This window comes from Paramacrobiotus metropolitanus, unplaced genomic scaffold, assembly GCF_019649055.1.
Source record: "Paramacrobiotus metropolitanus isolate TYO unplaced genomic scaffold, Prichtersi_v1.0 Parri_scaffold0000080, whole genome shotgun sequence".
NCBI classification, from domain to species: Eukaryota; Metazoa; Tardigrada; class Eutardigrada; order Parachela; family Macrobiotidae; genus Paramacrobiotus; species Paramacrobiotus metropolitanus.
This window is the reverse complement of record NW_026570300.1, coordinates 1-69,992: the sequence shown is the minus strand read 5'-3', so window position 1 is coordinate 69,992 and position 69,992 is coordinate 1. Positions and strand designations below refer to the sequence as shown.

Sequence of the window (69,992 nt, the reverse complement as noted above, 5' to 3'; positions counted from 1 at the left end):
ATACTCTGTAGAAAATTCAAAAAGCAAATATCATATACCGTTTAGCAAAAAACGGAAACTGACGGCCGCACAACAGGGAACACTTGGTAGTTGGTACAAGTTACTCGAAGCTGATTTCGTTCCCAAGATGGATGCCACGTTTTCACGTTGAATTTGGATACCGATCCGTTGGCGGCGGTGCAGATATTTCATTGCTAATGCCCATCTGCTTGCTGGTTTATTTTCCTGCCAGTTTGCTGATCAACAGAGTCTTCCGGTCCGAAAGGCCTCAAAGTCTCAACACCCACAGGAGGAAACAGCTGTACTTGAGTGCTTTAACTGCGGTTACGCTGTCCGGGCAGTTGGATTTATAATTTACAGTAATTCCGGTGTACACGGCTTTAATCCTTAATAGCAGCAATGCCGGTAAAAAAAGGCTGACCCTTTTTGTAAATAATACCAGTTACACACAATGGTAACTTTTCACTTAACAGTAGTCTGGCTAAACGCGTATAATACCTTGCTATATTTTGGTTTTCCAGTTGTTAATACTTACTCTGCTATACTTATGCATATGGGCCATAAACGTAAGTACTCGCTCGGTTTAGAAGTTCCCAGAAATTTGTAATTTTCCATAGGTCAGCGGCATTTGGTCCCAGATTTTCGATTCTGTGAAAGATTCAACATTCGTATGTATATATATGTGATGGTAACTCCATCAGTCTCCATGTACTAATGCAGCCAGATCATTTGTTCTTTCGCCTACCGGCAACCGCATGGCGATTATGTATGCGTGCTCTACCTCTCCTTTTTATGTTCTTATGCTTGCTTTGTTTTGTCTATCATTCACACAATCTAACCTCTTTCGGCGCTTTAGTTTAGTTTATAGTTTAGTTTATTTCCGAGCAGACAAACCCTGAGGCACAGCACTCAATATATAGTCTGGTCAATGTGACTGTTTTCTCACTCGCCGGTGGATTCGGAGTCATTCGCGGACTGACTGAATTTTATAATGCACAATAATTAAAGCATTCGCTATCAGCAGTTGCCCTTGGAATTCAATTTGACATTATGCATAGAATAAAATGTATATATACATACACCTTCCCTCTACTTCTCCAGTCAGCCACTCGAGGTTTCGCCTCATGCATGACTGTACAAAGCGTTTATGCAGGTACGTATGTTGTAAAATCGTAATACTCCGGGTCACCGCAGAAATCGATGTTATTTGACTGCTATTGATATTACGTAGTTATTTACTCACTACTCTGTTTTACTCACTACTGTTTTACTCACCACTCACAGTAGTACACTCACTCTGTAGTTACTTTACGAGTGTTTTAAATCCCAGTCAAAATGAAAATAAAAATGTACTACGGTATACTGTACAAACTGTATGCGGAACGAAGGTGCGCACTGCGCCGTTAATGGCGTTACACCAAATTCACTAGCACGAGTCTTCCTTTTTCGACTCAGCTGGACAGCAGGCAGAAGAATGTGATGACCTTGTTCTGTATAGTCAACTTCAAATTGTCGTCGACGAATAGACATTGTCGTCGATCGTAGTATCCATTTCGTGATATTGAGAATATAAACCAGACATCCCAAACGAAGACTTAGATCCGATTACGATTAAGGGCATGTTTTTGTGGAACAGAGTATAGGCGAAAAGCATCTTCGTATGAAAACAGGCAGGAAAACCAGACACAAACGGAAGAGTAGCGGTCTTTGCTTTTTTCATAGAGGTTTCTATTTCTAGTTCTTTTGCCGGGTCTTCTTTCACACGGGAGTGTGAGAGAAAAATTGCGCCAATAAAACCTACAGATTACAATATGCCTCATACTGCCTGTAACCGAAAAATGGTTACCATTCATTTACTTCGAACTGTAGCAATCAATTCAAATCATTTCTAGTACATTATTGGTGTAAACTCTTTTAATCTGTGTTCGCATCGCAAGATCTGTCGTGAATCGTAATCGGTCCATTAGAACGATCGTCCTCGATCTAACAATAAGACTCGAATTGTGACGTCAGTAAAGGAAATCCATTGTGCACGAATTAATTCTCAGCAGCAGTGTATTGTTGTCGCGACTGGGCTGACCTCAGTCACGTCTTTTAATGTATTGTGTCGCAACTGGGCTAATCTCAGTGACGTCTCCAACAGTTGCCGGTTAAGCTCAGTGTCACCGGGGACCTCGCGTATATGTATCATGTATCGACGGGCCGATGGCTGTCTGGGCAGTTTGACTTACTTCCGGTGTACACGGCTTTGTAATCCGCAGATCTGATTTAAACGTTCTATGTGTTACTTGCAGTGACACCGGAAATTGTGACGGAAAAAGCGGCTCAGCCCTTCTGAAAACATTGTTGACCTTTCAGTGTATAATAGCGACAAACGTAATACATATAGTATGACCACTTTAGTGACGGTGCAAAATAATTATTATTATTTTGTACCATGGTATAACCTTGAATTTCTCGTAGTATAGAAGAAGGAAACGATTGCCCCCACGAGGATAATGCTAGGTCCATACTTCAGTTGTAATTCGGAATACAATAGAAATCTTACAACAATCGTAGAAAAAGTATGCACGAGAGTCGAGTTTGTTGTAGCATTTTTTTTTGTAATTCTCGAAAGTATGGACGCTGCGTGTTGTAAGAAAAATGTTGTACAACAAAAAATTTGTTGTAAATCGATGTTTCAGGAGGGAGGGGCTTCTCTTCCTTTCTGCAACATTGTAGAAAACTGGCCAATGGCTAATTTTCTCAGAATTACCATAATTATTATTATATGTGTTTATAACTCTACTTGCAATGATACTCTTTAAATTAATAAAACACACTCATTACATACATACTCATTACTTGATACATAATCATTACTTGATACATTACTTGATACATAATCATTACTTGAAGCATACTCATTACCTGATATCAATATGACGTAACCTATGAACTGATTGCCATATCCTGAAGGAATACATACCTAAAGAAATTTTATGCGCGACAGTACCTAGGCGAGATCGCGCCGGTATGTTGCAGCCGGGTTCGTTGATGCCGAGCAGGAAAATGGTAAAATAACTGAAGGGCGCTGGGCCGTAAAACGGCTTCCAGTTAAAAGCGGTTAATACTCTGTAGTCTGCAGGTTATGCGCCATTTTTTTACAGACCTCTGCCCTCTTTAGTAACATCAAAACTATGTTTCTCACTCTGTATTATTATAACTATGCCGATACATTTTTAGAAACTCGATTCACTGTAGTAACTACAAAAGTCTGCATTTATATTATAATGGTTTTTTTGGTATGATAGCGACCATGATTGATATATTGTATTTCTGTATATTTTCGTTTGGTCAGTGGTATTATAAACTTAATAAAAGGGTTGCTTCCGCTTGTTAATAAAAATAAGCGGGACAATCTCCCCCAATCGCGTCTGTGCTGGGTTGGCTTAAATTTTAGTTGTGGTTGAAGTATGGTCGGAAAGTGTTGCAGAAAGTAAAAATTGCACAACATTGCTACAACATCCTGGTAACTGCAACTACGAATGTTGTAATCGTAGTTCCCATTTTAAGACTACGATTTGTTGTACAACTTTTTCTTACAACTGAAGTATGGACCTAGCATAAGTTGTGCCAAGACTGTACTCTAGGTACAGTGTTGGTTAAACTGTTCACCCAGGACAATTAGATTAATTTCAGTCCGGCTTTTACTGCCATTCTGTTTATGCCTTTCTTGTTCTAGTGCCTTATCTACCTTCTATACGAACAAATTAAACTAGAGGAATTTGTCAGGCGGCCCTGGTGCCTTTGAAAATATATGACACGTACAAGCGTAGTGCATGCTGTTTATATGCATTATGGTACAAGCCACAAGGGTGTACAAGAATATAAAGCAGTTGGGAAGGCAGTTTTCGTCTATCCTGCTGCTGGGCGAAGCTAATCAAACATCAGCCCCGATGAAAACAATGCAGGGAAAAGTTTTTCCACATCACGGAACCCTGAGAGAAAGAGAATTAAACAGTGCAGACCGACTGCAAACAGTGCAAAGTTACTCGATATGTCGCAAACCTCAATCTGAAATCAGTCTAGCAAAAGATTTTTAGCTCCAGTACGTGTGCCAGTTTCATCGCCCTGACTTGATAGCAGGGAGACAATAAATTCCTTACAATTATTAATTTGTTTCTTGGAGTTCATCTGAGCGCCAGATAGCACATTAATTCTCAGATAAATGGCGTTCTTTCGGCGGAAACGCTTCCGAGATCAGATCAATATGGGAAACACCGTTCTGGTGAAACGCGATGATTATGCATGGTGTTTGGCATATATCGAAGATATCGATGGCGAAATGGTATTTCTCAATCTGGACAGCCCAAAAATTCCCCCATTCTGGATCGATTCACGCTATGTATGGCAGCATCATCGTTTTCCGATCAGGGGATCAAGCGCTCCTGCTGGACCCGATAAAATTTCTTTGTCAGTTCACGTCGCTGTGCGCGGGAATGATAATGGGCCATACATTTTTCGTCCGGGCAAACTGCTAAGTGATTGTTGCGTTGAAAGCAAAGCGTTATGCTACGTATCTCTGGATGCAACAGATGCCGACAGTATGAGTCAACAGCATGTTGTCCATCTGTGGCAAATCGTTCAAGACCTTCCTCCCGAGCAACCACCGTTGTTTCACCAGCTGACTGAACTACCTGTGATCAAATTTACCTTGGAAGCGAAGAATGCGAGCGTGCTCCAGCCACTGACTGAACACGATATCATACAGTTTACCGATTTACTATTTTTTGGAGCTGGTTACAGCATCTACAACAGACGGGATCGCTGTTTCTTGAGAATTGTGGGGAATACGATGACCTGCAGGCTGTTTCTGGGAATCAGGCGCGAGATGACGCCAGGCGACGTCCCCCGGTTTGTTCTAACAGCAGATTTCCCGGCGAAGATGTCGCGAGTTGCTGAAGAATTGCTTGAATGCTTCCGCCATTTCGGTGATGAGCGTGTGGCCCTTTTGAATGATTTTGTAATCGGTAGCAGATTCGAGTATAAATCATACTCCAATGGGGCGCACTACGATTTTCGTACATTACACCAATCGCAGCACCTGCCATGCCATTGCCGAAATATGCCGGCCAGTTGTGACAATCTCACTTGCCCGTACAAACCTGTCTGTGAACACTCTCCCAGCAATCCGGAACTGGACTGCCAAACATGTCCGAGTACGTTACAAACGCTTTTAATTACTGAGTTCGAAAAGAAGGCGTAATTGTTCAAGCAGAATGTACATACAGCACACTTAGCGACACCTATATAAACAGCATTTTTATGGCTTACGTATCTGTAGATGTACTCGAACTAATGTGATTACGTACGTGAGCAGGTCTCCATTGCCCTTATCAATGTGTATTTGGCCGAATCAATAAAATGTATTTTTGAAACTGTGAAAAAGCTTTCTTCGACACAACGATGAATCAAAATATTTGTATACATCCGTTCGACTTTTCTTAACAACGGATCGGTTTGACTGTAGAGAACTTGTACATTTTGAATGAAAGGTCACACACGTATTAAAATATCCTAACTGCACAAAAATTTCAAAATTAATTTGCGTAGTCACCAACTCACCATTATCTTTACCTGACATAACAAAAAATTTGCAAATCACAAAAACGTGAAGAGAAAACCTTCGGGTTAAAAACTGTAAGCCAGTCCACAAAGGCACGTCGTTGAAGGCTTGAAGGTGCGACCAGCACGTTATCACGAGATGGTGTGATTTGCAAATTTATGTATCGAGGTAAGACGGAAGTGGTGACTACGTAAAACAGTAAATTCCGAAATTTTATCAATATTTGAATACGTGGGTGATCCGTTATTAAAAATGTACAGTCAAGCGGATTCGAAGTTGTTGCGAAAGTCGAGGTAATCATACTGTAGAAAGACATAACACTACTTATACTCGTACACTACAAAGCGTACGGTTTGCCATGCTCCTAGTATCTTGCGAAGTCCCCGCTAAAAATCACAATCTACAGTAGGCTGTAAATTTTAATAACGGTTGGCAGCAACGGAAATTATGCTACCGTCCTGACAGAAATTTGTAATTAACACAGCTGCCACAACTATTGCGAGGTAATTTAAAGGTCAGCGAGCCGCATTTAGAAACGCATTAGTCATTTCTTAATGGAAGGGTTGCAGTGCATTAGTCATTTGTTAATACTTTTCTGTGTCGACAGCTGTAGCAGGTCACTCTTGATTGTTTAGACGTAAAGCTGATTACACAAACTACAAAATATTACGTAACTCACCATCAGATATTCGGCTAAAACAATGTATCAATAATATGAAAATCACTCGTCCAATGATGGTGCGGAGGCTGAGTTAAAAGTTGAAGGATCTGGCCCCTTTAAGTTATGCTCGATGTTAACTGCATCAGGCATTGGCTGCGTGCACGGGAATCCTTACGGGTATTGGCTGCAGCAGTATGTAGGTTTATCCCTTTAATTGATTCCCTTATACACCTTGGCTGCAGTATGCACGGGACGCTTGCACAGGTGTTGTATGCGTGTACGGCTTTCAAAATAGATTTTATTTACGTATTTATACGCTTTTCGAACTTTCATTTGTAACACCATTTTATCACTCTTTATGGTTTATTGAACAACATATCTGTACAACAGCTTTTTTACAGGTTTTTTACAAACTTTTTAGGGTGCAAAAATCTGGGAATATGTCGTTACAGATAATTTTTGCTAGTCAGTACTGTTTGACGAGGTTTCGCTTTTCCATATCGCGGATGGTACAGAACAAAATACTACAGAAATGCTTACTTCTTCGATTCCAGTGTACTTATAGTGGTTTTCAAGTATGTGCTAGTACTGTACCTCAGTACTATTACAAGCGTTATTAACTTCGCACTAGACATTGCACAAAAATTCCCAGTAACTCTGTTGCTGGTAAAAGAAGAGGCATGATTTTATAGTCGTGATTAAAGCAATTATCCAAAAAATCCTTAAAACAAACAAATTAGCCGTGCACACAGCCAACCCGTTCCCAAACTCCGTGCACGCGGCTTCTACCCGTGCTGACCCGAAAAGGTCACCCGTGCATGCAGCCGACCCCCGTTTTTACGACCAGTGCACGCATGCAGCCATAATGTTAAGTTATAGGGCCATTTGTAAAGGATATTATATGAGTAGAAGTACATTTAGTGACTACACCCACTTACTATTGAACGTTCCACTGTCAGTGTCCACTGAACTTCACCACTGTCCAATGTTCAGTGGATTGCACTGAACCGCAACCAGCTCGCACCATCCAAGCCTTTTACATAACAGGAACGGTACCATTGTCCAGGATAGTATGTCTAAAATTTGCTATATTTCAGAAAACGGACAGTTCGTCACTGGGAGCTTCCTACACGGGATTTTGGCCGAAGTCCTGTTGCAACTGGATATTCATTCTCAAGCAAAAGCAAGACGGTAAAAATAACAAAAGAGAATTAAAGCATCACAGATAAATATGCGTAAACCTAAAACCTAAAACGGTGCTCTTATATTATATCATAATCATTACCGTAAATACCGTATCATGTTTAAGAGACACATGAATGCTCACCAGCCGACCGTTACAGAGAACAGTTTTATCAATATGTTTCAGAGTATGCAGTCTATGGGATCAGATACTGAGCACCACGGGAAACTCGATACTGTCTTCAGATATCCTCGTTAACATTGATTTGCAAGCTGACCAAGAACAACCGGGACTTCGGGAGACAGAAGGGTATTATTTTGGGTGTTTACTCGACCGGAGCATCAGCCGACGCACGAAGGCCCTTGTGTTAACTGGTCTGGGTTACCGCGATCACGAATGCATCGACATGTATGCGGCTACCTCTCTCCTCATGGCGAAAAATATAAAACTATCGTACATTTTGATCAAGGACTTCACTATGCCCTTTGAACTGGCCCCCACTGCGGCCGCCATCGGCCATACTTTGCAGCATCTGCCAAGGCTGATGCCGGTTTGCCGGCATTATTAGTGGCGAACTGCGTCATCGAGAACTGCGTGTCGCATTGCTTTATCTATGTAAATGACACGATGACGATGTCTCAACGAGCCAATAAGCACATCAGTGTCACTATTCCTAAAATGTCTTTCGACTGTTCAGCCGAGAAAAATGACATTTTGCGGCGCTACATGGCGTACTTGGAAAACTGTCTACCTCCAGCCGATGACATCAAGATGCAAGTAAAGAACCAACATGAGCATATGGTGGAGACCTTGCCTTATCCTGAACATGACGGATGGCGGGCTTTTGGAAATATGCTACGAAGGTGGGAAAAATCAAAAATAAAACCATTCCGAAAGCTGTAACATTATCATCATACGGTAGTTGAAACTTTTGTTATGGTTTCCTTATCAATTATTATTATTATTATTATTACATCAGGAGCAGACAACCCGCTAAACGGGACTTCAACGTCTGGTCGGTAAAAAGCTAAACAAAAAGGCAATTGCTAAGACAGATCAACAGTTCGGAGAGCAAATTTGAAAAATCCCACACCATCAACACTGAGTATCTGCATGTTATGTTTCCGTATGCGCTCAAAAATGTTCTTTAGTCGCATAGCCAGCGTGCCTTCTCCAATTTTCTTCTTCGCACGGGCAGCAATTCTCGTCGGGTTCCGCAGGTTGTAATGCGCTCCCAAATCTGTGAAGTCGATCATTTCCACCATATACTTTGGAGGACGGTATGCTTCGTGGTTGTAGATCTTATACAACCAAACCGCTTCCGACTGCTTCCAACGGTCGTACACCGGCGGGATGCGCAGTTTCTGATACAGCTCGGGTGTAACCCGCTCCTTGTAATCAGAAATCGCCCGCAGTGCTTTCCGCTGTGCCCTGTCTAACTTGCCGCGTAAAGCCGAAGATGCCGGTGACCACGTACCTGACCCGTAGTCGAGATGTGGCTGTACACAGGCATGGTAAAGGCTCCTACGCTGAGGCAGATCCAGGCCGTCTTTCGCGCGGTTGATCATAGCGATGCCGTAGTTGACTTTCCGCAGTACGTGGTCATAATGCACTCCCCATTTCAGGTTGCGGTCAAAGTAAACTCCCAGATACTTTACCGACTGTTCTACATCCATCTGGTGACCGTTAATCATTACAGCAGGAGAGGGCTGGCTGTTCTTTGCTTCCGAGCAGATGTACATTAACTTGCACTTCTTCTCGTTCATGCACAAGGTGTTGTCTGCAAGCCACGCCGTTACGTTGTTAACCTGCACGGCCAGCTTCGCTGCTGCTTCTGTTTTGGTGGCACCGCATCCAAACAGTACGGTGTCATCCGCAAAACATTCTGCGTCGCTTCCGTTCGTCATATCGTTTGTATAAACCGTGTACAGTACCGGCGCCATCATTGTCCCCTGTGGCACCCCCGACCGCACTGGTAGCCAGTCAGAAACACGCGCGGTCATTTTCACTCTCTGCTTACGACTGGTTAAGTAACCATGGAACCACTTCAGCACGTTACCTTCAATTCCGATCATTCTTAGTTTTTCGATAAGTTTGGCATGGGAAACTGAGTCAAACGCTTTTTTCAAGTCCAAAAGACATACAGCAGTAACTTGCCCCTTATCCATCGCTTTTCGCAATCTTTCTGAAACTTTAAGTAGCAGTGTTTCGCAGGAATGGCCTTTCCTAAATCCAGACTGCTTGTCGGATAGGATGTTGTTTCTTTTCAGAACTGTCACTAGCTGGTTCTGCACTACTTTCTCAAATACTTTGGATAGGTTGCAAGCAAGGGAAATAGGGCGGTAGTCATCCGGCTGTCGGGCATTGGCTTGCTTCGGTATAGCGACAACATCTGCATTTTTGAATATGGCCGGATATACTCCGGACTTCAACGAGGCATTGATCATGCATGTCAACGGTTTCGTCAAGCACATGCTGATTCCACCGAGGATTTTTGCAGGCACGCCGCACGGTCCAGCGCTCTTTTTCCGTTTGGCCATCTTCTGCAACTGAAAGGAAACAACATCCTCGGTAATTTCTTCAAACCTGCAAAGCAAAGGGTTAATACTGTCACCGCCCGAAGGGACGGCTGGTGAAGTGTGTTCATTCCCATGCAGCCCTTGTGCTGCAAAGTGAGCGTTCAGCACATCCGGTTCCATTGTTGGCTCTTTTGTCTGCTTTCTCTTACGCAGTAATTTGCCAAGCTCGCGCCAAATCACTTCTCCTGCGTCCCGGTTGCGTTGGAAGAATTTGCGTTTCTCATCGACGATGGCGAAGCGGACTTGACTCTTCAAAGCATGAAAACGATCGTTATACTGCGCATATTCTGGTTGCCCACGGAACTGGCATCGGAGGCGGTAGGCTTGATTTTTCTCTTTTATTAAGTTTTTCAACGACATGTTCATCCAGGGTGGATCGTCCTGGCGAACCCTTCGGGATCTTAAAGGATAGCACTCATCTACAATCTGGTTCAGTTCGCTGACATAATTTGCCATGAAATCATCGATGGGAACAGACTCGTCATACACACTAAACTTCTCGGACACTGCAGCAACCCGCTGTTGAAACACTTCTTCTGGTGTATGCTTCCACAACCGGAACGTAATCGTTTTATGGATAGGGTTGACAGACTTGTAGGACGCCACTGTTCTGCATAGTCTGTGATCAGAGTAACAAACATCTTCCGCTAGCAGGGAGGAATAGCTTTCTGCTGGTGAACATAGCATAACATCAATCTTCCTAGCACTGTGCATTAATTTGCCATCTTTTTTCCGAGTTCGACAAGCTATCCTGGTAAATCCCGTTACCGTATCAACTAACGCATGATTATTCAGTAAATCGCGATAATATCGAAAATAGGGCGAAGACGGCACTGAGACATCAATGTTAATATCGCCACAAACCACATGATCAATACCAGAATACTTGAGCAACATTTCGTCCACATGATTAAAAAGAAATTCAGTATCAATGGCTGAAGCATCAGGAGCTCTGTACAAAAGTCCTACTAGTACCTTTCGCTGTCCAATCTGGAGTAGGACCCACAAGCTTTCACAACGCCCGCACGTTTCAGATCTGCGAACTTCTTGACATGGGATATGAGCAGGACAATAAAGTAATAGGCCACCTCCCCGTGTTTTACCCGATGCTTTCGTGCGGTCCTTGCGAAACAGTTGGTAGTTAGGAAGAGTGTAGAGCTGCTCAGGATCGTTATCAGACAGATGAGATTCCGAAATGCATAAAATTTTCGACTGATTATCCTGATTGAGTAACAACTGATGGAGTAGATCGAGTTTAGCATATGATAGTCCCTGGACGTTTAAGTGATGAAAAACAACGGTCGAAAGCCTACACTGTTTTTTATTCCCCATAGCGCGAAAACTTACTCGATTACAACAACCAGCCTCTCTAAAGATGCAGAAAAACTCTACCTACATTTTGGTACAAACAAACTTAAACAAAATTCCATGTTTACGAGAGTAAATCAACAGATTTATGCTGGCTCGACGGAGCTAAATTTAGCCCGCCAGCCAGCCAATGATACGACTTCTTTTATACCGTGCATCTCCCCTAATCACCGCTAAAAGTTACGAAAGATTGTTTAAAATTCCCAGATGCTGTGCGGTATGCGATGCAAACTGATCTATAAAGTATTAATCTGAAGTTCTTTTCAGGCACACATTCAACCAGTCCGTAGATAACGATGAGTTTTGGAATAATTTGGACTTGCGGCGTTTTGAAGATCTACCGCTGACCCGATTCATCCTCCATTTAATTGATGCCGAAGAAAAATGTCCTCTTGGACATTTTGAAGTGTTGTAATTATGCTAACATTCAACGCACTCGGCGCAGCAGAAGGGAGAAGGATTTCGCTTTTTTGTTCGACACTAACCCTTGGTTTCTTTATTAACTCGATATCAGATATATTAAACCCTGTCAGAGTGTTGTGCGTAGTGCACAGGATATTGGCGTGTTCGCCTCACCATCACTGGATCGGCTCACCATTCGCCATTCTGCGCACATGCTAAAGCATGTTTTGCCATTCGAGTGCCAGCTACGGAACCGTCAACATCGATTCCTAGCATTCTGATTTCATGCCCTTTTTCTTGCTAGATTTTGTGATTGCCCTTTGATTTCTATCGAAATAAAGGTTATTTCTCGAGGAGATGTTGTTTCCGTTGTCGTTTCTCTGTACAGCGTAGACGCTTCTCCGAGAACCCGAATTTCCTGACTATTGTATAGACGAAAGAGGTTTCTCGAAGTCTGAATTATAAAGTTTAACGCAGAATTAGTGCCATCGCGCCATGTTTTGGTAACTTTGGTGGATATTGTTTTACGCACTGCTATACAAGTACTCGCATAGCACATAGCAAGCGTATTTGGAAGTTTGAACGCAGCGGCAGCAGTAAATGAAATTTTGTTTTTGTAATAAACTTTTCTCATTATTAAGGAAAAAAAAGCGGGCATAATACTCGTATGTACAAGTAGTACAAAGTACTTTCGTTTTAATAAAAATCTGTACAATACATATACGCATTGCGCAGTACACAGAGGATTGGACAACGTATACAGATACATACTCGTACGTATGCCCAGCAGCAGCTGCATAGAATATGTCATATTTTACCCAATAAATATACAAAATCTCCCGCTTTGGCAGTTTCTTACGAGGGACCGTCTTCGATACTTCATTTAGTGTGCATCTGCAGATAAGCAAGTGCAATACTACCGGATATACTGTACAGCACAAATAAATGCTTCATAAACTGCATGCCTGCTTCTCAAAGACACTTAGTCCACCTGCGGAAACCATCCGCCATTCGTATACGTGGCTTGGTAAAAGGACCTTTGAAAACAGTACCCGATGAAGTAATAAGCAGTGCTACCAGGGTCGACTGCGGTTATGTTTAACTTTGTGTTTGTAAATGCAGGATTGTCTAGATTTTGTAAAGCTGCGTCGACTGAGTTCCTAGAAATATATCATAGAATAAGATCTGTTGTTCTATCGTCCCAGAGTTTCTCTGGCATGCACTCCGAAATTCGGGGATCAACACAGCATGTATGTATTCTGTAGATATGATCTGTTTACAGTAAACAACTTACATGTAAATGCGCATTGTGGCGCTGCCACAATGTATACGAAGTGACCTTGTCACAGCCGGTCGATACGTATCGACCGGCTGTGACAAAGTCCGTAGAAGCCTGCTTGTGTATAATGCAAAATGCACATTCCGACTCGATCTGAAATCAGATTGATTTCTACTGATAGCTGTACGTTGCCATTTTGTAAAGGTCAGCGCCGTAATATATAAGGTACCGGTAGGAAATGAATTTTGAGAACCGAATGAAAAAACTCTTCTGGAATAATTAAGTGACGGTTTGTACCACACTGGCTTAAACAAGACCAAAGAAAAATAAAACGGTCGGAAGAAAGGTCAGGAAGTCTTGTCTAAGGCACTTTTATTACTTTTATTTAGCACTCAAACCTGCCAAAATTATTGATAAGTACATATGTGTCGTAAGCAGCAATCAGTTCAATAATCAGGCAACAACATCATTTAAGACATCTGAACGGACCGGTTCGGCAACGAAGAGACATACCAGCAGTTTTTGTGTGGATATTGTCTACAGTACCAGTTTTTCTGATTAATACTTCCGTAAGACAAGACATGTTCCGTATAAAACTACGGAAGCATATTATACCGATAGATAGATAGTACTTACACTCTTCATATTTTTGTTCTCTCTGTGGAAATAAACATATCTTTTTTGCTCATTGCCGAAAGTTTTTAGTTTTGTCAAGTTTGTTTCGGCGAATACGATGTGGCATCGTTTAGGTTCTCATACTAGCATTTCTTATGTGATAAAAATACTACTCGTAATATCTACATATAGTTGTATGCTGAGATGAAATTACGGGTTTGACGCAAAAACGTTGCCGCTTTTGCAGGTTCGAGAATCTGGCATCGTGAAACCAGAATGCTAAGAAATGCCGGTTCACATTAGAAGCCTGTCTGGAGACGTACGTACAACGACTATGTCTCTGGACCGGAGTGGCAACACCCTTTTACCCCGGGATAAATTCGCCCACTATCCCAAAGCCAGTTTGACGAAAGCAACGTGTAGGAAGATTTATGACAGAGACATGGACTATAAAACATCACCGGAGGTGGTGCTGGCACTGGGCAACAAAAACGAAGCACCGGTGGTGCGGTTTCTCTTCGCCATTTTGGATCTCACCATCAGAGAGCAGTATACAGTTTATTATCTGTATGTATTAAAAATATTCAAAAACTTTTGCAAATTTGCTTTTGCTAAAGTAGGAGTACATTCGTCGGCGTCTGCGGAAGTCATAGCGGAGATTTTTATTTGGTAACCTAATGTGTTTTCTTAAATTTATAGGTATGCACGTTCAAAAAGTACATTTAATGGATATAATATAACTCTAATTTAATTTATTGTCTTGTGCAACGGGACACTGTCCCCTCAAGGCATTTGACATTCCAAAAACATAATAAACAACAAAGGTCACACGCAAGATGGTGTATTTGGTAAAGAAGAATCATTGGTACAGTATAATCTATCCACATTAAGTACGGCTAGACAAACAACAGAAATCGTAAAAGTAAGTACACGGCTGGGCAAGCACAGAAATCATGAAAAGAAGTACATAAAGTGAGCAGAAGATTACGGAAGATCACATCTTGTTGGTTATGTGAGGTATTAGATATTGGCTTAATGAACTGAGTAAAACGGAAGGGAAGCGAGCGCACTGGTGTCCATGCGTAAAACCAAAACCCACTTTTAACAAAACTGTGTGCGAATTTACAGTTATTATTGTTTTAACAAATTTTCGAAAACTTTAATATTCTTGTGGGAGAAATGGAAAGCATGGACACTTACGTACGTAATCGCACTATGGAATCTACAAGCCAATATCTATGTAACGGTAGCTTTTTTAAACAAAACTGTTAAACCGACTCCTAGTAGCACGCAGCCAGTGAACTTAGGGATCATCCACAAGCGTTGCTGAATTTCCGTTTACCATGATCGGTTAGGAATGGTTCAGAAAGAACTAGTATCCTGAAAAAATGCCAAATTATTTAACTATATCAGGTTTTGCAAAAACGTTTAACAAAGTCCAGTTTGCTCCAACAAACTGTATCCAGCGCATTCTTAAACACGTTCAGTGAGGCGTAGTCTTTCCTATCCAGAGTAATTTCGTTCCATAACTGAACCAGTCGATCTATTAGGGAGTCAGAGGAAGGAAACAACGTGATCCCGCATAATGTTGTAGGTGCCACTGTTATAGGGAACGGATGCGTCGACAGCCGCTTCACTGATATGTAATAAATATGTAATAAAGGTTTAACATGCTGCGTTGTGATGACTGTATATTTGTGAATTTGTGTTTTTTTACCTCCTCCAGTTGTAAAAACGTCGTGCTTGTAATCTTAAGTAGGATATACAGCTGGGAAAAGATACGATAAGGAAAGCAGTCCTTACTGTTAGTTGTGCTTACTATCTGTACTAACGCAAACGCTGATTAATTGTAGTGCTGAATGCTGATTTATGTACTACATCACGTGTTTAATAAAACAGTTTTTTTAATTGTCATGTGTCTAATTGAAAGATGTAAGTTCGTTATTTCTGATGAACAAGGATGTCCGTATTTAGCTGATTTTGACAAATAAATAGCGCAATATATTAGTGTAGTTAGTGTTAGTGTACCCAATTTTCTGCGGTGAGAAAATTTGCTATGGCTGAAATGCTGATGTTACAAATGATTTACTTTGGCATATAAATAGGTAGATCCATTTCCCAAGCGTTTATTTTGGCCAAAAATGTTTACACTCTTCTGTTGCCAGTTATATGTGTACAGTATTTTGTTAATACAGCTTTTATCTGTATGATATAATCTAGCAAATAAATTAATTCCAAAAAGCTAAATTTCTTTTCGACAAAGTAAGTTCATGCATTCTCCATTAAATAAATACACTTCATTACTATACACTGTAGAATTCCAATCAAACACGTTTGTAAACTCTTCTAGTCTGAGTTTGTGTTACGAAGACGTGTCCGCATTTTTTATTACAGTCGTCTCGATCGTCCCCGCTTTATGCGTGTTCGGATTGAAATTGAGATCCGTTGTGCACGAATTAAATCCCAGCCGCAGTGTCTTGTGTCGAAGCTGTGGCCTGGCCGCTTTGACGTCACGTAGCCGCCTCGATCGGTTGCCGGTTAAGCTCAATGTCACCGAGGCCCTGCGTTTACAATCGCGTATCGACGGGCCGATGACTGTCCGGGCAGTTGGATTTACTTCCGGTGTACACGGCTTGAATCCGTAGCATCTGAATTAAGCGTTCCATACGCTTACTGCAACGATGCCGGCAAGTATGACGGATCTTGTTCAGACGCCGGAAAAAGCGGTTGGCCCTCTCTGTAAATAATGCACGATATGACTTTCACGTATAATAACCACATACGTATAACAATACTTCTTGTTTCCGGTATTCAGTTCTGACTTTGCTTTTTATGTGCCATATGTACGAGTACGTACAATATGTACGAGTACGTACACATTTTATGTACCGTATGTACGTACTGGATTTGGCAATTCCCAAAAATTTGTAGTTTTCCAAAGGTTTGCTGCGTCTGAACTCCCAGATCTTCAATTCAATAGAGGAAACGTTCGTATCCTGATAGGCGTTGACGTTCCATGTGCTGATCCACATCATTTCTTCTTCCGGTAACCGCATGGCGATCTCCATGGTGGTACCGTGCAGATACTCGTAAACTAAGTAGTCGCGATGTTTCAAACACACATACGGACCACTGGCGCTCACGTTGGCGATTTCATTCGTTTCCGCTGAAATTAAATTATTGAATATTTGTATCAGAGAATTGTGAAAACAACGACCTACTGGGACAAATAGGGCAGCAGAATCCCGGCTTGGTTATCGGATTGGCACAGGTGGGCTTGTCCGGGCATGTGACCTTTTTGCATTTGATCTGCCCATTATCACATTCACACAGTACGCACTTCATGCGGCCAAACGGTGGAATAACGGGATGCCACTGACTGCCATCTTCATACCGTTCGCTGCCGGAAACGCATTCTGAATAAAAGCATAAAGAACAGGGTATATTTTCCACGCCTAATATTTCTTTCGTGGTCTCCACCTACGGTATCGATCTGTATAAAGTATTCGATGAGATACTGTAGAAGTGCTATTTTTACCTATATTTCCATCGTCCGGAACTTCGGCATATCTTTCATAATCGTTTCCTGGTTCTGCGGTAGATTCGGCGTCTTCCGTGGACTGGTTGGATTCTAAAATGTAGCACATTTGATATGACGGTCCATGTATATGGGGGCATCCCGTACATTTACAATAAATACATTGTACGTACTGTACATACATCTATGATCCACATATTTTTTATTGCAAAATTGCATAATATATAATATTTCTGCATCGTCAGTTCATTATACGTATGAGTATAGCTACCTATAAACCGACTGTCATTTTTTGCTGCGTACTGCGTAGTATAACTGTAACTACAATTTTTTCGATGTCTTTTATGAAACTACGACGTGTAGATATGACGAATTTCAAAAACCGAAAGCAAAAAACTAAGCTTTCGCTTGCCGTAGAATACGTACGGTGACACCACGGTATAAAAGAGATAAATCCCGTTTACCGTGGTGACAGTTTCTGATCCGTATCATTCGGCGATTAATTATGTTCCTTTACCTGCACAAACGGGACAGCAGTTATCGGCTGCGAAAACAGTATCACAGGAAAGTACTGGGCACGTCTTCAGGTAGCACATCGTTTGACCATCCTATAAGAACGTAAAACAACGGCTGCATAATATAAACTGGCAAGTAATAATTCCCGAAGTGCATATATGGGTTGCAAATAGAATTCTGTCTCTGCGCAAGCGTAGCACAGATATGTATACACGACATAATCTTTTCTAAAAATATAATTAAATTCGTAATAAACTGTACGGGTAGGTAGAAAAGCTTATTGATTGATATTTTCCGGCCTACCTGACAGTAGCACTGAATGCATTGATTATCGGCATCCATGGGGCGGATAGCGGTGGTGTTCGAGTGTGGTGACCAGCGTTGACCGTTGTCGTAGACGGCACCGGCATGATAGCATTCATCCACACTGCGCCTTTCCGTGATGCTCGACTGCCGATTTACGTCTGCCGCCGGCTCCGGCTCGGGCTCGTTGCTCACTTCTAAAAAAACAAAAGCCCATAGAGTCAGGAACCGATATGGATTCTAACAATTCGGCAATGGTGTATGATTTCCTTGGCCAAGCCGGCATCTAGAATACTTCGGAAGTATTGAAAACAGTAGTCAGTTATTGCCTAATATAAAAACTGTAGCTACAACTGCCTTAAAGGGCAAAATTTCGAAATTGACTTTTATCCGGTCCTAAATGCAAAATGCACCATCACACTTAATTAGATAGTTTAATGGCTTTGTGATGTATCATGTATGTACCTATCAGTTTGACTTTAAAAATTAAACATTGTATCATACGTGAAAAACATTTATTTCAGTTCGAATATTATGCTACGCATTTCGGCGGCAATTTTTTGTTAGCCTTTCGGTCGGCAGATGCTGCGCTTTCTTAATCAACTGCAGCGTTTTCCCCTTGCCCACGAAAGAGCAAAGGAAAACGGGTTGTCATCGGAGCCGCAAAAACAGTTTTCTCGACGCAGGTAATCCAATTTGGCTGCTCGGGGTCTGCGTGTGTCGATTGTTTGCTTAATTGGCGTGTATCTTATCGGCAATAGACGGGGCGGAGAGACGGACGTCAAGTGGCCCGGCACTCGCTGCCACGGTCTGCTCTCCGTCGGTCTGCCGACTCGCCGCATCGTAAACGCTACCTGTCGCGCGACTCTCATCATTATTATGCCCTTTACGCCGTCCCCACCGACCGTTGCCGTAATTATCCTCAATCCTGTTTTTATATTCCTCATTTGCAATTCTTACACTGCTGTTTCTGCACGATATCGGTTTCACAGCTTAGCACAGTCAAATCATATAAATCCATGATACAGCCACTCCAATTTAGGTCTGGTAATTTAACTACAAAAATATACCAAAACTTTCCATTTCAGGAAAAAATTAATTTTATAAAAAAAGCCTAGGTGAAATAAAAACTGGATATGAGACTGTCAGCAATAAATCGGAACAACTGCCTGCATGAACCCGACTGTAGTCACATTTTAAAAAAATTAAACTTATCGAACCAATTTTCCGTACTTTATGTTTTATGTTCGACATATCGCGTATACATATATTTTAGTAATCAGTTAAATATTTGCTTTATACATATACATGTTTTCGTAATCAGTTAACTATTTGCTTTACCTGTACACTTGGGGCAGCACGAATCCGGCACTTGCTCGATTTTCAAGCAGTTGTCCAGTGTCGGGCATGTTTTTCGTGATGGTACGCATCGGACAGTTGAATGCTACAGTAATGCGCTTTTTTAAGAAAACAACAATAATATTTTGACTGGATATGATCCGACTTACCGGTAAGCACGAGCAGTCCAAACACTGAAAATCCTTATAGCTGCCTACGCGTATTTCCCATGTGGCTCCAACCGGATAAATAAGCTTCTTGCCGCTATGGAATTCACATGAATCGTTCAAGGGTAACGCCCCCACTAAAATTAAGAGCAAAACTTAGATACAAGCACACTGAATAACTCAAATTTCGTATTTATAAATGATGACTTAAATATAATTTTAGTAGCCATGCTAAAGTGTTAAAATAAAAGCACAATTCAATATTTATTTAGGATTTATTTGTGCCGGGAATTACTAAATACGGTCAAGTCCATGGCAGTGATAAATCAACGGCCGGACATGTCATCAAATCGGCGCTGACAGTTCCGTCAAAAAACGTGTTAGGCTCCTGTCATCTGATGCAATCGCTAGTCAGGAGCCGGCGAGATGTTGCAATATAAATCAAAACCCGGCTGCACTCTAGCGTGGCCGTGCATACACGTACATCTATATGCACACTCATAATAGTAATGCGCAAAATATTTAAGCAATTTGTCTAATCGCTGGCGCCGTTTACGGGGGCGTGCGTGAAATCAGATCAGTCCCCGTCGCCGGCCTCGACAAGACAAAAATAATCGTCAGTAGCGCTCTTAACAATTTTCCCTTATTATGAACGCTCGGCTGGTGCTTAATAATTTTACACAGCAGTGTATAACAAATGAAGGAAAATGTACTGTAAGTATCTGCATATGAAGCGTTGCTGGACATTTTAATTATATATTATGTTAAACTTTAATATTTTAAATATATATATTTTTATACATGTGGGTTTCGGTCTAAATAATTTTATTTGGAAACGAATGGATTTATTGGATAAAATATTAAAAAAATTATGTATGAGGCCCCTAACAAATTTTAAAAAAAACATCGTAATTGCGTTAAGTCTTGTTGTTTATTTTTCATCCTTTAGCCAAGGCACTGATTTATGTTATTGAAAAATAAGAGCAACTACTTAAATATTCTGTCGACGCTGCCGCCCAAGCCAGTGAAGCCACCACGTAGGCGGCTCGACACCGCACGCCACCCGGGGGAAAGCTGTCAAAAATTGGCGCCAACTTGTTTTGTGTGAGTATTCACGGCCTACACCGGACACTACGGTGACGAATCCGCGTTAAATAGACGGAATGTGATTGCGTGGGCCGCGGTAAGGATGAAACTGTTGGGATTGGGTTGCATCTTTGTTTAATTTTAGCATATAACGGCACATATTTTTAGGCGCCGGCATGGTTTGCTTGTGTATTTTTATACAAATTCACAAGACCGTAAATCACTTAATACGGAAGTGGTTAATTTGTCGTGGCCTTAAACAGATGCATTGAGCCCACAACACGCAACCGTCCAAACATGCCAACACCGGACACGTCACGCGCTCATCGATAAGAAAAACCCAAAGTGCCTGGGGTATGTGTCATTTATGCGGTTTGCATCCAGGGATGTGTGCGTGGACTGTGGATAGATTACTCATAAGCATTCCAGGATATAATTTGTTTTTCTAACGGTAATTAAGGAAACCGCAAGCTCGCTTCGCTCGCCTGCTTAGTCATGTGGCATTATCATAAATAGCAATATTTTAATTTTTTTCTGTGAATTAGTTACATCAGCTAATAATTAGTGTGCACTGTGCACCGTTCCAGTAAGACCGAAATATCAGAAAGGTCACCCAATGTTATTTTCGATAATATACCAAAAAGGTAAAAACAGGCGTAAAACACAGTGTCATCAAGTGTTTGCAAGGTATCAAGCTGGTCACTTGTAATCCACCAACATGCAATTTTGACGAAAGGGTGCACATTGTTACGCTAATTTAGATAAATAGATAATGATAGATGCGCGAACCGTGCATACTTGTCTCATACCGAAATCATACCGAAAACATTTTTTAGCTATGGCTTAGCATTGCGTTTTTCTTTTTGCTGTTCCCAAAATGAATTCCTATAGCTGCATTTTTGCACTTTTTTTCTTGTTGGTTTGGTAGCGTGGTGCAAAATGGAGAATGTTATCACGCTTTCGGCTGCGCGACGCTACACGTGTCCGGTGGTATTATTTGCCTACTAGGAACTTTTATCGGCCTAGATTTAAATAACACTACAAAATTCCGTCGAAAGAAAGCAGTCAACTGTTTGAGTATAAAGCAATTATGCAAATACGGAGCAACTATTATAAATATATGTAATTACCAAACACTATAGAAGAAATTCGCTCGTAAATAACAAACCGGACCGAAGCTTTACGAGCAACCTCATGGTGGTTTTAAACTCTAACTATGTTAGTATATACTATAAATAACGAAAAGGGAACTTTTTGCTTACCGAAACTCCCAAGGATCACAAACAGAATGGCACCGGACCAAAGAGTAAGCATTTTCCAAAGGTCACTGGTTCGCTCTTCTTCGGCAACGCCGTCAAAAGAAACCCGCGTCTTTCTTATATATCCGGCAAAGTCACTCACTGCTAAAGCTGCCGGAATCTGGATGCCAACGAAACCAAAGCGTGCAAACGGCAGATGTCCCAAAATTCAGGAGATAACTTGCAAAAGGAAAAACTAACGATAAGGTCAGTTAAGGTATATACTGGGTTCAAACTGTTAATCAGGCGGACTGTACTCGATGGAAAGTGGTTTGGAAGATGCCGTTTTGAAATGTCGGGGCTGGCGCGTGTGCTCTTATAGGGACGGCGTCTCATCGACTCCATCGGTCGCGTGGCGTCGCTTATGCCTTTTCGGCTGTGAGTGCATCTCCGCAGCGTGTAATAAGCTGCACACACGTACTAACGCCGGCCACACCGCCGTGTACAAACCGGGACGATACAGCAAGCCGACTCGTCGCCGGCCAGTCGACGCTGTGTGCGTGTCAAAAGCCTTCTTCATTAAACAATACAAAGCGTCGCTTGGTGTCATAACGTAACGCCTATCGTTTACTCTATATTTCCCAAAAAACAACAATATGAAAATCGCTATAAAATTATAAAATTAATGATCATATTGTCCATGAAGTTATGGCTTAATATAATTCATTTTGTAGATATGCAAATGTTTTATACAGTACTTAATTTTCATCGAAGATATTTTATTGTTATTTCAGAACAGGTCTGCTTTGTAAATACGAATAAGAACAATTATGCGGGAATAATGGTATTGTGGAATTAATTTTTATATACTCCTGTCAATCAACTGTCGATCAAATTTGTCGCGACAGCCGGCATCGGTAGTTTAGTCATTGCAGCATGACAAATTGCCAAATTTGCGGTTACACATGCGCTCTATGAAACGGACAGATGAATCCGCCGTATAATTTTCCAATTCTGACGGAAATGTTTATAATCCATTGTATGCATGAAATACACTGATCCGTATGTACCGGCAGCGATAGCGCAGTGAGACGCTGCAGTCGCAAGTGGGCGGTGGCTCCTGTGGGCTGTAGCGGCATATCATCTCATTATCGGCGACATGGACTCATCGAAAATCAAAACACACCACGGATGCAGGCGCCGTCTCACCCGCGCCGCGTACGGAGTACAAAAAGCGTACAAGCTACGTTTACGCACTCCGCAGTATCACGTATGTTTAGGCAATGCATTGGTGATCTTTCAGCGCTCGGTTTTCTCGCAAATCTGTACAACGGCGACGTTAATTTCTCAAGATTCTTTTGCGTGGGAAAATGCTGGCGCGAACGGTTTCCTGCCCCTTTTCCTAAGTGTTACAGTTGGCGCCAAAACAAGAACGGATTGCATAACGTAAATATTCTATTCCTTGAATTCCTACAATTACTAGGCGGCACCAGTTAACGAGCACGTCATCAATTATTATTATTAATTACTATATGGTTGTGTTATGTGTTATTTCTGTTTGCTTTTGCAGTTTGCTTTTGCTTTTTCTTTTGGTTTATTCCCCGCAACTTTATCTCCTATTAATGCGAAACGATGGACCGTACGATTCTGCACACGCAGATACATTCGTATGTTAATGTCGTTTTCGTGGTGCAGTTAACTCATTTCACACTTGTATGATCTAGAGTAGTGTCCAGTCGATTTGTTTTGCGGCGTCCCGGATTTGGGAGCGCAGTGCAGTCACTGCTTTCAGTTTGCTCTAATCAATTAGCCTGCTCCTGCACGTAATTCAAAAACGCCTGGTATATCTTCCGGCAAGGATCGTTAGGCGCCGAATAATACGTCAGCTGCAGTTTTGTCGACAATACGGGATTAGCCTCGGAAAGAACGATTCGGCCTCGTTGGCAAACAGCAACAATCGCCTCTTCAGATGCACTGTAATCCGCGTCGTAAGCAACCGAAGATCCCTCTGCACTGATCAGGTACCGGTGCAGTTTAATTACGATCTCTCTGCAGCGGAACGTCGTGTCCCCGCGAACACTAACCACCATCGACGTGGTGGCGTTCAAACGATCGTTTGGGAGAAATAATTGTCCGGCTGTGCAGTTGACGCTCACCACATTGTCCACCGGGCACGTCAAATACTCACTCATCCACGTTTTAACAGGAACACCAGCCGGCAGCGACGGGGTGACCGTTATTGACCTTTCGTCACCGGCGAAATTTGTTTCAATATATTCTAACAGCCTGGTGCGAAGATCGTAGCAGTATGGACTTAAATCGATATCTAGCGTCAGCCGCAGCCAGCTGGTGTGTTCACTCAAGTCAGGATCCGGTCCCAGCACGACCGGCTGGTCATCGCGACAATATAACATAGCCGCTCGGGATAGTTTGTACTGTGGCTGAGAACCCGGTCCGTTCACTGTTTCCAGGACGTGCTCGTACAGCTCATGAAGGGTTGTCGGACAGTGAACGTGGGTGCCGCTTGTGAAGCGGATGACCAATGCGTCCGTGCTGCGCAAACGGACATCCCACAAAACAGCACGCGTGCAACGAATTTCCAGCGTCTCGGGTCCCTTACATTTCGTACCTGCATATCCAAAACCATAAATCTGTGTGTGCTGTTTTAAAATCTCATTAGCTTACAAGTGGACTGCAGTTTTAAAATGGCGCTGTTGATGGTAGGTTGCAGATTGCGTACCGGAAAGGCTGCATCGTTGGTGTAATTCGTTGCACCGCATCGAAAGTGAAAGGTCGTGGCGTTGCCGGTTACAGGCGTACTCGATGCACTTGCCACCCATTTTAAGAACGATTGTATGCCACAGCAAGTACATTCATCAACGGCGCACAGTGTGTTGCTGCGAAGATCCACGAACTCCAGGTGTGGAAAACACTGGGTGACCTCTGCAGGTATTGCGGTGATACGATTTTCATCCAAATTTATTCGCCGTAGAGATAGAAGCTGATACGGTGAACCACTCACAAATATTTTGCGCAATGGTGGATTCTGTTTACTCAGCGTCAACCATTGCTAAAAGACAAGAAATTGTTAACGCCTGCGTAATGTTTACAGGAAGCCGTGAATGATGACCGTACCACCCACAGCCGCAACGGTTTGAAGACGTCCAAATCAGTCTCCTGTAAAGCATTGCCGGCCAGGTTTATTTCACGGTAGTGACGGAGAGATCAGTACGATAGGAATAATTACCGTAATAATCTATCCTACCGACCTACTCAACGACAGAGTATGAGCTGATAATCTCAATGTGGCATAGCTAAGTCTACGAATCTATGCGAAGCGAGAACTGCATCTCCGACGATAATTTAATTAGAAACTCCGAAACTGCCAAAACTCGTCCTGAGAGAACTGATGATGTAAAATACTGCCACTCACGAACTTATATAGACACGGCGCATCCGTGTAGAAACCAAACCAAAAGTATATCCGAGCACAAAAGGAAAGATCGAGAATGTACAGCGAATAATAGAAAGTACGAGTCAAGCCGTCACTTTACGTACTGTACTGCTATATTCCGTCACCCCGCAAACGGCTTTTGGGAACCCAACACAAAAGAAAGAACTGGAAAAACAGGAATAAAAAACTAAATAAAATGAGTTCTCATGCTCACGACTGGGCAAAGGCGGGCAAATCCATTCACCGTCCAAGAACGAATGACTGATCCTCCTCCACGGGTGACTGAGTGAGATGGAAGGTGAGGAGAGGATTCTTGACGGGATGGAGAACTGAGCGTAGGCCAGAAGACTGAGTAGGATGGCAGAACGGCAGTCGGAGATCGGAGTACAAACAGGAAAACGTCGGAACGCAATAAATGAAGATTTTTAGTGGCAAAGTTAAATTTAATGTAAATCGCCGATGAAAAATTCAACGCAAAAAACATCCGCGATGAAAAATGAAAATAAAAGAAAACACCACTTTGAATTTGCGAAACGCAAGTAAACGCAAATAGTCAGTCAGCGTAACACCGGAGGCGGTTACCAATGCGACTCTCGTAGCACACACAATCAGCGTTTGGCGGCATTCAGAAAGGATATCTTCGGGAATAAAATCCCAAGAAATTCACAGGCGAATTGTCTACATCACTGGACTTCTCTTCATACACCATTTTGACTTCTTGACCATCAACTTCAGTTACAGCATTTTTTAAATCCGCTAAAGTCTGATTCACAAATTCAGATTTTTCATAATCATCTGCGTCAATGCGTCGACCAGCCCAATTATACTCGTATTGCACCGAGTTCGTAGTGCACGGGCTTTTTCCCTGCGACTGCGTAAGACACATTTCAACTTTTTCGATCTGCAAATTACTGCACAGTTTAGCTACGCACTCAATATCACGCATTTTAGCACAATCTGACACATTTTCAACATTTCCAGTTACTTCAGCGTTATCACATTTCTTCAAAACATTTTCAATAGTTTTCTCCATATTATGCCAATAATACCGAGTGGTCAGATACTGTTGAACTGACACTCCACGCGGTATTAATTCGTTTTTCGCACATCTTTTTCGCACTGAATCAATCAGTTCTTCTTGCCATTGTTTAGGCACAACAATTCTGTCAATTCCAGTTCCTGTGCGCTTACGACACAACAATCCATTTCTCACAATCATGTGATAAATTTCTTCGTTTTGAAATTTATTTTTCGCTTTTATGGGATTTCTGAACAAGTAATACCAGTGTTTGGTATCCTTGTACTTCCGCTGCTCAACTTTCCAAAACTTTTCATTTACAAAATTTTTGGCCATAGAGGCTACTTCAGTATTATCCGGCTTACCCCCGCAAACTTGACTGGCCACAGTCGTTTGCAACGCATCGGGCGGTAGCTTATTGGGCACTGATCGCCCCCGCAAACTTGAGTGCTGCCGCATTTCAGTTTCCACATTTTCATTCACTTTTGCTTCACATTGTACAGTACGTATTTCCAGTGAATGTGCTTCCAGTCGTTTCATATTGTAACGCTTAAGCACTTCAATCGGCGGTTCCTTTGAAACGTCTTTCCATTTACCGTTAAATGTACAGTACTTAGCCGGATGCAACTCGTGACATTTAAAACAGATCGGCTGACCGCTATCGGTTCGCCATTTGTTAACGTCGATTTCGACATTTCCGATCATGTACGGCTTATTACCGTTATTATTGTAGATTTCATAATTTTTATCATATTCACAGTCGTCATCATTCAAATTACCATTTTCACACTCACTGTACATATTCACAGTCATCTTCATACTCACAACAGTCATCATTTTCGTACATTTCGTTGCACTTTCAGTGCGTACAGCGTTTTCAGCTGTGCCATAACGTCTTCAACAGTCTTAGGTTTTGATATGACCAGCTTGCCATACCACTCCATTCGGGTTTTCTTCAGTCCCTGAACGAGTACTGAAACTCGTTCTTCTTCTTTCGTATTTAAAGTATTGAACCAATTCAGAAAGCCATCAACGTACGAGTTGACTGTGTCTTCCTCTGTGAAGGCACGTGCGTACATCGCTTGCCGTACTTCGGCCGGGTCACTCTCCGATGAGAAGTGATTAACTAACAATGTCTTCCAGTAAATCCAGTCTTTATCTGGATTTAATTTTCTGTTTTCGACATACCACAAATACGCGTCACCTTTCAGTGCGTACGACAGTCCTTTTTCAATCAATTGTTTCTCAGTCCAGCCATTCAAATCTTTGCATCGTTCACAGTCCATTATGAAACGTTCTACTTTACCGCTTTCTTGTATACCTTCGTACACTTGCGGGTACTGCAGTTTTTCACGGATAGCAGGTTTTTGTTGCATTTCCTCCATTTTTGTCAACAGAGCTAGCTGACGTTTCATCAGTTCATCTGCTCGTGTTTTTTCAATGCGACATTTATTTTCTACACTCCCAGTTTTATTGCGCAGTTTAACCAGTTCAGCTGTTAGAGCACTGTTGCTTATTTCCATGTCTGTATTGCGGCCGTTCAGTGCATGACAGATACGATTTGCGTTACTGTACTTCCTTTGCAAGGCTAGTGCAGTATATAGAGATGCCCAAGCAATCTCTTTTAATTCATTAACATTCATTTCATCATCAATTTTGACATCCCAATACTCAACTGCTGCTTCAAACCTATTCTGGTCAAGCGACAGTTCAATCAATTCCCCTGCAACGGGTGCATATCACTCCAGAATTCTTCATTTTCTGCGATTCCACCAAACTGTACGGCATTTCCATTTTGAAATAAACCAGTACGTTCAGTTTCGTTTCGATCTGCTGCATTATCGTATGCAGTCGACGCATCACTTTCCATTCTATTCAATTTAGCCGTGTCCATTGCACTGGCTTCAGGTTTTATCCGGTAAGCTTTTGTCCCTACGCGGAAACTTCAGCTACGCTTTTGTTTTCAGTGTTCGTTACGCTGACTACCGGGTTGACTCTTTGTTCTAACCCGGATACTTCAGAAGAGATTTTGATCGTCGGTGTTCTCTCACCGCTCACAGCACTCGCAACTGCTCTGGCTGTATGGCTACGCTACGATAGGTGCACCTGTATGCTCTCGCTTTTCGCTCTCGCATACAAAACTATAGCTCAAGATTGTGTACACTGTATATGCGCAGGCACTGCTCTGGCATATAAAAACTTTAGCTCAAGGAAACTGCTTTCGAACTCTTGTCTACTCACAGTCGGTTACGTAACCGCTACGCTTCAGATTTCTAGGTAACTCTTGCCCTGGCCAGTGGCTACGAGAACCTGCTTCACTATCAGTTCATCAATTCACTTTCGTCATTTCATCAGTTCAATATTCATTTCATTTTCATTTCATTCACTTCAGTGCTCATGGGTCGATCTACAGGTTATCCCTGCATCGCCCTGCTGGCAGGACAAACTGCTCAGCGTCCAGACGGGGCAAAGCCCCGGACATTTACAGGTTTTCGCCGTGGGTCGCAGGCACGAATCAGCAGGGTTTCCTTACCAAAGCGTCGCCAGTACCCGGACTACTAACGTTTAGGCGTCCAGACGGCAGACCAGCTGCCCGGACATCCGTCCAGTCAGTACAGTTGTACCCGGACTGAGCACTTTCTAGAAGCCAACATTCACAATCACAATTTCAATCACAGTTTACTTAGCTAAGCCATCGGAAAGGTTCGAACATCGGTGGGCGCCATGACGGAGAGATCAGTACGATAGGAATAATTACCGTAATAATCTATCCTACCGACCTACTCAACGACAGAGTATGAGCTGATAATCTCAATGTGGCATAGCTAAGTCTACGAATCTATGCGAAGCGAGAACTGCATCTCCGACGATAATTTAATTAGAAACTCCGAAACTGCCAAAACTCGTCCTGAGAGAACTGATGATGTAAAATACTGCCACTCACGAACTTATATAGACACGGCGCATCCGTGTAGAAACCAAACCAAAAGTATATCCGAGCACAAAAGGAAAGATCGAGAATGTACAGCGAATAATAGAAAGTACGAGTCAAGCCGTCACTTTACGTACTGTACTGCTATATTCCGTCAGTAGGAGAACGGTGAATCGCCATTGGCGAATTCCACGGACAGAAAGGTGTCAGGCGCGATGTCGTAAATGTCGTTATCCGAAAGGTCAAGGTACGCTAACTTCTTATAGGCGTTAAAGAAATCGGCATCCACGTAGCCGATTCTCGAAAACCGAATGGAGAGTACCTGGATGGTACTGTGTACATGTTGTAGAAACTGCCGGATCGGCGGTCGTTGTTCGCCCTCTCCGGTGAATCCGGTCAAGCTAACCCAAGCCAGTTGGTTGCGAAAAGGCAGACTGGCGTGGTCGGTGCGCAAGCGATTACAATACACCCGTTCGGTGCGATTGGCCCACTTTTCAACGAATGGCGGTCCGGGACACTTAATGATTATTCGTATAACGTTGTCCGGGATTGCATTAGGATTTGATGAGTAATCGGCCAGAAACTGTGTGATGGGAGTGTACCTGCATATAACGCCGTAGTCCCACTGTCCTTTGACGGACCACGACCAATCAGAGAGGCACGTTCGCTGCGGTAGCTGGGCGATAACAGTGCAGCAAAATAGCGTTATGCCGATAAGGGCACATACGAAAATTTGGATCATGGTTAAAGAATCGGCAGTATTATGAAATTACAAACTCCTACTACGAAGCGACAAGCTGTGTCAGTAGTAAAACGATAATTGTTACTACAAAGGATTCTAGGTGCCAGTAAAAATTCCAAAGTTTTATACTAGTTTTCATGTGCAGGAAAGTAAGTTTCGTAATTCTGAATTAGTGTACATGTAGTTAACGCACAGCGATAAGACGAGACCGATAGATTCACAACTACGATAGGACTAGCAACAAGAAAACCACGTGGAACTTATCGCAAAATCCAAATTCCCTGATACAAATCTGATTTCTCTTATTACTTCATACTAAGTTAACAATACAATAAGCAGAACTTGTGTTATTGAGAGATTGCTACTCGTAAAATACGATAAGTGTTATGCATTATCATGGCTATTGGTGAATAAAAATCATGTAGGTATTTTTATTTGAGCCTAGTCCTTCTAAGAATATTAATTATTGCCCCACGTTCATTCACGGAAGCTATTTACTGTACTAGTCTTTTCATCGAAAAAACATCAAGAATAGCGACTCACCTAAAAAAACCAAACCAATCGGTACTAAAGCTTTCTCGAATTGAAGTAACCACAAAATCCGCATAAAACTTGAAATTCATAGTCCTATCATACCGGGAAAGATCGTGAACCGGCACCATATTAAATCAGTCCGGTTTCAGGTGTTATATTTATACAATAATTTTTGTAGTTTAATGCAGTCTGTACTCGCAGTGCGCAAACCAGTGACTTCAAACGAGTCGCATATATACTCTCCATGATCTTTCTGCGAGAGCTCGAAATATGCAAACACTTTGTTAAGTACACAAGTAAACCGGAAGTGCCAGGAAACAGGGATCATAGCGTGTTTACCGACAATACATATAAAATATGAAATTAATGTTTCGCGATTTTCAGACCCGAATAGTTTGCCGTAAATGGGGTGCCAAATTAAATGTTTCCACTTTAAGATGTATCAGATTTTGTACTTAACAGAACACTTGTGCTATCACTTGTATTAATTTTTTGGTTTTATCGTTTGGTTTTAATTTCTAACGCGAACCATGAAGAACAACGAAAGGCTAAAATGCCGATCATCGCGCCAGTTGCCGGGACAACAGCACCTGCTCACTTTTGAGTTGCCGAATTACAGTTAAGTGTTTATAATTACTTTATAGATGCCTACTGCATGGTGCACATTGATGCCCACAATGTGAAACTGTTATCCACAATGAAGTATTATTACGATCTGAATTAGGTCTGAATCACATTAGTCATTATTCAACATTAATTGTAATCAACAACATTTTTGTTGTCAACATTACAGTTTCTTATCAACGCTACAGTTTCTTAGTTCTTTCTTTGTCAATTTGCTTATCCCCATTACAGTTTAACAACATTATAATTATCAACTTTATAATTTAAAAACCGTCTAATAAACAATATTACAGTTATTAACATTTTACTAACTGTAACAACAACTCAACCAACAACAACATATAGCGGCTCGAACGGTTTACGCAAAAGGCTTTTCAGCCCAGTAGCCAGCTCCAGCAATGTGGCGGCGGTCAGCGTGATCCATGGAAAATTGCCGTCAATATGGTCGAGCAGTGTCGAAGGAATGTCCGTATTCCTACTGTAATAAGAAATCCTTATCACCACATCTTAAGCGCTTTTACACTGCAGTGAATACGGCAGGAATCGTATCGAACGCTTTCGTGTGAATATAAAACATTACCATTACCTAAGGATGACCTTTTGGACAAACAAATCCACGGGGGCCCTCCGATCTTCATCAGCTTCCTGCAAGTTTTCCATTATGCAGTCATGTATCAGCTGCAAATAAGTGGTTTTTTCCGTCATCTGCCCGGCCACTAATCGCTCAATCAGTTTCCAAATGCTCTCCATAAAACCATCCCCGGGAAGTACCGCCCGCTGCACAACTAGCCGGTAGCTGAAATCCCGATACACCCCTGACTGCTCGATATCCGGCCAGCGCAACTCATACCGCCCACCCCACATCAGTCTTTCCTCCATGGACGTAATACCGGCGACTTCCACGTTGGCCAGGACGATCTCCCGACAGGTGCGTGCCAGCTGGACGAGACTGGCCAAGCGGACGTGGATGGACGACATGGTGACCTTGGTGAGGGTGTGAGGCAGCCAGTCCCAAAGGTCACAGGGCATTCGGCAGTAAAGTGGCGCTGGTGGACGGCCAGCGGCGTCCCGGGGGTAGGCCCGAAAGGTCAAGCTGCTGGGTTTAGTGAGGGCGCAACGGCGCCGAATGGTGCGGCGCTCGATCGTGCAGTGCCCTCTCCAGCAGGTGTCCCACATGTCGACGCGATGTTGGCAGCGACGGATGTCCGGGAGAGCATACAGTGTGACGTTGGTGGCGAATGGAGGAGTGGAAAGAATGGCGTACCAGCGTGCGCATACCCTGAAAATACAGTTACCAGTTACTATAAGTAAACACAGAAATTAAATACTGCTGTACAAATAACACAGTGTAACAGAGTATCTGCAGTTCATATGTTTAATTTTTTAAATTTCACACCATTACTGTTTCAGTTAAGATTAACCACTGAATAACAAATACTAACATACATATTGTTACCGGTGTGTGATATCCTATATACATCTGCATGTGATAGGGTTTTGCACCATTGTTTCACCAACCGTTTGAAGTCGTCATGGGTGGAACTGTTAACGCAGTGGAACACCTCCGCCAGTATCTCGTTCGGCATTTGCTGGAAGGCATTGGGTGTGGTTTGGGCTGTCAAATCGCTGTTGGCCAATGTCGCGAAAGTGGAAGATTGTCGATTATTGCAGTTCAAGCTGGACCAATCATTTACCCAAACAGTGCCGGTCGGAAGCGGACGTATCTGTCGTTTCTTATGCTTTCGTAGTTTCTTTTTTCCCATTCTAGCGTTCCTGCAAACAACAAGATTTGCGTCGACAGGTATATTGTCTGGCATCTGTAATTTCGCAAGACTTGCTTAGAACTTTTTGGTACGTATACGTGCGCACTTGTTTTTATGCGAAAATTTGAAACTAAATAATTAACGTTCCTTACAACTTTACAAGTAATTATATGGTGCAGTTGGTACTTTAATGATCCACCACTCACTGAAAAACATGAACTAGAGCAAAAGTACAAGCAAATTCAAACCAATTCTTAGAACATGAAAAGCACGATATAGAACTTCGGTATATCTTCGGTATTAGGTATGGTATATCTTACCAGTTTGCGAATAGGAATAACAGTACGGTTATTACACTTCTGTAAATAATGGTAAATTTCAGAAGTTTGATGGTGTGCACAAGCCCTTTGCTGTTATGAAGTTTCGCTTGCTTAATCACCGGTGCATTTCATTGATTACGACTTACGAGCACTTAAAAATTCATCTACTAAGTACAGTCTATAGATATTTAAAGCATACAAGTTACACGCCTAGAAACAAAGTCATATACGCCTAGAAACAACACATATAAATAAATAACTATTTTTATTAATAATTATGTTCGTATGTCACAGCACAGTATGCACATTGCTGTTTTTATTACGATGCAGGTCTACTTACACTCGTATTCATACAGATGCAACTTACGGGTTACACTGTAGTATACTTACAAAATATACAAATAGATACATGCCATGCAAAGTTACTAAGCATCGGGAGACCAAAACTTTTATCGGTAAATATGACAATGTTATGCGTATCATACAAGACTAGGGAAGTATACTGCGCAAGAGGACTAAGCACAAAGCGCAGTAAAGTCATAAGTACACTAAATTAGGATGTCCTCCATGTAGTGATAAAGGTCATACTCCCTGCACGACATGATCCCCGTATAAAAATCCGCACATCAGTCTCTACCCGTCCGAATGACGTCATGAAACTCGATTTCTCTCCGGCCGTGCGCGTCGGTATCGTGTCCGTCTTCATATTCGGCTTATGCCGGCGCTTCCCTGTTAGTGACGCCCAGTTTGTCTATGATCCCGGCACGGCGTACGCGGCCCTATTGGCTCGCCAATACGGACAGTTATCCCAGGGATATCTCCCCGCATATTATCTCCATCCCGCCCTGCAGATGGCTCGCCAGGAGGCGGAGCAATCCGCCGCCCATGAAATGCAGAAGCAGTCGGCGGGATTCGGACAGACAGCGCGCCTGGTGCTGCTGGGGGAGAATGAGTTTGTGTTCGGGCTGAAACCCTATATACGCACCGACGGACCGGAGCTGACCACGAGGAGCCCGACACAGCCGACAACCGCTGTACGGATATAGATACATTCTGGGATAATTGTAAAGCATTTTTAATTTGTTATGGATTTCTTCTCCCTTGGGCTGCATCTTAATTTGTAAGTACTTAAGACATTATCTACGATACATATGCTAATCGAAAACTGCTTCTTGGCATCGTGATGATTCTGTGTTTATGAAATGACGCATATAAAGTTTGTCCGCTATCTTATCTTATCTGCTGACCTTTAATTTCTGGCACAAGTACAATATCGGGCAGAATGTGTAAGTACATCTAAGCATATAAAAATAACTGTTAATACAAAGCAGCGAATTTTAATGGTTTTCATTACGTTAGAAAGTGTTGCTAATTCTCTGTTAGCCGAACTTTTCAAGATTTTTTTCGCCGACTGTTACGCTAATTTCGTGCGTTTTCCAGCATCCGAAGAGATTCGCTAAACTATGTTGACAAAAAACAAAACTGAGGAAAAAAGATGTTCTTCTTAAAAAATGCAGTATCATAGAAAATATAACACGATAATGACTAAGTTCTTTCTCCTGGTCTTAGAGAAAATACAACACGCGATAACCATTTTTACGTACCTCAGATTTACACTGTAAGCCTTATTAATGTGAAGTCCAACGCTGGAGCCGTAAATAAAATTCAAACCTATATTGATAACGCTCTGTCATCGGTTTAAACTCAATAATTATGAACATCAAATTCTGTCCAAGCGATTGATGTACTGGGGTCGATAAGTAACTGCTGACTGAGCATGGAGCAGTGAAAGTTTTGTTACGCTTCCGAAATATTCCGAATACTTCGATCGCCAATATAGGCACACTATATAATATTCTCGGGCATATAGTGTGCCTGACCTTATCCTGGTTGTGCCGGCTGCCGTCTCCAGCGTCCCTTTTCGAAAATGAACAGACAGCATACTGTACAAGCTGGTGTTAAAACAGGATATACAACTGACCAGACCAGATGGACTGTAGGTCAGCAAAAATTTGCAAAGTAGTGCTACAATGTAGATTCAACCGCCATCCTTATGATGATATCCTTCAATATACAGACACAGTCAACTGCTACATTTTAATTTCTTTCATTTTAAAAAATCTTAAGGGTGGAAACAACTATTGCCATTTCGCAGAGGTTAGTGTCATCACAATATTTATTAGAAATTCTTTCATACAGTGCATCATATGGAACAGAAGTAAAATTAATACGTTCAATAATTATAACAGCGCGTACTGTCATAACTGCATTTGAAATAAAAACAGAGCTTTTTTGAATATGTTTTATGCTCTTTTTGTACTCGTACATGCATCAATCTCTAATTAGCACGTCGGGTCCGTCTTTCTATCAAATTTATTTCCATTATGCCAGCATAAAACAACTGCTCAAATTATCGCCGCGAAAAAGCATTCATCCTTAAATAATCCACTGCCGCGGTCAGATACGGTCATACAGATAAGACGATAAAACCCAATCCCAATAAAAAACAACCTCCACCGCCTGCCAAATATCACCGGACACCCCGTTCCCAGAAAAATAAATAAATCCATTTCCCCCGGATTTTCCTACATGGTTTTCACATTGGCATCCACTTCGAATTCACAGCCCGTCGTGCCGATCACATCGGCGACCGCCACTCCTTCCGCCAATTCCGTCAGGCGCAGTGTTCCATTGGCCTTGTCCACGACAAAGACGCACTTCTCCGTGATGATCATATCCACGACACCTTTACCGGTCAGCGGCAGTGTGCACTCGTTGAGGATCTTGGGATCGTTCTTCTTCGTTGTGTGCTCCATCACGACCACCACCTATACGGAAACCACGAATAAATAATGAAAAAATGTAATTTCTTTCTCTTGGGAAAATTCGAGCAGTAAAATGCAATCGACAGCCTCGACACGAAAATACGTCATACGCCATTAATAGCCATCATACTACGATAGCACACAATTTATGTACGCAGCCACCATTTTGCATTACTTCACAAGTTCAGCTTTCAAACAAATATACAAAAAACAATTTTATTGCTCACACGAATATTTCCATAGAAGTATTAAACGAACATTTCGATTTTATTATTAAACTATCAAGCTTATTACTTCATTATTATTAAACGTATATTTCGATGTTATCTCGGATATTCGCTGTTACGATTATAAATCGGTCCACACATATTTTCGAACGCCTGCACCAACCAACATACGGACAAGCACCGTTAACATTATCCAAAATTAAACCAATCTACGGTGAACCACATCACCTTTGTTCCGGCTGCACTGGCCGACACGAGATCCATAGCGCCGCCCATCCCCTTGACCATCTTCCCGGGGATCATCCAGTTGGCCAGATCGCCGCGCTTCGACACCTGCAGGGCGCCCAGCATCGTCAAGTGAATGTGCCCACCGCGGATCATCGCGAAGGATTCATCGCTGCTAAAATAACTGGCGCCGGGCAGCACCGTCACCGTCTGCTTGCCGGCGTTGATCAGATCGGCGTCCACTTGCTCCTTGGTGGGATATTCACCCAGACCCAGAATTCCGTTTTCACTAAAAATTAAGAAGGGGTTCTGGTAAAAAAAAACAGTTCACATACTATTGTCATGAATTCATCGTTAAAACCATGCCATCATCTAAACCAATATAAATGAGTATTTCAACTACGCCATTACGTGTACGGCCAACAGTCCCTGCACTACGATACAACTCATAAGCATTCGTCAGTTTATAGCTTGCAAGTGTTCAGTCACCAGTGGCTACCAAAACATTCTACTAAGGATAAGAAACTCCATTAAGTCCATTGCAACTTCAAAACAAAGTTCCTTTAAAGTTCAAACTATCAAAATTATTTTAAAAGCAAAATACTCAAAGATTCAACTAACTTGCAGTTATTTATTTGTTAATATAATAATAAGTAATATTAATTTTATAATAATAATTTTAATATTATTTGTTACATATACATACTGTACTTACTTTTTCCTACAGCCAAGTTTGTGATTAAATACTCCAGTGAGGTACAAGTACTGTACCTCCATAGTGAGAGACTTGTACTTCAATAAAATAAATAAAATAAGAACTTTCCTAGAAACACAGAAAGGTGCTTAAATAAAAAACCAATACTCATTTCAAATAAGCAAAAAATGGAAAAATAAACCGTCGCGATCGCAGTGCAATTTTCCAGTCACTTTCTCTACGGTTTACATCCCACAGAAAGCCCAATTCATATCGGAAAACAGAACCCAATGCGTTTGGCAATAAAAAAAACAGAAACTATTGAAAAAAGCGAAACAAATACAGCCTCAACCGTTTCTGAAAGCGTCCTTTACATACCTCTGCAGATGGACTTTCATCCCTTGGGGAATATGGTTGCTAGCCAACATGGGGATCCCGATGCCCAGATTGGCATACATCCCGTCCTTGAACTCCTTGGCCGCGCGGCGGATAATCCTCTCCCTCATAATGGCATCCAAATCATCTCCTCCCTTCCCTTCGTCCGCCTTCTTCAGCGTCATACGCTCAATCCGCTTCTCATACTTTTCGCCCTGCACCAGCCGGTGCACGTGGATGCCCGGCACATGGATCTGCTCCGGATCCAGCTCGCCCACCTCCACAATCTCCTCCACCTCGGCGATGGTGATGCGGCTGGCTTTGCAGATGGGCGGATTGAAGTTGCGGGCCGTCTTGCGGAAGACCAGATTGCCTAGTTTGTCGGCCTTGTACGCCTTGACCAGGGAGAAGTCGCCGGTGATGGCCTCCTCCAGGATGTACTCGCGGTTATTGAACATTTTGGATTCGCGGGTCCGGCTGGCGATGTCGATCTTGTTGTTGGGCCCGTACTTGATGGGGGCGCCGCCCTCGTGCACCAGGGTGCCCACGGCGGTGGGCGTGTAGAAGGCCGGGATGCCGGCACCGCCCGCGCGGATGCGCTCAGCCAGTGTGCCCTGAAAAAATTCACATGATTTTCCTTTGCCTACTCTGAGATGCGCAGATTGCCAAATTAAAAAAAATGATATTAATATTTTACAGTAGAACTTATAGCGTGACCGTCGGTAAAAATCTAATTAAACAGCAACTGATAATAAACAATCGCAAACCAAGGCCAAGCAGAACGAAAACTTGATAAAAATGAATTAAATATCTAAATTAATTTAGTCGATATGCCTGTCTATATGCCTGTTAGTGTTATGCACAATTGCACACTTCGGAGTCACTTCCATATCATGATCATGTGTTGCTAATTTGCCACTCGTCTACACCGTTGTCGACTTGTCGTTATCTAGCAGTATTGCAAAAAAAGCAGGGCATTGCAGTTATTTTTCAGTGATACCAAAACCTTTACATATTATAACATATTAACAATAAATTTACAGAATATCAAATATCGTCTATAAGTTACATCGGTATACGTAAGATTCAGTAAGATGTTACGAACCCAACCTGAGGAGTTAACTCCACTTCCAGTTCCCCACTGAGATACTGCCGCTCGAACTCCTTATTCTCCCCGACATATGACGAAATCATCCGCTTGATCTGCTTAGTCTGCAGCAGCAGTCCCAGCCAGAAATCATCCACACCGCAGTTGTTGCTCACCACCGTCAGATCCTTCACCCCCTGCTTAACCAGCGCCGCGATGAGGTTTTCGGGGATCCCGCACAACCCGAAGCCGCCCACCAGCAGTTTCGCTCCGTTGGGAATGTCCTGCACCGCGGCGGCCGCGCTGGGATAGATGCGGGTGTCCCCGATGGGATGCGCGGGTTTCGTGCTGAAGAACACGCTAGGCAAGGCGAAGTATCCATTGGATGAGGTTGGAACGCCAAAACAGTGTTTGAGCAGGGGACGAGCGGAGGGACTGAGCAAGACACGCATCCTGATCATGGTCTGCACGATTTGGGAGGGAAACTGGGGAAATTAAAATTAGCTGCCAAAGGTTGCTGCAATAAGTACACACAAGCGATGTAGTCGAAGCACGCAAATGCAATAGTCAGATTATTTTCGTAAGTTTTTCAGGTACGATTCACATGCTTCAGCTGGTACTGCCAGCGATAATCATACAGATGGAAATAAACAGGAGTAAAATTCACAGTCAGGATAGCTTTGTGCAGGATGATTTAGGAGCAATCAATCAAAATCGTTGCCAGATTTTCACATTTTTACCGACGAAAAAAATGTTTTCCTGCAGGTGATCTGCGCAGTGCGCAATCGTAAAAAGCGTGTTCTGACGAGAGCAGATATACTAACAGTGCAGAAGTATCGTTTGTGGCAATTTTATCTTAGAATTTGTCTGAGCCGCAGCACCGGGATATACCGAGGCGGTGAGCAGGCGACGGCAGTACTGACAATGCTTTACTCAATGTGACTGCCAAATTACGTGCAAATTTTAAATGATTCAAAATGTTTAACTTGTTGTTCTAGCAAAATTGTACATAGGCAGAAAATACATAATAATATATACTTTTAAACGGTATGCATGGAGTTATTTATTTTGATTGCAGAGTAATGATATGACTCTCCGAGTTAACATAGTCTTCTACGAGAAAATAGAGAAAAGCCAGCACCAGGTCTGCCATAGACGGGTATGCTAATTTCTATCATATAACACTTTCTTTGGCTGAAAACAAAAAACCTGCATTCATACTGCCTAAAGTAAATATTATTATAAATTTTTCAACATGGATACACTGCTTAAGAACAAAGTTAAACATTTTGAATATTTAAATTTGCGTATTTGGCAGCAGTCACATTGATAAAGCATTGTCAATACTTGTCGCCTGCTCACCGCCTCGGTATGTTATCCCGGTGCTGCAGCTCAGACAAATGTAAGTAAAAGCCGCGTTCTTCTGACTTCATTTCCATTTCAACTGTCTTTTGCATTAATGGATGCATAGCAAAATTCCACTGTAAATTCACTAGATTGATTTACCGAATTGCTCGGTGTGCTCTCCGTCCACCGCTGATGGCCTGGGCCGGCTGGCAGCCGGGGGCGGTTGGATTGAGCGTCACTGCGGGCCTGGAGGTGTGGTGGGCGTGACTCTTTCGTATGACTCGTTGTTCGGGCTTCGGTTCAGTGATTCGAGCTGCACAAGGGCGCGTGCTGTGTGCTCGAAGTCGTCTTTGACGTCTGCTGACATGTGAGAGGACTCATTCGGATGAAACTTTCAAGTCAGCGGACTCGAACCCAGTCTTGTCTATTTTGCCAGCTAATCATCAGCCGTTATTAGTGGTTTTATCCGAGTCAAAGTGACTTGAAGGACTCTCTCATCTTTCCATTTGGATTCTGATTTCTGAACAAAGAGGTGAGAAAACCCGTATCATTTTGAATTTTCATTTGAGCAGATTTCAAAAGGATCTCCTTAGCTGCTTCTCGCGACTTCTCCTTAGCTGCTTCGCGGGAATTCTTTTTTCAGTTGCAGTTCGATAATCGTTTACGTTTGAGTGTACCAAAAGCATTGGAAATTATAATAATTCATTCTATGGTCACAAGATTTTTGATAATACAAGCGAAAGAAACCAACGATTAAGAAAAGCATAATTAATTTTAGTATTATTTTTTGGGTGGTTTCCTGTTGCTTTTTTCTCTCCTAGGAGAATACTGACAGGAAGATGTAACGGAAAATATACTATATATAAATACGTACCAGCTAACTACGGTTAACTGTAAACGGCAACATTGATTTTACAATTTTTTGGAATAATTTTTTTTTATTTTTGTATCAAATGTGAACTCACATTTCCGGTTGCTGGCAAGGGTTTTTCTAGTGTTGCTCTGCAATGGTGGCTGTAGCTCGTAGATTTGCGGCACTTTTATTTGACCATTCAGGATGGAGGAGTTTATCGTCACCCACAATGGCACCGAGGCGAATTCACCGTCGGCGACGAACGAAGAGGAGACGTCCGGCATCCCCCTGAGCACCGGCAACGGGAATAAGGGCCGGCACCACTTCACCGTGGAGGAGGACATGGCGCTGCTGCATCTGATTGTCGAGCGGAATCCCTTCGGGGTGCGCGGACAGCGGGGCGCGGTGTGGGATGAGATCGAGACGGCGCTGCACGAGATGGGCTACGACTGCACCATTAAAAGCTGTCAGGTATTATTATGATTTATGAATGCCATTAATAAAAATTAGCATACAGAGTAGATAAAAAATCTTTTTGTTTTTCACTGACGAGTACAGATTATATTATTTAGATGATTATTTGGATTAGCGCTTGCGCGTGTACATAGTATTTATTTTCAATGGGTGCAGAAAATAATCTGTGAAAAAGTGCGCGCAACATCACACGATGAATGAGAATAAAATTTTGTTTAACAGTTAACGAAATTTCAGTGTATTGTGACTGAAGTACGGCTTTTATAATCCAAGCTCGAATAATGCATTCACCCCGTGCCACTGCTCTACGAATGGTCGTGATTGTAATGTGTGTTTCCATCTTGATTGTAGGATCGCTTGGCCCGGCTGCTGCGTACGATGCAGTCGGAAGATGCCATGCGCAAGTCGGTGTGCGGTCAGACGATGCAGACCAACGCCGAGATGATGCAGCTGCTGGAGGAGGTCATCCGGCTGAAGAGCAATGGCGGCGTGTCCATTGTCGGTGAGATCAAAACGGACCGCAGTCCGCGCCCACCGGTAGAACGGAAACCGGTCATCCGGCAGACGGTTACCGCGATGCCGCTCACGGCCGACAGCGTGGCCTATGTCCAGTCTAATAAGCGGACACACGGTAAGCATATGCATTAATATTAATAACATTTTTAGTCAATTTTTTAATTACTTTACAGATTTTTTGTCGATTAATTTTAAAGCTGGAATTTAAAACTAAAATTTCTGTTTTAATATAGTACATAATTTAAAAAATTTTTTTTAAAATTAAGTTTTTGTAATTTTGGAAAACTTCAATAAAGTTTAATTAATTTAATTATTGATTTTCTCTAGATGAGACCATCGTGGAATCCGCCGATCTCCTGGCTCCTCCTTCAAGATCCAGCGTCTCTTTGCCGACACCGGTGACCAGGGAATGTATCAGAAACAGAAATTAGCGCTAATGCGCGAACACCTCGATCTCGAAATGCGCAAAGTCCAGCTGAGCGAACTCAAGTTCAAAAAAGACACCGAACTGGAAGAACTGCGCCTCAAGATCGAAGCCGACAAAGTGGAGATGGAGACGCGCAAGGTGAGTCTGGAGCGCGAGAAACTGGACATGGAACGGCGGAAACAGGATCTGGAGATCGCCGAACGGACACAGCATCTGGAGACGATGAAGCAGCAGCAACAGGTCCTCTTCCAACTGTTAACCAAGAAACTGAATGCCGATGGCTGAGAATTTGTCATCTGGTCGTTGTTGATTATTTTTACTGTACAGTATTATTTAATATTTTTATAGTGCTATGAAATATTATACGTTTGTTGATTATTTCATTTAAAACATGTCAATGCAAATTAAGTACGTTATTACTTGCGCGAGTTTGACGGTTCTCTGTGCATGATTGCAAAACGAGCTAAAAAGTGACCTTACGATCTGATCTTTTGTCATAGAAAATATGAAAGATTTGTTGTGTATGAAAATACAAAATTGAAAAATGAAACTTTTACCAGCTTGCATCAGTTACATACTGTAATTCTCACATTATTGAATAATTCACTGATTGGTACAAATTGATTGATTTATGGATTCCGGCTAAATGAAAATTGTTGGAAAAAGAGTTTCCTCTTTCCAAACTCGCGCGGTGCGGAACGATTACTTTAAACTATGCGATTAGCAATCTGTCAACTTTAATTTTTATTAGCACAAGTATCATTCCGATTCAGTTTATGTACATCAACGAACGACGGGTATTTTAAAAGAACACACACGGGAAAGAAAATAAACATAAAAAATAAATAAATTTAGAAAAGACACGACACACATATGCCACACGGAAAAAGTAAAATCTTAAAACTTCGTTTAAAAAACAAAAAGAAAAATTTCTGTATAGCTACCTTCATAAAACCACCAAAAAATAATACCCCCTGTAAACGTAATATAAATTCTCCCTGATACGTCTGATGAAGATTACTGCAGAGGAAACGTGATACAAATACTATAACGGGCAAACAACAAGAGCCTGTATAAACTGCCTTTTTCTCCATCCAAAATGTACAATGTCAAAAATGTCCCGCAGTGTCCCCGGAAATCTGGAAGAGTTTCCCCCGGAAAAGACCCAATACAGCTGCAATAGGCAGGCGACCAGTCAAATGAGCAGAGACCACTTCAAAGGCCAACACATCGTATTAATCCGCCTTGGAACGTCCACGGTTTCCTTGTTTGACGGTTATTCCCGATCTGTGCGTACTGTTCTGTATCAGCTTGGTTGTAATTTTCTGGATATTCTCACACCTTTCCTTCTGCAAAAAGAGCAAAAATCATATTCTTTGATAATAAAAATTATTAATATTATTTTTGTCTAATATTGTTAAATTTACCTCACCACACCGAAATTCTCTACATTCCCCATAATTTTTCTTTTAGTTTTTATCTTGATAGCTCGCATGCTAAGATTCAGTTGTTTCAATTTCCAAATCATCACGTCGCTCGATATTTAAATTTCTAAGACTAAGTTTTTTGGTGTACCATGCAGAAATCGTAGTGTACTGGCATAACATTGATTCACAGAAACCTAAACGTACCATAAGATCCGATATCCGCCGCGAATCGTCTTCTTGTTTCCTTTTGGCAGCATCGGCCTTCAATTTCTTTTTCAGCACGGGCACCTTATGAGGTCTGTAGTTTTTCTTCAGGCTCAGCCGCTCGGTGTACGTTTCAAAGTAGAATTTGTTCATGTTCATCGGGACCCTGCAATTGCATTCACAATCAATATCAACCACAAAAAATCCGGTGCTAATTTGACGAATTTAATTAAACATCTGTGGGCTTCTCAAACGGCATACGTTCGGCTTACATAGAGCGGCATACATAGAGCGAGTAGCCGGAAAATGTAACGCAAAAAATATATATGATGTTTTCTCTTGTACAGCAGACGGCGCCCGGGAAAATGAGCGGCATTATATATCACACCAAACCAGTCAACTACTCATTACACTACGGTTTTCATCCGTATTATTAGTACAGACTACGAAACCGCCACAATAATCAAGAACTATTTCGGAAAAAAACACTGGCGGCCCAAAAATTATGCGAGTTAAGTTGATAATCTTCACTGGCTAGTAAACATATAATCTTAATAAACAATTTCGGAGTGAGAAGCACTCCCAAAGCTAGCATCAACCGGAAATTAAATCCTAATAATATTAATTGTAGACTAAAGAGAAAGCAAACCTCCTGCAGAAACAAAAACTAATACAGTACTGCAGCTACTACTGCTTCGTACCTACAAATTTACACCGTCATACTACCCATCCACAATTCACATTCACCAATAGCTTCACAGTTATTTTCAATTTTTAAATTATCACGTCGCTCGATAACATTTGATTTACAATTTTAACTATCTTTTATTTTTTATTTCGACTTGATACAACTATCGCAACACGAATACACTGCTGTATGCTTTACCTATCCTTCAGCATAATCCGCGAGAAGATATTTGTCGTCTTATGGTACTTCCATTCACAGATATAGCAGTGCTCCAGGGGGAATTCCCGTGGCTTCCCCTTGACGAACAACTGCGACTCCATAACACAGAACCTCCCCAGCACCGCCTCCAGCGCCACCGACTCGGCGAAGGCCGGCGCATAAATCAACTCGTTTTTGTAGAAGGACCGCGTCGCTTCGTGAATGGTCTCATGCGGCCAGAGAAACGGCTGCCCGTACGCCCGCTTCGTGCCATCCGCATCCACGAACATCTTATCAATGCGCAGCAGATCCAATTCCCGCAGATTGTACACGGTGTCCCGCGAGGGCGGCGGCCGCCGGTTCGGGGTGAGGTACACACAGTCACCCACCCGCAGCTGGAAGTCCTGAATGTTGGGCACCATCAGGGAGACGTAGAGATCGAGGTTGTCGGGATTGCTGCTGTGCGGGAGGTTCTGCGGGATTTCGCGGGGGATGGGACGCGGGGAGCAGCGTTCGCACTGGTATGTGAACTCGTTGAGATTCTTGGCGATTAGACCCATACATTCGGTATGCTGCCAGCACTGCAAAATCAGTCACAATGTATGCGGAAAATTTACGAGAAACCATTGGAGAATGCGACGCCCAAAATATCTAATGTCTATACCAATTATTCCAAAATGGAAATTACACTTGTCAAATCTGCACTTCTCTGGCAAAAGTTTTTCGCATTTTCCAGAAAGCGTTTAGATATTAAACTGGTCGTATTATGGATAATATCCCGTAAATTGGAATGTTCAAAATCCCGAATTATAAGCAGAACGTACAGAAGTATGCAAGGTTGAAAATGCGCCATTTCTCTACGATTGCAAACAAGAACTCTATCCCAACAGCCAATTCTATTTTTTAGTAAGTAAATCCGCCAACCAAACGCCAACTACCTGTTTATAGGCACAAAAACTGCGTCTCCATAACTTTTTAGAAGTGCAAGTCCTTTTGTAAGCTTAGGCGCTTTAGATCTTATTACAGAGAATTAAGTTTTTTTTCTACTGCAAACTATGCTAAAAACAGGCAGCGATTTTGGAAGCCCATTCATTACCTTGCAAAATTCACACTCGATCTGATGGCCTTCATCGAGAAATCCATTGCACGCGCACCGGATCACTTGCTCGTGATACTCCCGGGTGAACATAGACACATCCTCCTGACTGGGCTCCCAGTGAACCGGCTGAAAATGACTGGCGGGAAAGTGTTCATTCTGCGGCACAAAGAAGCCGTCGGTGCTGGTAGGAGATTCCAAAGGCAGACTGTTCCTCTCCGCGTCGCTCTCCACAGCCTGCTTGACGGTCTGCAAGAAGTACGGAGCGCTGGGAAGAATTGGCGGCTTTTGCTGCAAACAGACAAACATTCTAATAAACCGAAATAGATCAAAACAAGCGGCTGTTTAAAAGAATATTAACAGAAAAATCAGTAAACATAAAATGAAATCATACCGAAGAAATAAAAAAGACGTAATAAAAATTGAATAACTGAAAAGAAGCTGTAGCTAGAAATCCAGTAAACCAGTTCAATACGAAATTCGTTAAATAAATTCACAAGTCACAGCACGCGGCTTAGTTGCGAAGAAAAAAATAAATATCAACAAAAATCAGACGAAAAAACCGGAAACCTACCGAGCGTCTTGAACCGGGTTTTACGTATTCCAACGTCTTCTGCCACGGTGGACGCGGCATACGCACATCCATATCGCCACTATCGTACACCCTCCCACGTTGTGTCCCCGTTTTTATCGTGTTCCGCGTATTCCGTACTAACAATAAACGTCGCTGGATGCAGACCGTTTTCTCCGGCCTGGATATTACACCGATGGATGGCGGTGACGTCAGGATCGTTCCGGACCGGGACGAAACATCCGAGCGCTCGGACATGGCCCGATCCAGACCATTGACGACGTCCGCGGTCGTGGCCTTCTTCATCATCAATAAACCGTTGAGTTTCTGCTTTTTACTGCCGATTATGCCGCGACACGATTTGGCTCCACAATAACACTTTTGCTATAAAAATACGTGATGCGTGAATTAAAATAACAATTTTTTCACACCACCAAAATAATCTGTACCTGGCGACTGTAGTTGTCAAAGTTGTAATCATAAGTGATCTCTTCCCCAGCCGCAACGTCCTTGAAAGCGATGATGATCATCCGGTGCTGTCCATCGACGGTCCATTTCTCCACGTGACAATTCGGCGCACACGAATGGTTGATGTAGCGCGCCAGACTTCCGCACTGGTACGCATCAATCACGGTGTTCCCATCCAGCTTCAGACAATAATGGTGTGGCGATTCCTTGTATTCTTTGCTCATTCGGGTGTTGAACTTTTCCACTGAAATCACTTCACCGCGGTATTCACACACCAGTGTACCTATAACCATAAAGAATAACAGAACTGAATTAAATCTGCAATTATCCCCGACCGTTTTGACGTACTCCGGTTGTACTTTAGAATGCAGATAGCTTAGTTATTGCATCTGTAGCGTGCACTATTTTTATGAAGGACGAATTTCGCGTACGAGCTATGCTTTTTCTGTAAAAGCGCTTTTAATACGTCAGCAACGCTTTCATACATTGCTGATTATCGATAACTTTTTGTGATTATTTTGAGTTTGCAATTCTGGTTGTTTTGAAGTTTGATAAGTAAACTGTTGCTAAAGTTTTTATTGGAGGTTCGATCTGAAATACGAGTAGGCAAAATAGTACTTCGACTACGATCTATTAACTGCCTGTTGATGATCAACCACATTTTTGAACGGATTCTGGGAGATACTAAATTAAAATATGGGTTAACTGCTCCATAAAACAAGCGAAATTCACCGGCACAAAAAAGGAGTAGCAATTCGGAATTTATTTCAGTTTTTTACGTACCAGCTTTAATGTGCGAGCGGGTCCGCACTCCTCGGCCCTTGTTCTCCGTATCGAACACCTCCAGATCCTTCACAAACTCCCCGTTCCTAATCCCCTGATTGGAACAGCGCTCGCCCGTCGGGCACGACACCGGATCACACTCAATAAACAGCAGCCGGTTCATACACGTCTCCCCGCAGCCCTTCTCCCCGGGTATCCGCGGCATCGAGCACTGGCACACCCCCAAATCCTTCACCTCCTTCTTGGGTTTCGCCAGACTAACGCTGGCGTAGATGTTCTTCGTCATGTTGAAGCGATCCTCCCCTAACTCGGCAATCATCACGGAGGAGGTGCGGCGTTTCAGACCCGGTCCGCCGGATCCACCCTCGGCTGGACGCTTCCGACCGCTGGGCAGGACACTGGCGGGCGGCGACACCGAGACGGTGCTCAAGGGGGAGTGGGACGGGGAATCCTCCGGGACGTCGAGGCGCGGCTTCCGCAGAACGACTTTCAACGAGAGCGCGGATGTGGAGGCGCGGGAGGTGGAGGGAGAGTCTCGGGGGACCAGCAAGTTCTCTTCGGGTACGGATTGCGCTGCAAATCCCGCAATACCATCACAATCAAATATGTATTTATGAGTTATCCCGAATTACGTTACGTGATTATTCTGCTACTGAATTTTTAAATAATTTATAAATAAAATAATAAATGATTGTAATTATTACAATCATTTATTACCGTTGTTAATAATTTTGATAATTTTTTATGTATTACTGTTTTATTGTAAATCATGTTAAGAACGTTGGCAAATTCTTATTATGTTATTAATTTATGAATTATTATGAATAATGGACATAACTGATTGTAATTTATAAATTCAGTACGAGTAGCAGAATTACAGTAATCAAGAATAGTAGTACCGTACTTAAATTATTTTTCCATGAATTAGGTTATAAATTTTTAGTGTTCTTGTTTTATTAATATGCTATTGAATTTACTTATTATTATTTTCATAAGAAGTAGGTAAGGATTTTCAAGTATTTTTTACAGTTTGCTACCCCTTACCAGCACTGGCTTTGGTCTTACGAGGTTTGCGGACGCTCTTCGGAGCGATTCCCGATCCCGTCAGGGCCGTTTTCTCCGTGTCTGCAAAGCACAACATGGACCTGTTTCCCCCCTGCAAGAGACGCGCATTTCTGCGTTGCATACCCGTGGAAATAGTGGCCAACGGCGGCGTCTCTTTGGTCTTCGCAGCATTCTTCGGGGGACTACTCGATGGTGTCGAGACACTGTTTGAAGTGGCTTTCTTGCTCCCTGTGGAAGTGGTAAGATTAGAGCACACTGCCAACTGCTTCTGCTTATGACGGTAGAAGATGGACGTGGGCAGATACACTGCACACGGGAGATGCGACAGGATGTCGTCTTCCGATAAACACTGCTTGGGCATTGTACGATAGCAGTCATAACGATGTCAGTCATAAAACGATTTTAGCAAATGAAAATGTTCGGTCCACTCATTGCCAGTTGTTGTCAAGTACTGTGCACTTTCCAACAAATACAGCAATCGCAAATACATTTTTATAATAATGCAACACTAAAGTCAGAAAGCAACTGTGCAAACAGTTACACAAGTTAACGTGTGTTCAGATCTAAAAGTCGAAATATTTAACAGACAAACGAAAAACACCAACACCAATTTCAAGGCCTCGAGGTACGTATGCTTTATGGTTTACGCTGCAATACGGCGCACTGTGCATTTGCAACCCTGCCAAAGCCAATGCAAGCGTGACGTCACCAGCCTGCTGCACAGTGCACGCTACAGAGTGGTGCAGAGTTCAGACCAAAACGTCCCAAACGTGCGTAAAACGAAAAAAATTTTCTTTAACTGCAAGTGCATACGAAGTAAATAGTAATCATGTACCGTTGTATCGGTAAGAATAAAAAATACCGTATAACACGATTCGTATCCTTTGAAACGCCTTTAAAACTTCCGTTAGTTTTGATTGAATAACAGCGGTTCTAATAAGTACTTCACTCTTCAGTAATTAAGTAAATATTATTAGTACGACAGATAGTGAATAGATTAATTTTTACATAACGCGACTGACATAATAACTTACAATAATTAAGAAATAGACAGAATTCAGCAATTTGCGGCAAGTACGTGCCGGTGCAGCTTACAAGTACACTGTACACGGAATGTGACAGAACTGCCAAAAGATTTTCACTTCAAAAAATAAAACACTACGTACCGGTAGCGTGTACGGAAAGTTCAAAGTACTGTACGTACCTGCACCGGGCAAAGCCAACATGATTTTGAGAGTCATAATTAATTACAGTATAAAAACGCACAATATACAACTTTTTAGTGCAGTCGTATGAAAAAACTGTAGCGCTATTACAAAACGTAAAAGTACAAAGCAAGTATGTATTACGGCATTACACAATGTTTACATCTAGCGAAACTACAGAAAAATGGAGAATTGCGAAGTACAGCACGACGAAATCATTGTTCAATACTACGGTTCAGATTTTCTACAAAATCACACAGACGAACGACATCGGCGGGTCACCGGAACCAACACTCGGCCAAAAATCGTCAGAGCATACGTACGTGTTATTAGGAGCAGCAAATCCCAGCCAACTAAATCACTTAGCAACCCAAGTGAACCCAGCAAATTTGTTATCACTTTATATCTACGCACTTGGGCCTTAGCAATAATTAGATAAGAACTAAATTACGAAATAGTAGCTTAACAGCTGATACTAGTACTGCGATTGATGCCTTTTACTTCAACCGTAACAAGTAAAAGCTCGAACTTCCGGTCTCGTCTCTCGTAGTCTCGTTATTCATTGGCTACAGCGATTCCTACCGTACCTCATATGCCTTATACATTTTTCATGAGGTTATCATTTATTGTACTAATTTATCAGCGAATTAATACAAGAACGTATTAAACTTATCAGTATTGCACTTTCAAAACTGCAATACCAGTTGCTGTAATACTATATTAGTGTAGTGAGTAAACTGTAAAATGTGTATGTACCGCATTTTATGCATCAATTTTTCAACATCGCAACCAACCTGTTTGAAAGACATTCCGACTGTTGGCATCGTTGGGTTTCGGGGAGGGCACACTCTTGTACAGCCTCTTCTTAAACGGCAAAACAGACACCTGCCCCTCCCGGCGGGCCACTTCCCGACCCTTTCGCGCACCCTCCGGACTCAGCTCCATCTTCTCCACCTGCCCCGTCAACCCCTCGACATCTTCCCACAGCGCCCGATCAATCAGCGCCACCTTCTTCCTCATCAAACGCACATTCCGTCTAACGATTTTCGGATCAACCGGCGCACACACCTCCACACTGATCGCACTCTCCTCTTCCACCAACGGGACCATCGGCGATCGGACCCCGGTGTCAATCAGCGTCGACACCGGCAGCAGCGGCCCAGAGACGGACGCCAGACTGGCGAACGTCACGGCGCCCAGGGCCGGTGTGGTCAGGGCGCCAAAGCCCACCGCCTCGCTGTTCTTCGTCGTGAACGTCCCGAAACTGGGCAGGGAGGCCGTGGAGACGGGTGGGAGCGGCGGGGAGACGGGCAGTGTGGAACTACCGGCGGGGAAGAGGGTGGCATGCCGCGAGAGTGTTCCGAATTCGCTGATTTTGCTCTGCACACTGGACAGCAGTTGGTCCAGATCCGGCTCCAAGGAAGACGACTTCGAGGTGGCGACGAGGGATGTCGCTGGGAGCCCCGATGGTTCCGGGGTGCGCAGCTGCGCCTTCTCGGGTTTGCCGGGCTCTGATTTTTTTTGTTTCTTAAAGCTTTTGAAGTTCTTCACCGGAAGAGGAGGCTCGGGTTTGGTCGGGATCAGGAATAAACTGGGGGTTGTGGTCGGGGACAAGACCGGTGACATCGCGTTGGGTGGAAGACCGGTGGCGTTGAGGAGGATATTCGAGGGCATAATCAAACTGTAAAATACCACAATAAATTAAGTAATCACCAACAACATCAATAATTATTATCTCGGTTATCTGCACCGTGAATCGATGATCAGAAGTGGTCCTGATACGATAAAAAGGATCACTGCGACTAATGCACTGATTCTTGGCAGGGCTGAGTGCGGTCGAAATCTTGATAAACTGTATCTGCGGTTCATTTGTAGAACTTCACAGTTTAATCAATCCTTGCATACACCAACACGCTGCGCTTAGCGCACGTCTGCACGATTACATCTATATCAACTGGAAATTTTTGGATCAGTTACAGAGTTCTTCTGCAACTGGACTAAAAGTCTACAACTCAAATTTCGGCACTCAGATGAACTCAAATCTGGGATCTTCTAATATCTGCTTATCTTATTCTAGTTATTCGAAACAAAAAGTTGTTGAAAAAACTAGAAAAATACGTCATGCCAAAGCTTCCCTACATTTAACAAACCATCATAAATTACCCATAAGTTCATAACAGTTCAATAAAACCAACAAAATATTTGTTTTTTCTTACTTTTGCAATAAAGCATTTCCTGGAAGCAGGAATGGCGTGGAAGCAGCAAGATTAAACGGCGCTCCGGCCACAAACTGCGCCATCGGATCGCTCAGCAGCGGCGGCGGTACCGTGCCGCGTTTTCCCTTCCCGGTCTTGGCGGGCGATGCCGCCTCCCGGGATTCTTTAGGCATGATGGGCGGCATTCCACTCTTTCCCTTCCCGGTGTCCTTGCGCGGCGACGCATTCTTCGACACCTCCTCCACCCGGGGCGGCAGTACCGGCGGGACGAGAGGCGGCGGCGGGAGAACCGTCCCCGAGTCCTTCTTCTTGCCCGGTCGTAATGTAGGCGCCGCGGCGATGATAGCCGATATTTTATTCTGAATCTCGTTGTCTTCCGCGGGGGTGCTGCGCTTCCGGTGGGGCTCGGACGGTCCCGCCAGGAGCGAGGGACCGCGCGGGAAGGCGGCGGAGGGAAAGGGGGCAAAGGCGGGGGGAAAGAAGAGGTTGTGCGCTTTCCCCACATTTCCATTCACGAGGCCGCCGCCGTTGACCAGCTTCTCCGCGGACTTCGGGGGTTTGCCCTTGCTGGGGGACATCTTTAAGGGATCCTCGCTGGTGGGCCACGCGGGGGCGCGGACATCCACGGGCGCCTCCGGAGGTCGGGGTTTAAGATCTTTAGCATTATTTACAACCTAAAAACCAGAGAAACTGCTATAACAAAAACATCCCAAACATAGTTTTAAAAAAATCCAAAAATAATTTAAAGTTTTCGATTTTGCACAGATACAATTCGGGTTCTTGGAGCACATTTTTTCTTCCAGAATGCACGATTTTCTAGCTCGCCTTACCTCGGGATCGATCAAAAATGCAGGGGAAAACAAAAATACCCAACTGTATAAAATTCGAAAAAAATTTTTGTGTTTCAAATAATTAAAAAAATTCAGTTTTCAATTTTCTCCAGTTGTTAACAGATAAAATTCAGGTTCTTGGAGCGCTTTTTTCTCTTCCACTTTCGTCTTGTCTGGAGATCAGCCAAAAATACCCGGGATAAGAAATACCGAATTAAAAAAATCAAAAATTTTCGGAATGTAAATTAGTAAATAATTCAATTTTTTCCAGTTTTCAGCCGATGCAGTTCGGGTTCTTGGAGCGAATTTCTCCCTCTAACCCCGTCTTACCTCGGGATCAACCTCCGCAACAGTCTGTCGACTATGCTTTCCCTTTAATCCACCATTTTTCATCGGCGCAGACGATTTGCTTTTGGACTTTTGTGCAGTGGATTCCTTCGCTGGGGACGATGCAGACATCAGTTGGTGGGTACAATCAGAGCGCCGACTGCCTCGCGTAACAGTGCAGACAGTCAGATGGACATCCGATCGGACATTTAACGTTATCGGCTCACAATCAGCTGCATGTAAATGGAGCAGTCATCCATTCATCCACAGAAACAATGGAAAATAGGTCAGAACAATCTTGACGCGTCTACCCTGGAGAGCGCGCTCACATCCGACATGCCCGCTCACAGGATGCAATCCAAACAGTAAAAAACACGATAAAATATTTAAAATTAAAAAATCATCCGGTTAAAATTGCATAAAAAATTAAAAGATCGAAGCTCCTTCGTCCATCGATCAGGGATAGTTAATCAATGCCATTAAACTTCCAAATCCGATTTACAACATGATAAGACGATAAAACGCTTAAAAACTCCAAATTGAATAGCAATCAATCTAAAAACACATGGTACAGTCCGCATCACAGAGATCCAGGGGAAAGTAGTACAGCAGAAGAAAAACCATGGCTGCAGCAGAGTTCGCCAAACATTGTTCTAAAAGTTAAGCGCGGAGACTAGCGACGGCGCAGTAGTGTTTTTTCACAAATAAGGCACGCAAGTTTGGTAGTTACTTAATCAACGGAATCCGATCACGATAATCGACGGCTCTCAGGACACACCGAGTCGAAAAATGAGACGGTGAATGGAAGTTGTGAGTGGGTGAGAGAGAGGCAGAAGAGCAAGAGGCGTCAGAGTGTGTGGACAACAAACTCAGCACTGACTCACTCAAACCGCCTGTAAATGGCGCTCGGCCAATTAACAAGCAATGAATACAGGGATCCACTGGGAGTCGCCCCTTGGAGAGTCTTATTCATTGCCAATTAGCGACCGTCTGACGACAAACGGTAGGCTAGGCTTCCCTTTCGGCCGCTTATCGCTACCGCGCTGTTGTATTTTCTAATGAATGTTCTAAAAGGTTTTAAAGGTTGCCATTGTTGGCATGTCAAAATGGGGACAATTCGTGCCGAGATACAAAGTGTCGACGACTGATGAGTGAACCGGATTATTACGTACAACAAAACCGCCAGTTGCGCCGCATTGACAACAATTGTATCGGTAATGCAACTCGGCGCAGTCGGCCGTGTGCCTCGTAGCTCCTAAGTGCAGGCTTGAGGCTGAACCAGGGTACCGCCGCCATCAGCGGGGTTTATCTTGCCCTCGATATTTATCATGCACTGTTTCATATTCATATTTCTGCTGTCTCTCATTCAGTTGTTTAACTCGCAGTCGTGTATTACGAAACATGGTCATAACTCGCTTACATTCAAGCGATTATTGCCGACGCGCTATCTTTTACTTACCAATTGATACCAATAATTTATCGTGTTATCCTCATCACAAGTCATGGTGCACAGAGAGAGAGGCGGAACGGAATTGATTTGTAAAGCTTCATGATTAGCGACCGATTTGTCTGGTGTTGCATTTTTGTTCTCCAGCGTGTGTGTGTGTGTGCGACCAATGTCAGTTTGTCATCTCTTTTTTTCTACCTGCTCCGTCTGTACTTGATGGCTAATTGATTGATGATTGCACGCTCTTTTAATTGTTGCGTGGTTGTGGTGTAAACTGGCTCGGCTTGTTTTGGATGGATCATTATGTTGCGCGAAACCTCCATTGAGAAACCACCGAGTAGTTTATCGAGTAAGCGAGAAAAAACTTCAAACTGTTTCCCCGACTATCTGATTTATCAGAAAAAAATGCGGAAATGTTTTTAAAAAATTCCGAATTTTTTTGATGCGAAGATCTGGGTGATTTGCAGGTGGAAGACGTCATTCTATCTTAGCAACAGCTGATTGACATCCGTGCTGGTCTTCTTCCTGGAGCTTCCCATTTTTTCATCCCTGTACTATTTATCCCACATTGCCATCCCATTGACCTTCGGAAAAGGAAGGTCTGTTGCCTTCCCTTTCGGAGTGATGGAATAGGCGCTGACGGATTGGACGTCAGCGGAGCATCGCAACCTTCCATTCCACCGCGAAAATGCCTGTCAAGGATCGCTTGACGGCGCTGAAACTGGTAAATTATCCTCGGAGGGACTTCTTCCTTGGTGTTTTCTGGAGTGGTTTTCTTCGTTTAATAGACGGCGGCCGACCGAAATGACCCCGATGTGGTGCCCAAAGGGGAAGTTAAAATCGAGATGAGCGTACAAGGGTCCTTGGATAAATTTTTTGAAGAGGTTTGTCCTTTACATTTTTTTCTCTTGTTATGATTTTTTATCATGTGCCTTTTGCATAACCAATGCAAATTCGTTTCTAATAATTATTTTTAAAACATTTGACTGATTTTGCATGCAGTCTTTATTTGCATTGCACCTTATTTCGGGCTGAAAATTGTGTATTTTGGAATTTTAATTGAATTTTTCTGTACCGAGTGATAGCATGCAGATATTCAATGCAATTGTTTTCTTTCGTTTACTGTCTCCATGTTTTTCTGTGGTGTTGTTGAATTCTTTTTGTTTTTGGCAAACGCGATGCCAGTTTGCAAATTGTGCACATGAGAATTGTTTTCGTACACACAACAGCGTGGTGTGATTTACTGCTAGTAGACGTTTTCTTTGTTTCACGAACAAGTTGATTTTATCTTCTAGGTGGAGCTGATGAACGGCCAGTTGGATTCCATTGACAGGAATATTGGCTTAGTCAAACAGAAGCACAATCTGATTTTATCCTCTCCGGCATCGGATGAAAGTAGGTGGAATTTAAAATACTATTGATTTCTTTTGCATCATGGGCTTATTTCGTTGTTTAGGGGATAAAAATGAGCTGGAACGGCTTATGGAGCAGATTAAAAATACGGCAGGGAATCTGCGGACCCATTTGAAAAGTAAGTTGTTTTGGCTCTTTTTATTATTTTAGTAATTGAGCTAATTTTGAAATCACATTTCCTCGTTTCTCGCTGAAAACACATTGCATTCCTACGAGCATAATTCAGAATGTATAGTAAATTGTTCGTAATATGAATAGTTGATTGTACGCTTGTGAAAATGCACAGAGTGATCTTACTTTGAAAAAATCGGCTCTGGGTGTAGTTTGTCAGGCAGTCATGGTGGGATGGTTTTTGTAATTTTTTTCGCTCTACTTTTACAGATTTGGAAAGCTCCATCGAGAGGGAAGAACAAACGGGTGCCGTATCAGCTGATCTCAGGATAAGAAAAACCCAGGTAAGAGGGCAGTCCTATAATAGCTTAAATATTCGGTTTTGTTATTCATTTTTGATCTAGCTCAAAAATGTTGTGTAACGCTCACACTTTACTTGTTCGCTTCCTGCTTGGAAGCTGGTCATTATTAGAGATTGCGGTATTATTAGGGATTTTATATTGTAAAATTGTTTTATTGGCGTTGTTAATTTGTTGTAGCATGCCACTTTGACCAGGAGATTCACAACTGTGATGTCAGATTATAATAAAGCCCAGACAGATTATAAAGAACGCTGTAAAACAAGGATAAAGCGCCAGCTGGAAATAAGTAGGTTAAAACTGGAAATAAAAGTTGCGGAACTTTGTAGTTCCACTAGAAATACAACGGGCGACGACTGAGTGCAGATTTATAGCATATAAAACATAATGAAAATTGTGTGGAGTTTTCTGTGTGCTATTTGCAAGATTTTAACCGTAGTTTACGACAGCTGTCAGTGAAGTTTTCGTGGTGATTATCTTTTGACATCGCTGATATTTATGTGTGGTCCAAATAAAGTGCTTGAATTTGTTTTATCTGTGGATTAGCTGGAAGACCGACCGCGGATGATCAGATTGATGAGATGCTGGAGAGTGGCGATCCTCAAATATTCACCCAAGGAGTAAGTGAATTACGCTTATGGCAGAGTGAACATTTTTTGGAACGCTAATCAGAATACTTTTTCCTACGTAACTCGAGCAATTTATTCAAATTGTTTTGTTAAATCACTTTCTTGCTTTGATCTTTTGATCGTTGGTTGATTGTTTTGTGGATGCGGATTGGGATTTTTTTTACCCTGAATCATGTAGCAATGCAGTTACAGCCTTACAGGTGTATGAGTATCGATATGTGATTTTATCGGCCACCATGAGATAGACTATTTGCTTTTGTTTGCTATGGCTTTGTTCATGGCGTAATGTTGACTCTTCAGCGTTGATTTGTAACTGTACTTCGTCGTGTCGAGTCTGTTGTCCAGCAGTGCAAGTTCAAGTGATCGGTGCTGTGTATGCTGATCATGTTTGCACTGTTTGCCGAAATGTGAATTGATTTGTGTTGGTTGAGCAAGTGTGCGTGGAAAACACGCCTGAGTCGTAATACATTGTTGTGTTGTTTGCCGGTAGATTGTGGCCGAATCCCAACAAGCCAAACAGGCCCTGGCCGACGTGGAAGCGCGTCACCAGGACATTATTAAACTGGAGAGCAATATTAAGGAGCTGCGGGATATGTTTGTCGATATGGCCATGTTAGTCGAACAGCAGGTTGGTTTCCAGTTCTGTATAGGCGGAAAAAGGCTGGTAGAGTTTTCAGTTTCATTTAATTATCATTATAGTGTTAGAGGCACGACAGCCTGCGTGATAGATACGCCACTTTGCGTATGCGTATCACTGCACACATGCTGATTCGCCCTCTCTTGTACGTACGTGAGTGGCTGCACTGCACTCTCCGCCTATGCGGATACACCGCGGGCGCACTCACTGAGCATACTTGCTCTCTCGCTCCTCTCTCTCGCTGTATGACTCAGCGTATATTCGCTCGCGTTGGATACGAGTCCAGTCTGCGCACTCACATTCCGTGTGTCTGGACAGCGTGACGCCGTTGCCGCCAGCACATTTCTTTCTCTACATTTCATTACGCTCTGGAACTAGCTCGCAGCAACTTGACTGCTCACTTTCCTGCCAGACATTGGCCTTTGTTGTGTTTTTCCCCGCATTCACGCGGCATTTGCTCCACTTTATTTGTACAATAAAGTCACCTGTGAGCTCTCTGTGCTTGCCTGTCACATGGTAAGCAGATCGTCTGGTTTTCTGTCCACCGGATCCTTTGAGGAGACGGTAAAGGCATAATTTCGCGGAGAACCTTGAAGAACCCGTGGTTGGAAACAGATTGACTGCGAACGCAGCCTCTGCTACAACCTGGTCTTTGCTGTCTAGCGACTGTGGTAGCAACAGGTTGATCGCAAAAGCGATCCCTGCCACCTTCGCTTGCCCTATCTTTTGGCTCTTCCACACAAGGAGAGCACTTCGGCTGACTGCCCCAGACGGACGAACGGGAACTTCCCCAATCCCAACTGACGGATCAGGCTCGGACAGTAGCCTGCAGCGCCCAGAAGGAGCCTCTCAACAATCGGGGACCTTCGCCTTGAACGGCGACCCGCAACTCTAACGGAAATCGACCTCCCAACGGCGGATCACCGACCTCCACGGACACCGTAACGAACCGGTAAAGTCCTGGTTACAGGTCGACACAGGTCGAAACTAGCTATAATTCTTAATTCTTAACGGCTGAAATTTATTTCTGAGAACTAGAAATAATTTTTCGATGGTAAAAACTTAATTTTCGTCGGAGAAACCGACCTAAAAAGTTACTTTACCGACCTAACGGACCACTCTGTGTAACTGACCAGAGGTCGGTCATTCACTTTGCTTTTCATTTTGACGGTTTTCCACCGTCAGAAAAATTTCTGAGAATCTAGAAATTATTTCTAACGGCTTAAAATTAAAATTTCGACCAGAAAACATCTCTGATCGACCTAAAAATATTCTTGTTTTTCCGCGAAAATAAGCGCGAAAATTCTTGAATTTCCTTGTGACGTCAGAACGCTCGATTTTCAGTACTTTGAGGCTAGCCAATCAGCGTGCAGGGGAAACTTCCCATAAGCTTAACATAGGCGTGAATCATCGTTTTTTTAAATTTTGCACGCGGCTCGCATTCTGTGACGTAGGCAGTGAAGTGCAAGACCACTTAGCCCTGTGACGTCATACTGGTCAGCACAGTAGTATAGGACGTACTCTACTGTAGTACCTTATCATACTGTACTGTACCATAGTACTGTATTGTAACGTTGTGTACTGAGTCACACACAGACACATCAACACAACAACAACAACATCAAGTCGGACCATCCTGACCCAAGGAAGTTCCTGAACCGAAAGACGTTCCTGATTCAATTGAACATCCCCACATAAGGGATAGTTCAATTTACTGTACAACAGTACAAGTCTCTCGTTGGTTCCACTTGAACCGACCTGACCCGACAACAATGTCGAACCCGAAGGAAAACGAATACGCCCGAAAGTTCAACACGGACTATTCGCGGCGCCTGACCTCCAACGCGCCGTATGCACTACGGCACTCCGGTCAGGATAAAAGTCAGCCGTCATCAACGGACTCAACGAAGTCAGCCGAGGCAAGGGAGAAGCGCAACGAGCGGATCCTCCTCGCCGATTCCAACCCAACGTCCGATGACAGCTTCGAGGACGCCCACGACAAGACGTTCCTCGAGCCTCGAGCTGGCTTAGCAGCCCCGTCCCACCCGACCGGGGGAAATGGAGCATCTGCAGGCTGAGACCACATTGTCTCATGCCGAGGCGGAACACCCACATGGTGTACCGACCTCTACGGACTCAACAGAAGGACTTCAACTGAGCTCACAGAAAGCTCAGGAGTCGGTAACGACTACGAAAGTCACCGACGCCGGACACACATCACCCAACCAGACGGATGACGTGAAGAGGTCGACATCGCCCAACTCGGGTAGAGCGACTTCACCGACTTTGAAGGTCGGAGAGAAGCAACCGATAACGGAAATCGGTCAAGCCCAACCGACCACAGAAGTCGGTAGGGCTTCACCAACCTCTAAGGACGGTCAACGGAAACCGACCTCGGGGGTCGGTTATCCTCAACCGGAGGACGGACCTCATCTGACAACACAAGTTGGAATTGAGGTTAGAAGACTACAGCAATCACCAACCAAGGAAGTTGGCCAAGTCCAACCGACAACAGAAGTCGGGAGGATTTCGCCAACCAAGAAGGATGGAAGTCCACCGACCAAGGAGGTTGGTCAACAGAAGCCACCTGCTGAGGTCGGACCTCACCCGACAACACAAGTCGGAACTGAGGTCGGACTACTTCCACCGACCAAGGTCGGTCAACAAAGGCAGACCATGGAGGTCGGACCTCGTCCGACAACACAAGTCGGAACTGAGGTCGGCACTTCCACCGACCTCAGAGGTCGGACAACAGCAAGTCGGTCAAGTACAACCGACCTCCCTGGAAAAGAAGCCAGTCGATACAAGGTCGGATATGGATATCCAGTGGCCTAAACTACCGGCCAAAACGGGAGAAACCGAAGCCCCACCACGAAGTGGACCTCACCCGGCTGGATCACCAACCAACATACCGATGCCTAACGAAAAGGCCATCTCACCGTCAAGTCGACCTTCGCCAACGGAAAGCAGGTCGACCCGAGCAACAGAAACTCAACCGAAGGTGAAGTCGCCAACAAGTCGACTTGTCGACCTAAAGAAGAGGTCGCCACTCATGTTCGAACTTGGCGACTCGGGTAGTGGAACACCACCACCCATGGACGACGTATTTGACACGACACAAGTGTCACGTCCCAGCAGCCGGGATGGATTCTTCCGAACGCCAGTGGCACCCTACTTGGGTAACCACAGGTACCAAGCAAGCACGCTTGAGTACACGGCACGGAAGTGGATTGCATCCACACCCCCAGAAAAGATCGAAGACATCGATCGACTCCGGAAACGATGCCAGGATTTGATAACACAAATCGTCCTGGCCGACCAAATCGTTAACTCCACGGAAAATCAGATGTCGCGATCGGAGGACACCCATAAGCTCGAACGGAAGCGATGGGAGAAGGAACTAGCTGAGGCCAACAATGGCATTGCTGCGCAACAGCGCCGCATCGAACACTTAGAGAGTCATCTCAAGAGGTCCGACAACCCATGTCGGTACGACTTCGAAGAGATCGAACGACTCCGGAGTACACTTGCAACGTCAGTGGAATCGGTCTTCGAACTGAAGAGACGCCTTGCCACCGTGGAAAAAAGACCTGGCTGACACACAAACAGCCTTGGTCGAATCGGAACTGGCAGCAGGGACGTTCCACCAACAGTTGAAGCAGGCCAATGAAGAGGCCGAAGTGTACCGGAACGAGGTCGACAGATACATTGTCGAACTCAAGCAGGCCGACGACGAGGTCGACCGGCAGAAATATCGAATCGAACAACTCGAAAGGGAGATGGAAACTCTCCTGGTCAGGGCAGGACGACAGCTAATGGCTCACTACGGCCAGCAACCTGCCTCACCCGACCGAAGTAGAGCTACCACCGACCTGGAACAAGCAAACGCCCAATTGGCCGACCAGGTCTACGGACTAAATGATGTGCTGAAGGAAGAACAAAGACTCCGAGCACAGCTGGAACACAGCCTGGCAGAAGCCCAGAAGGTGTACGAAGCGCAACAGAATCGCATCGCACACTTGGAAGTCCGCGAAAACGACCTGTACAACTACGGTCTGGACGCGGATAAATATATCGATGACTTAAATCGATATATTGACGAGATGACCACGTATACCGACGACTTGGATACGGAGGTACGATGCCTTCAGGAGGAAACGAAACACCTGGAACAATCCAGGACGGAGCCTCCATCCTACAGGACTTCGATGGCAGCGGATTTCCACTTTGAACCGTCGCAAACAGTCCGAGATATCCTGTGGGACATTAAACCCAAAGAGGAGAAGAAGGAACAGAACTTCTTCGTGGGCGTGGTGACAACTAACCCGCTCATCGGAACTCCCCCCGCAGCAACAGCCTCTGCCCCACCGTCCAGAACCTGAACGGAATACATCGACTGCAGCACCACATGTGCCAACGTCAAACGTGCCGACAACGACGACGGCCACGTTAGGTACTTACACGAGTACCACGTATGCGACGCACACATCGACGCATGCGCCAGCGCCCACCACGTCCCACCCGAATGGACCAGCGCCTAACCAATGGGGCGCAGGACGGCGACTGGGAGAGCGAACAGGCTCACACCCCAACATGGATGACTTCGGACGCTTAACGATAAGCGACTCCGATTATCAGCGGACACGAGCTAGGTCATACAATAATGACCTTCCTCAAGGAGGACGAAGCGGACAACCGAATCCGGAACGCCCTCCCGCCGACTACCCACAAGACTCGCAGAACGTGCCTCGGTTCCGACCAACAGAAGGTCGGGCACCACCGAGAAGGCCGTTCAGAAGTCAGTATGGAAGGGTGAACGACCTTCCACCGGGATTCTACCAACAGCCACAACGGCCACCACGAGCACCAGCTCCTCAGCCGGAACCGTACCCGGCTGGATACCCAGACCAACAAGGTCGGGGATACCCAGACCAACAAGGTCGGGCATACCCAGACCAACAAGGTCGAGGATATCCACAACAACAGAATTATGGATACCCGGATCAACAGCATCAGCATTACCCAGACCAACAGGGTCGGGGATACGCGGAACAAGGTTGGGAAGCAAACCCTCCCCCACCGCCTGCCATGGACGCCCAACAAGCGGCTAACCGGGCATTCCAGGAAACGATGATCCGCGTGTGTGCCCGCGGACGTAAGCAGAAATTGCCGGAATACGACGGCGACCATAACAAACTCGAGGGATGGTTGAAACAAATCCGTCGATTCTACGCGGAAGCACAAGAATGGCATGAATCGGATCACACGTTCATGACAGACCTAATCTCACGACTCGAAGGCCAGGCCGCACAATGGCATAGGGACACCGCCGGCAGTGAACCAGCCGGAGGATGGCCAGTCAACCTTTGGTTGGCTAAGTTCGAAGAACGGTTCGGCGACAAAAACAAGGAAATTAACGCCGTAACCGCCATGGCCAAACGAAAGTACCGCTTTGGACAAGAGACGCCAGAACAGTACTATGACGCCATGATGAACATCAAGTCCCGATGTGACACCATCACGGACCAGATGGCACTTTTCCATCTGAAGGACAACATCCACGAACCCAAGCTACGAGAAGCCTTGGAGATTCGTATGCCGGCAACCCCGGTAGAACTGCGTGACTACATACGCCAGTTCGTAAACGGAAAGGAGATGTACGACGTGGCGAAGGGATCACGGGATACCGACTATGCCCGGGTCCGAGCAACAACGCCTACACCAGCTCCTTTACCGCAGGCGCCAGCACAAACAGTGTACCAGCCATACATGATGCCGGGATATCAAAGTCCCTCGGCAACATACGTGCAACCGACCACACCGATAACGCCACCAGCGCAAATGATGCCGGTCCAGCAACCGACCTGGGCAGGAGTGGCAGCTGTCAACTTGGCAGCACCCCAACCAGCAGCCGGAGCCCCAGTAAACAACTACGGAGGCCAAAGTCCTGGCTCTGGAGGTAACCAGAATAACGGAAATTCTGGCTATAACCAAAACCCAAACCAGGGATACCCCGCTTACGGCCAGAATCCCACACAAGGATTCGGCGGCGGAGGTTATGGTCGCGGAAAAGGACGTGGCGGCGGAAATCGCGGCCGCGGTAACTTTAACCGCGGCGGAGGCGGAAACCAACAGGGTAACCGACCTTCCCAAGCACAACAAGGTGCTCGGCAGTTTACGACTTATGCGGATAAGATGGAACAACTGTTCCTTCAGTGGACGCTGGCGGACAGCTTTACTTGCCACTTCTGCAAGTTCGGGAACCACCCCCAGGCACGCTGCGCGTTCATCGGCACTCGGGTGCAGGACAACCCGAATCGCCGCTGGTATGAGGATTGGCATACGCGATACCTGACGGGAGGACCATTGGGTTCGGCCAACCCGAACTCGGCACAGATCGTGCCACCCCGCGCCAACGCCAACAAGGAGGAGGCTCGGGCGGTGCTGGTAACGGAAACCAGCAGGCCGGCTCAGGAAACGGGTCGGGCGGAAACCGCGGAATAGCGGTGGAGGTCAACAGGGATCTCCGGAACAGCGGCAAATGCTACCGCCACATCAGCCCTTTGGCTCGCCGTCACCCAACAATGGGCCGGCTCGGGAAACTCCTCGAAACGCCTAAGGTCGATGAGCCCCGGTGACTCATTCGACCTGCGACATCCCACCGAACCACCGGACAAGGATAACCCTACTAACCAACTTCACTTTAACCGGAGAGAATCGCCCATACCCACAACAGAAGGGGAAGTCATCCAACGGATGGATGCCTTGGTCAGACAACTAGGTCTGGACCATAACAGCACGGAAGAAGAATTCGTCAACGCATTGATGGCTTCAACAGATGAAGCCACAACGGCCAGAACAATGGCAGAACGACTCGGAATTTTGTTAACAATGGCAAATTCGAGATCCGGACCGGAACGCAACGAATGCCCGACTCACCCGACCCAGCGCATCAACTCGGCGTTGGAACGTCGGAGGCCGGAACGCAGGGATTGCCCGGACCGGCCGACCCAATACCTCAACTTGGCATTGGTACGTCGGAGGTCGGAACGCAAGAAATGCCCGACCTACGTAGCACAAACAACGTGACTACACCGCCCGCCGCAGAAAGTGACGCAGGACGGACCGGCCACGGAAGCTGGACCGGACTGCCGGTGAGAAGAAACCCAACCGAGCAGCCCAGACAAGGGCCAAGACGCGGAGGACCGGGACGCCGATTCACGCAAAGGGCAACAGAAACTTCCCCAATGTATCATCCGGACGCGCACGGATAGATACGCTGCAACAATGGCAGCTATCGACCTCACCGAAGAATCGGAAGGAGAAGTCGAAATATGGGAAACAGTCCTCTGGAAGCACAGGCACCCGCTCACTGGCTGCAGCAGGAGTCGGACTCTCCCAGCAACAACCTCAACCGGCTAGAACAGTAGCCGGATCTCGGACGTTCGTCAACCTTGACTACATATGGTCGCAAGTGAGGCCAACAGAAACCTCGATAGAAGAACGGATACGAGAACAAACACGACGGTTCGAAACTCCCACCGACGTGCTGGAGGACGGAGTAGCTAACCGACCTCAGACACATGAAGTGGTCGTAACCGAAGTGGAACCAATCCAAGGTACGCTGACGCCAACAGAAGGCGGATCAGTCTCCTTAATTCCCGTCACGCCGACTGTACGGGAAGTGACCTTCGAAAAAGGGACTCACAAGAAACCGAAGACGGTCAGAGCCTGGACACACGTAATCCAGATCGGACCGACGCCCACCATGGCGATGCTCGACACAGGAGCAGAGACTTCGCTGATCGAACAACGATTCTGCGAACAAAACGACCTGCCAATGCAACCTCTGGCCATTACACTCGGATACTTGGCGTAGGCGGACAAGTTGCCTTCACCGTAACTCACTGTTGCACCGTACCGGTAACGCTGCAGGATTTACGAGCCATCATACTTTCCACGTTCAACCGAACAACGCGGATATCCCAGTGTTACTTGGATGTGATTACCTTCATTCCAAGTTCACTCGTGTTAACGCCCATTCCTAACCCGGAACGACCTGGAGGAATGACGGTAGTGTAGTCTATCCCGATACCAGAGGCATCGGGCACGGTAATAACTGAAGGGCGGATAAGTCGGCTTGATCACCCGTCAAACCCCCGCCCAACATTTGCCGTGACTGCCGATACCAACCGGACTCTGATCGAGGAGATGCAACTGCACAACGCCACTGAAGCGTACGAAGAAAGGATACGAACTGGAAAACTACGTCCGAAGAAACGCATACTGAAGACGGCAGTAAAGTCTATCCTGATACCAGAGGCATCCGCAACGGAAGCGGATGCCATCTTAGAAGTCCAACAAAAGTACCGGACTTGGTTTACGGAATACAACACTTTCTCGACCGACGGACGTTGAGATGATGGCCACTCTCCAACAGAACGGAGCGGTGACTACGGACCAGATACAGGAAGCACAACGGACATGCGAACCTGTATTGGCCCTCGCCGAAGACATCGACGATGAAGCTTGGGAATGGGAAGACGAACGAGTCCCAACCATCGGCAGTACATGGAATACGGACTTCCAGTACCACGCCCTCTGGAGATACCCTGCCAAGAACTAGGCGGAGCACTCTTCAGTTACATGCGACAAGTACAGTTGAACGGAGAATCGACTACAACTGCGTTTTGGAAACGGTACGGCGAGGACACCTCAATAACAAGGACGATCCCCGACCCGTTACCGCCAATCACGGAACACTTTCCGAAGGAAGTCAAATTCGTCAATGACCTGAAGAAGCCAACTGAGCACACGCAAATTGGCGAAATTGACTGACCTGATCGCTGCATAATTTGCAACGATAATATTGATGGAGTCATCCGGACGCTGAAGACCCATCATGACCTGACTTGGGTTGACGGCAGACCGTCGTCACCAGCCCTCCGCAACCAGAACGGAAGGTAAACTCAAGCCGGAAGACCAAGTCGGTAGTTAACCAATGGCTGAGCAACATAAGCTCACAGCCATCCGACCTGGAGAAACAGGACGAAGAGAGTCGACCGACCCAACCGAAGGAAACGGCCGACCAGGTGCACCGACCACGGAAGTCGGAGAAGGTAGTGCGCCACCGACCACAGAAGTCGGACACGGCAACACTCCTGACGCTAACCCCGAAGACGAGCAAGAATCCGAGGAATATAACTCGGACGTCTCGGACGTACAAAGTTCGAGCGAATCACCGGACACAGACTCCGATAACCAACCTTCGGAAGAATCCGAGAAGAGGATGATGATGAGGAATTCGACCCGTCAGTACGAAACTGCAGGTCGGATAAACTGCGGAAGGATGACTCGGATGACTCATCCGAGGAGGACGAAGAACTGACCTATGACGTCCGGCTGACAAAAGCCTTGCGGTCCATCATCCACACTGAATTCATAGTCGACCCTCCCCCGGAACAAACCGACAGGAAAAGCCAGTCGATGTCGAACAACAAGCGGAACTCGAACAACTTCAAATTTTACGGGAATTTGAGGAGGCCAACCGGAGAACACGACCTCCGACCTCCAACCATAGTAACCCAGCAGCTGTCAACCGAACAACCGACCTCGGTTAACTTAACTGACCAACAGAAGTCGGAGCAACCGCGCCCACAGAAGGTCCGGATTGCAAAAGTTAACTCGATTACGGAGTTGAACTTGGGCAACAAGCACCCACAAGTCCATCATCTAGCACTGGACCCGTTCATCGACTCGAAGCCGCTAGACCGACAGGTGGTCTTTAACAGCGAGCGAGTCTCTTCCACCTTACTCAACGTGTTCTATCAAGGTACGGACAGCCAAACCAATGGACCCGATGAGACCCATCTACTTCTACACTTTACGGCGGAAGCACCGACCTATCCGACCGATAGAAGCTAAGATCGAGATCCGACCTCAGATCGACACGGCCTGGATAAACATCCAGAACATGACTCACCTACCGCGAATATTGAAGAAGGGCATAAAACTTGGCCATATGCAATACAGCGACATGTTCGAACCGGATATCGACAACCAGTACGTCGAATGGGAACTCCCACTTGAATTGCCAAGACTTGGCCACCAAGCCGGAACCAAAGCCATCGCCGAAATTTGAAATTTTCGAGGCGACAGGAGTTAGAGCTCAACGGAAAGTGAAACTCCTACCGCGGGCGATAACCCAAGTACACGTTATAATGGACGTTGCAGTAGCCACCGGACAGAAACTCATGTACCTTGGTGGATCCGACCCCCAACGAGACGGAGTCGAAATGATGGATGGCGTAACTAAACATGATGGGAGACGATTTACCATCATGGTAGCCAACCACACTCACCGTGAGGTCACCTTACGAAAAGGTGCACCCATGGGTCGAGTCGAACCGTTCCAAATGATGACGGACGACCAAAGAGTTGAAGAAGCGAGAATACGCTCGGCTCAAGTAGAGGAAGAAGACGCGGAATCCCAGGAGGAGCGACGAAGAATCATCGACTCCATGAACTTCGGTAAGAACTTAACCGATGAGCAACTGGCCCAACTTAAGGCAGTCGCCTGGGAATACCGGACCGTCTTCCCGACCTCAAAGAAACCATATGGAGATGTTAAAGGTGTAACACACACCATCGACGTCCAAGGTGCACAGCCGATTAAGATGAACCCCACCAGAACAAGCTGGAAAGGAAGGGAGTTCATCCAGAAACACGTACAGGAGATGCTCGACCAAGGAGTCATCGAACCTCATCGGCTGCATGGAGCTTCCCGTCGTCTTAGCCGCGAAACGGAACGGAGACGGCACGGTTGAACTCGTTTCTGCATCAACTACATAAAGTTGAATGCAGTAACAAAGAAGAATAACTACCCGTTACCGAACCCGGACGAGCTACTGGACCAGTGCGCCGGAATGGAGTACTACGGTAAAGTAGACTGTCAGTCCGGCTTTTGGCAAATTCCCATGGACGAAAACTCCAAGGACTACACAACCTTCGTAACACCGGAGGGAATGTGGAGATTCAACCGTATGCCATTTGGAGTCTGCAACGGACCAGCGACCTTCCAGATGCATATGGATAAGATAACGGCATCAGCCCGGAAGAAAGGCGTGTTTGCATACATTGACGACATCATCTTCTTCGGCAAAACTTTCGAAGATTTTGTCGAGGCTTTCCGAGCGACCTCGAATGCCTCAGAGATGCCGGATTCACCATTAAGCCCTCCAAATGCGAGGTCGGAACGGATAAAATGTTGTTCTCGGACACGTCCTAGCAAAGACGGAGTCCAAACCGACGATGAAAAAGTAGCAGCCATAGCTCAACATGATTACCCGAGGACAGAACGCCAACTGAGGTCGTTCCTGATTGGCTAATCATTACCGTAAGTTCATCCGAGGATACGCCCAGAAGACATCAAAGATACGAGTTCTACGGAAGGACCAAAACATCAAAAAAAAGTGATTGCCTGAGCTCACGGCTGAGTTCAACGAAATCAAGAAGGCGTTAACAGAAGCGCCGGTACTGGCGAAGTTCGACCGACAAAAGAGACCGTCATTGAATGTGACGCAAGCGGAGCCGGACTTGGCGCGGTGTTATCCCAGGACGGACATCCGATCGCCTTACGCCAGCAGAGTCCTGCCACGGACCTGAACCCAACTATGGAGTCACAGAATGGGAATGTTTGGCCGGTATGGGCAGTGCAAAAATTAAGCACTACATCGACCATGGACCTTTCACCGTACAAACGGATCACCGAGCATTGCAGAATCTGCTCAGATGCGAGTCAAACTCGACCTGGCATCAACCCTCGACTAACACGATGGGCACTGTTTTAAAGGGCGGGACATAAACCATCAAGCTAAGCCAGGATTCCTGCGACAATGCGGACGCCTTGTCGAGGTGGCCACTGAGCGGAGTGATGACAAAGATCCACACGAGTTGGACGATCAGGTGCCTAACTTTGAAGATTTTAAGGACGAAATTAAA

The 69,992-nt window shown here is 44.4% G+C and overlaps 8 protein-coding genes across 9 annotated transcripts in view; 2 read left to right on the top strand and 6 right to left on the bottom strand.

The window, feature by feature from the left end:
• LOC129595621 (uncharacterized) overlaps positions 1–10,391 on the bottom strand; it is a 10,855-nt gene extending 464 nt beyond the window's left edge. The window contains exons 1-2 of the mRNA XM_055492679.1: positions 9,512–10,391; positions 8,930–9,232 (exon numbers count right to left, since the gene is read on the bottom strand). Of these exons, the coding sequence (XP_055348654.1) occupies positions 8,930–9,232; positions 9,512–10,391 (1,183 nt within the window). The remainder of the gene's footprint in view (positions 1–8,929; positions 9,233–9,511) is intronic.
• A 5,423-nt stretch (positions 10,392–15,814) lies between these two features.
• On the bottom strand, positions 15,815–22,253 carry LOC129595633 (chordin-like protein 1). Its single transcript, XM_055492691.1, has 9 exons — positions 21,906–22,253; positions 19,561–19,694; positions 19,394–19,496; positions 18,053–18,249; positions 17,751–17,841; positions 17,234–17,326; positions 16,917–17,111; positions 16,598–16,861; positions 15,815–16,432 (listed from the first exon to the last, which is right to left on the bottom strand). The coding sequence occupies exons 1-9, from the start codon at positions 21,955–21,957 to the stop codon at positions 16,263–16,265; spliced, it is 1,299 nt and encodes a 432-aa protein (XP_055348666.1). The 5' UTR covers positions 21,958–22,253; the 3' UTR covers positions 15,815–16,262.
• Positions 22,254–23,500: 1,247 nt separating this feature from the next.
• On the bottom strand, positions 23,501–30,180 carry LOC129595636 (uncharacterized). Its single transcript, XM_055492695.1, has 4 exons — positions 29,447–30,180; positions 25,017–25,095; positions 24,567–24,951; positions 23,501–24,510 (listed from the first exon to the last, which is right to left on the bottom strand). The coding sequence occupies exons 1-4, from the start codon at positions 30,025–30,027 to the stop codon at positions 23,684–23,686; spliced, it is 1,872 nt and encodes a 623-aa protein (XP_055348670.1). The 5' UTR covers positions 30,028–30,180; the 3' UTR covers positions 23,501–23,683.
• A 1,183-nt stretch (positions 30,181–31,363) lies between these two features.
• On the bottom strand, positions 31,364–34,457 carry LOC129595591 (uncharacterized). Of its 2 annotated transcripts, none has more exons than XM_055492646.1 (4): positions 33,659–34,457; positions 32,704–32,958; positions 31,772–32,464; positions 31,364–31,663 (listed from the first exon to the last, which is right to left on the bottom strand). In XM_055492646.1, the coding sequence occupies exons 1-4, from the start codon at positions 33,682–33,684 to the stop codon at positions 31,510–31,512; spliced, it is 1,128 nt and encodes a 375-aa protein (XP_055348621.1). In that variant the 5' UTR covers positions 33,685–34,457; the 3' UTR covers positions 31,364–31,509. The 2 variants fall into 2 exon arrangements, with proteins under 2 accessions (XP_055348621.1, XP_055348622.1); XM_055492647.1 differs by lacking the exon at positions 33,659–34,457 and adding an exon at positions 33,269–33,644.
• Positions 34,458–35,442: 985 nt separating this feature from the next.
• Positions 35,443–39,497, bottom strand: LOC129595611 (succinyl-CoA:3-ketoacid coenzyme A transferase 1, mitochondrial-like). The gene is made up of 4 exons (XM_055492670.1): positions 38,725–39,497; positions 37,618–38,228; positions 36,549–36,834; positions 35,443–36,096 (listed from the first exon to the last, which is right to left on the bottom strand). Exons 1-4 carry the CDS (start codon positions 39,160–39,162, stop codon positions 35,854–35,856), a joined length of 1,578 nt encoding a protein of 525 aa, XP_055348645.1. The 5' UTR covers positions 39,163–39,497; the 3' UTR covers positions 35,443–35,853.
• Positions 39,498–40,311: 814 nt separating this feature from the next.
• LOC129595619 (uncharacterized) lies at positions 40,312–42,954 on the top strand. Its single transcript, XM_055492678.1, has 4 exons — positions 40,312–40,580; positions 41,105–41,372; positions 41,727–42,006; positions 42,224–42,954. The coding sequence occupies exons 2-4, from the start codon at positions 41,106–41,108 to the stop codon at positions 42,601–42,603; spliced, it is 927 nt and encodes a 308-aa protein (XP_055348653.1). The 5' UTR covers positions 40,312–40,580; position 41,105; the 3' UTR covers positions 42,604–42,954.
• A 95-nt stretch (positions 42,955–43,049) lies between these two features.
• On the bottom strand, positions 43,050–54,265 carry LOC129595610 (probable histone-lysine N-methyltransferase lin-59). Its single transcript, XM_055492669.1, has 12 exons — positions 53,400–54,265; positions 52,240–52,913; positions 50,818–51,704; positions 48,942–49,046; positions 48,798–48,878; positions 47,754–48,326; positions 46,952–47,253; positions 46,506–46,886; positions 45,932–46,222; positions 44,836–45,416; positions 43,950–44,115; positions 43,050–43,667 (listed from the first exon to the last, which is right to left on the bottom strand). Exons 1-12 carry the CDS (start codon positions 53,526–53,528, stop codon positions 43,554–43,556), a joined length of 4,284 nt encoding a protein of 1,427 aa, XP_055348644.1. The 5' UTR covers positions 53,529–54,265; the 3' UTR covers positions 43,050–43,553.
• Positions 54,266–54,769: 504 nt separating this feature from the next.
• On the top strand, positions 54,770–59,087 carry LOC129595612 (syntaxin-1A-like). Its single transcript, XM_055492671.1, has 9 exons — positions 54,770–55,192; positions 55,311–55,567; positions 55,632–55,727; positions 56,139–56,238; positions 56,300–56,374; positions 56,638–56,711; positions 56,907–57,015; positions 57,273–57,346; positions 57,846–59,087. The coding sequence occupies exons 2-9, from the start codon at positions 55,532–55,534 to the stop codon at positions 58,122–58,124; spliced, it is 843 nt and encodes a 280-aa protein (XP_055348646.1). The 5' UTR covers positions 54,770–55,192; positions 55,311–55,531; the 3' UTR covers positions 58,125–59,087.
• Positions 59,088–69,992: the final 10,905 nt, after the last annotated feature.

Coding starts and splice junctions, on each gene's coding strand:
- LOC129595633 (XM_055492691.1), bottom strand. CDS start 21,957: ATGCTTACTCTTTGGTCCGGTGCCATTCTGTTTGTGATCCTTGGGAGT. Junction 19,695..21,905: donor TGTGATCCTTGGGAGTTTCG/GTAAGCAAAAAG, acceptor TCTTAATTTTAG/TGGGGGCGTTACCCTTGAAC. Junction 17,112..17,233: donor TCCGGACGATGGAAATATAG/GTAAAAATAGCA, acceptor GCTTTTATTCAG/AATGCGTTTCCGGCAGCGAA.
- LOC129595636 (XM_055492695.1), bottom strand. CDS start 30,027: ATGATCCAAATTTTCGTATGTGCCCTTATCGGCATAACGCTATTTTGC. Junction 24,952..25,016: donor AACCGTTGCGGCTGTGGGTG/GTACGGTCATCA, acceptor CTTGTCTTTTAG/CAATGGTTGACGCTGAGTAA. Junction 24,511..24,566: donor TTTAAAACTGCAGTCCACTT/GTAAGCTAATGA, acceptor TTGGATATGCAG/GTACGAAATGTAAGGGACCC.
- LOC129595591 (XM_055492646.1), bottom strand. CDS start 33,684: ATGGCATGTATCTATTTGTATATTTT. Junction 32,465..32,703: donor ACCCATGACGACTTCAAACG/GTTGGTGAAACA, acceptor CTGTATTTTCAG/GGTATGCGCACGCTGGTACG. Junction 31,664..31,771: donor GTCCAAAAGGTCATCCTTAG/GTAATGGTAATG, acceptor TTCTTATTACAG/TAGGAATACGGACATTCCTT.
- LOC129595611 (XM_055492670.1), bottom strand. CDS start 39,162: ATGATCAGGATGCGTGTCTTGCTCAGTCCCTCCGCTCGTCCCCTGCTC. Junction 38,229..38,724: donor AAGTGGAGTTAACTCCTCAG/GTTGGGTTCGTA, acceptor GAATTTTTTCAG/GGCACACTGGCTGAGCGCAT. Junction 36,835..37,617: donor ATGAAAGTCCATCTGCAGAG/GTATGTAAAGGA, acceptor CTTAATTTTTAG/TGAAAACGGAATTCTGGGTC.
- LOC129595619 (XM_055492678.1), top strand. CDS start 41,106: ATGGAGGAGTTTATCGTCACCCACAATGGCACCGAGGCGAATTCACCG. Junction 41,373..41,726: donor GCACCATTAAAAGCTGTCAG/GTATTATTATGA, acceptor TCTTGATTGTAG/GATCGCTTGGCCCGGCTGCT. Junction 42,007..42,223: donor GTCTAATAAGCGGACACACG/GTAAGCATATGC, acceptor TCTCTAGATGAG/ACCATCGTGGAATCCGCCGA.
- LOC129595610 (XM_055492669.1), bottom strand. CDS start 53,528: ATGTCTGCATCGTCCCCAGCGAAGGAATCCACTGCACAAAAGTCCAAA. Junction 52,914..53,399: donor TTGCGGAGGTTGATCCCGAG/GTAAGACGGGGT, acceptor TCTGGTTTTTAG/GTTGTAAATAATGCTAAAGA. Junction 46,223..46,505: donor AACCCGGTTCAAGACGCTCG/GTAGGTTTCCGG, acceptor GTCTGTTTGCAG/CAAAAGCCGCCAATTCTTCC.
- LOC129595612 (XM_055492671.1), top strand. CDS start 55,532: ATGCCTGTCAAGGATCGCTTGACGGCGCTGAAACTG. Junction 56,239..56,299: donor CTCTCCGGCATCGGATGAAA/GTAGGTGGAATT, acceptor TTCGTTGTTTAG/GGGATAAAAATGAGCTGGAA. Junction 57,016..57,272: donor AAAGCGCCAGCTGGAAATAA/GTAGGTTAAAAC, acceptor TCTGTGGATTAG/CTGGAAGACCGACCGCGGAT.